Source organism: Scatophagus argus, chromosome 1 (genome assembly GCF_020382885.2).
Source record: "Scatophagus argus isolate fScaArg1 chromosome 1, fScaArg1.pri, whole genome shotgun sequence".
NCBI classification, from domain to species: Eukaryota; Metazoa; Chordata; class Actinopteri; family Scatophagidae; genus Scatophagus; species Scatophagus argus.
Window position 1 is genome coordinate 4,965,738 of NC_058493.1, and position 72,089 is coordinate 5,037,826.

The following is a 72,089-nucleotide window of genomic DNA, read 5'->3' on the forward strand; positions in this document are numbered from 1 at the left end:
TAATTACCATTATTAATACAGCAAGAAACACAGTTAAGACAACTCCAAACCTCTACACTACAACCACAACTGTGCCATGTACATCATCCGGAGCAGTTCAGAACTATTAGTCGCACTCTGCTGTGACTTTTGCTTTGACTGACCAATCAGAGGATGGAAGAATGCTGACTAGCAGCTAACTGGCCCTGGGGAAGCGTCACAGCGAGGATTCTGAAATCTGATTGGTTAAAGAAACAGTCAATGGCTAATATAGTCTAAATTGCGTGGGCCAGCACTACTGATTCTGAAGGTCATCCGCGTACCAGAAGCGGTGCAGCCGACAGACATGCTACGAAATGAAGAGAATAAACTGTTGGGAATAAATTAATACAATTTCATAGAACAAATATTACAATTTAGGTTGTAAATGTAGGTCAGTGCTTCTGATGGCGTTTAGGCCAGCAGAGAAGGCCTTGCTGGCCCTGACGGCCCACCACTGGGTTCAATTTTTGCTAAACGTAACATATCCCCACCATGAATTATATCATGAGGCAATTACATTAGGCTTCAGATTAGGCAACTGTAACAACAAAAAGCTTGCTAATCTTTAGTATTGGCTTGTTACAATGGTTCCCAACAACAGTGTAATAAGAGGACAGAGCTTCAGAAGAAAAAGTGAAACCAATGTGGAAGTACCTAATAACCAGCAGGGGGCGACTGCACAGGTTTTAAAAAGAATCCTGCACCCTTGTATGTAAGCTAATGAAAAAAATACCATATGATTTATTTATTTGTTCAATAAATAGTTCATTTTATAAATTATAGTCCACTTTTTAGTAAAATAGACCATAATGCAGAAGGGTGTGGCTATCTTGTGATTGAAGATGTTATGCAAGGTGAGTCCTTGGGTTCTCAGTTAGAGTCAGAATCAGAATCAGAATCAGAATTGTAAGTGCAGTCTGGGCCCTTCTGTGTGGAGTTTGTATGTTCTCCCTGTGTGCTTGTGTGCGTGGGTTCTCCAGGTACTCCGGTTTCCTCCCACAATACCAAAAACATGCACATTAGGTTAATTGGCTACTCTACATTGCCCCTAGGTGTGACTGTGTGGTTGTCTGTCTTTGTATGTCAGCCCCGCGATTGGGTAGGCTCCACCTCCCCCCAAATGGATGGATGGATGGATGGATGGATGGATGGATGGATGCCATGTAAGTGAAGAGGTTTCACATTACTAGGAATTTGTCTTAGTGATTGGTGCATACATAAAATGTAAGAATGAGTAACTTATAATAATGGAAAAAAAATAAAATAGAATAAAATAAAGTAAAACAAAATAAAACAAGTAAATAAATATGGTTCTGGAGGTAGTACAAGAGTGAGTTAGTACAGAGTGGAAGTAGTGCAAGTAAGTGAGGTAAACAGTGCAAATGGTCACCAGGAGGATCGTGACATGAGCAGGGGACAGTGACTGTACTGAAGTAACTAAAGTGCAGAGCAGCATGTTAGTCAGTTGGTGTTCAACAGTCCAACAGCAGAGGGGAAGAAGCTGTTCTTGTGGTATGAGGTTTTGGTCCGTATGGACCGTAACCTCCTGCCTGAAGGGAGTTTCTCAAAGCATCCATGTCCAGGGTGAGAAGGGTCAGCTGTGATCCGACCTGCACGCCTCAGAGTCCTGGAGATGTACGGTCCACCTCCCTCCTGTAGGCAGACACATCCCCGTCCGAGATGAGTACGATTACGGCGGTGTCATCTGCAAACTTAATCAGCTTGACAGACTAGTAGCCGGAGGTGCAGGAGTTGGTATGGAGTTAGGATAGAGGATATAGGTGAGTGTGGAGGCCCTGGGCTGGACTGGTTATGCATGTGGTTGTGAGGCTGATTGGATGTGCTACCAATTTCTCTGAACTGACACTGGAGGTGGTTTTTAATAGTGAAATAACCAGTACAAGGACAACAGCTCTCATGGACATTCCTACAGCCAGCATGCCAATTGTGCATTCCCTAAAAACATAGGACATCAGGGGCGTTGCGTTGTATAAAACTAAAAATTTCAGTCCAAGGCCCACCTGGCAATGATCATTCAATGATCGTTCAGTCAGCATCTTTTTATGCCACATCTGACAGGTGGAAGGAGTGCTCACTAACATGATTAAAAAAAGAAAAAGAAAATTTCAAGTGCTTATATTTTTGTTGAGTGTAGTAATTTTATTTACCTTTATTTATATATTTTCAATCATTTGTTTAATGAATCATTTATTATATATCAGGTGACTTTCTAACCTTTTACTCATAACTGAATGATTCACAGCCTCACTGAGACCTTGCAAGATAAATCTAAAAGGGAGTGAAATGATTAACATGATGGGGACTTGAACCCTTGGCTTAACACAAGAAAAGCCTTTGCGTTTACATGTATGTATATAATGACTTTATTATCATTTTAAATAGTAGTTGACTAACTTTAGCCAAAGGCTTAATACAATGGTTCCCAAAACAACTTTGAGAACTTACTTACTTACTTACTTTTTTGAAAAATGAGTAAATAAACAAACTCCAGCACACTCTTTCACACATTTTAATTGAAGTTGTGTTTTCCTCCGGCACCCCTGTCACATATTCAGGACACTTTGCTTTCTCGTTGTGAAATACTTTATAATTATAACTCTTCAGGCTAAAACTATTCAAATAAAACAAGGCAAGTTGTTGTTGGGCTGCTTGCAGCTCGGAAACATATGCAACCTGTGATGAGGGGTTTTGAGGAGACAGTGTTTTTCTTTAAATGGCTTCCTAGGAAGTCGGAAAGTCACTGGATATAAGATGTATCTCATTGTTTAGTGCTACCAAAAGTCTTTATAGGGATGAGGTAAGTTTTTAGATTATCCATATGCATTTATTTTATTTTATTTACCGGGGACAGGATCAGGAAAACCCTACATGAGAACAAGAGAGACTTGTTTTAATATGACATATTTTAATATGATAAAGTAGTTTCTAAATTTCTAATAACCAGGAAAACAGAATATGACATTTCCAGTACTACAAAGATTATTTCAATACATGTTCCGTCTCGTCTCTTTATCTCTCTCCATACCCTGTCTCAAGCTGATACAGGAGCTATATCTAGCCAGAGAGACCCATAACTGAGAGTAAACTATTGATAGTTGACTTTGCTACACAGGTTTAATGTCTCTCACCGGCTGACCTCCTCCACCCTGCAAAGCAATCTCTGTGTTTGTCTGAGGGGAAGGCCATGAATATCTCATACCTGCTTTAAGTAGAAAGCCATCGACACAGGGCTCACTGAGGAGACATCTTCCGCTCCAATGGCCAGTGTGGACAGAATGATGGAAGCCACTAAGAGAAACGATCCTCTTTTCTCCGACCTCACTGTCTGCCTGGCAGTCAGTCAATCGTCTGTGACTTTCTAATGTACAATTGGATTCTCTTTGCCTGCCATAACATCCTTTTGCAGATTAGACTCTGGATGACCCGCAAAGGGGGTAGGTTTGAACATATGACTCCTATACATATGCAACAGCTCCCTCTCAGCGGGGCTTGCGGGAGCAGAGAAAGAGTGCACTCGTGGGGTGCTGCTGCAGGGACCATTGATGGATAAGGACATGCAGCGTGCTCTTCTTTTCAACAGCGCCTCACTTGAGAAAACCTCATCCATTCCCTTCAGAGATAATGCATGCATATTTGTAGATTGCGTCTGTGCTCATTGCCCGGCTGTGACACAAGATGTCCAGCAGTGCAGTGGAGATGGATTTTTACAGTTCTGGGAAAGAGTGCTCTAAATACATGATAGTGAGGGGAGAGATTCATGAAGGCTCAGAGGCTCTGCAGCAACAAGGCCTCCTACTGACTGATGCACTCATCCAGGTTTCATCTGTAAAAATATTCCAGAAACTGATTGGTCTTTTTGCATCTTTTCATTCCTGACAGAGACACATTCCCACTCTGAAAAGAGGTGCTGTGTTTTATTTTTCAGTAGGCCATCACCCTTGAGTAGTCTATCTTCAGTGTAATTGTTGCACAAAGGCACACAATACCTCCGAGTCCTCCTCTATTCAAAAGAGTGATTTTGTTAGGCAGAATTCTATGTTTGTTTTACCGTCTAAATTATAGTCTGGAAGCAGTTGATCTAAAATGTGACCTCGGTAACGAAGGAAGAGCTAATTTTGAAGGCTGGATGTCCCCGCCTCCTTTCTCTGTGTCTCTGACTTATTGTTGGAACTGCTTCCGACTTTGCTTAGCTATTTTTACTCACGCTTTTTAGTCTTTTTTTGTCTCAATTCTTTCATCCAGTTTCCTCTCAGACACAAAAGGTGTCTTTGTAAAAGAACAGGAAGAAGAATGACAAGTCCTGATAGCTTGAAAAATGTGTCAGCTTGTGTCATTTGGAACCATCACCTGACTATTGTCTTTAATAACTGTATTTGATGGGTAACCCATAAATACCACCACATCCTATAGATTTTTTTATTAAATAACATGGTCAGTTAGAGCTTTTTACAAAGCATTTCAGTGGTTCCAACATTTTAAAAATGTATGGTACTGCTAGGTGACACAACACGTTAACTGTATCAGTTCAGCAATTGTGAAAAAGACCGAAATGTTTCAGAGTGAGAGCCAAAAATGCCCATTCAGGGTGACCATCTGAGGCATACACAGGTCTGGTGTCGACACAGAGCCCTTGTGGGACTGACCTCAGTGGAAGATGTGACAGAGTCGGAGCAGAGACAGAATGGCCCAGGTGTGACCTCTGACCTCTGGAGAAGTTATAACTAGAACACTGAGCTCAGTCGTGATACTTTATCTTAATTTAAAGCCAGGTTGTCTCAGCTTCTACGGTCAGGATACAGCCTCTTGTATGAAGGTGGCAAATCTTTTTGCTACTTTACAGAAAGTCCTCAAGGTAACAGTAGAAACAAGGTTATTGGGCTCAGCAGGATTTCAAAGAAAAAGCTGAGCTAAACTCAGGAAGTAAAATATGCTTTCATGAATGTAAAGCTTGGTATTGATGGACAGTATTAAATATTTACCACAGATACTGTTGTTTTGGGGTCTTGTGACCGCAGTTTTTGCATTAGATTTATTTTCATGCTAAATAAAACTATTACACCATTACATTTTCATTTGAAAATCATCTACAAAGTTATGACCTCTGGAGCCGTATTGTGCCTACCAATACAGGAGCTGGACTACAAAACTGAACACAAAATAAATGTTAAACTTCACAAGAACGCAAAAGCAGTGGAGACATAAAAATATGCTTATGCCTATTTGTCTGTGGGCCTGGTGCATGCTGGGAGGCTTCTCAACAACCCTTCAACAGAATGCTAAAAAAGAAACATGCAAACTATTAATTTTAGGTTGATCCTTTTAATATATTAATAATATATCTTAAATGCAAATGCAATTTAATTTGAATAGGAAATAACTCTTGAGTCAAATCTAAAATTAAAAATCCTAGACTAAATGAACAAAGGAATAATTTAGCAATAAAGACTGTTGCAGTTATAAATTCTACACTGAATGAACAACAGCACTGTACAATTTTCTGACCTACGCACAGATATTTTAGATGCCAGCCTCTGCTTGTCAAAGCACCTGGCATGGCAGTTCTGCCTTATACTAATGAATGAGATGCATCATGAAGCTCAGGAAGTGCTACATGAGTGCAATCCACTTACCAGTACAGGTACCATTAACATGCAATACTACATATATACATACATATCTTAAGCAGTTCAGTGTAACAGTACTGGCTTTACATTAAAAAGGTGGAATTAAATGCGTTTCTGTATGGAGCTGCTCTGTGGAAGAGATATTCATCCTCTGCTGCTTTTCTCTTCCTGATGTGTCTTTTTGTGTCCTTCCTGCAGGGACTTGTTTTGCTTGGCTTTTCTTTTCTTTTCTTTTCTTTTTTTTTTTAATTATTCTTGTCACAGAATGGGAAATTGTTAACAATAACTGTAAATGTAATAAACTCTTAATACTTTTATGACAATAGCATGCAGCTATTTAGTGCTTTGATTTAACGAAAGCAGTGAATTAATTTCTCCCTCTGTGATCCTTTCACAGTATCAGAGGATTTCTCTGGTGTTTGTCATCAGACAAATGCTTAAGCTATATCCTTGGAGAAATAACTTCATTCAATTCAATTTCCTTTAATTAGTCACAAACATAATTTTGCTATTTCATAACAATTTGGACGACAGGGGGGGAAAAAAATAATCCTTTCATGTTTGCAAAGGATAGGAACTGCCAGAGATTAAGTGAAAATTCTTTGCAGTTTCAGATGCAAACTCACCAGAGTAAAGGACTCATATTTTATATTCATGTTTGGTTGTTTTCATTCTATATCACAGCTGATGCATGCAAATTATCAAGAGATTTATGCGCATGCAAGATACAAGTTGATGACATATTAATCAGTTGATGCTTCCAGGTATAGCCTACATTTGATCAGAATAAATATGCGATAACCGGCTTGCACAACAAGGAACAGAACATTTAACACTGTTGTTCCCTGCCAACACTCAAACAGAGGAAAATCCCAGGCTGATTAAAATCAGATGAAAACACGGCAGAAATTGCCCAAAGCTTACTCTATGTTAAATCACAACATTTTTCCCTGTAGTTGATTCATGGTGAAAAAAGTTAAACTGTGGCTCATCACACATGCAGATGAGATGCACGCAATTAAAGCCTTGCAGTGAGTTGGTGATGTTTTGTTGTTGCTGTCACTGTGTTTTCTCAGTGTTTCCTTATAGTCAATTTCTTAGACTATACTCTTCTGCCTCACAAAACAATGTACTGTTATTATCACTATCTTGAACAGTATTTTTTTTAATATTTTGTAGACATTATTAATACTCAAGGTATTGAGTATGGCAAAAATAAAAGGAGTCACTCAGTTTTACCCATTTGCCCTCTCAGAAATTAAACATGAACTTTGCTGACGGTGTCTCCGCCTGGGAGTGAGCGTGTGTTGCAGCGTGTCAAAATCAAGTCATTTCTGTCATTTTATCTCGACGATTGCTATAAAGATTATTTTGCATTTTATTACATTTTTTTAGTTATTTGCTTTTTTAGTCACTGGCTTTCTTGGCAAGAATCAAAATGAGAACACACAGTAATGTCAATCTTCTAATGCAACTCTCAGCAGCAAAGCAAAAAGGGATATTTTTTAAAATGTTGAAACATTCTAGCGACTGTCTTTACAAATTTTTATTTTTTTTTTCACAGTTAAGATTAAATTAACTATATTGTGCTATTTAAGTCTGGCAGTTTCATCCATGTGGTGCACTGTGTGCCTCTGACAGCGACAAACAACAAAACAAAAAAAAAACACGATACACCTCTGATGCTGCACTTAAAATGAAATACACTCCTGTTGTTCATGGGTGCATAAAATTTTATTGGCCAACTGATCTTCAAGACACAGTGGGAGCTCTGCTTGACTTGCTGCATCTTGTCCGGACCAGTGGGTAATGACTGATATCCGCCCACCCCCTCTTGCCCACTTGGCCACAGCCAAGCCCCTCGCACTGCAAACAGCCGACTGTCAGCACAGGCCGAATGGGTCTAATTCTAGGTGACACATTTAGCGCATGATTTACCTCGCAGACCTACAGCTGTGTCCCAGACACTCAAGACAAGACCGTCGGGGCGTCTCATAAGCATAATTAACCCTTTCATTATGGAAATAAGCAAAAAAAAAAAAAAGATGAATAATTGTGGAGTGCTGGAATGGTGGGCTGGATTAAAGCAGATGTGTCGGTGTGCTTGGCTGACTTTGAGCTGTCAATTTCACCAGAGCCAGAGATGACATCATTCAGTGGTCAGGGACCTTGAAACGAGAAGCAAAAATGAAATGTAATGGTTCAAGGGGAAGGAAACAGATTCATACACTCTGGAAATGGTTCCCACCAAGGTCCTCTTCTTTGGCTTGTCTCATCACTTCCTTTTCATCATATATATTTGAAAAATAAAATGATACCTTCTGCCCAGAGTACGGTTATTCTTCTCTTCAAGAGAACAGGAAAAAAACATATTTAATGTACAAGGAAGAGTAGGTGAAGTCTGTGTTATGATGCTATGTATATACCATATAGTATAAATGACATTAACTTGGACAGGTGCCAGTCACAAGTGTATCAAAGTGTAATGCTCATAGGCACATGTATAGATGTTTGATTTTGGATGTCAGGTTCAGTCTCAGGTCATCAGACTGGCTCTGTCACTCAGTTGTAAAGTGCCTGGAACACAGATTATGAATCTTTCTTAATGAATGAGCAAAATGCTTTTCAGGTACTGATAAAGTGGAGTCATTATCGAAGTGCTTTTTACATACCACCCACCAAGAGTCAGCAGGGTTGCAAGTGGTTGAACTGGTGAATGTCATCAGGATTAAATCGGCGGACTAATGTAAAGCATCACTCTGTTTTTTTACATGATGCTTAAAGGAATAATCTGACATTTTAGGAACTTAGCTAATTTACTTTCTTTCTGCCAACAAAGCCAAAGCCAAGCCAAGACTCCTGAGTCACTGCGCCTGACCAAAAAAATTTACAACAATATTTATTTTGAAGACCACATCCGTTGTGCATTATGAAGGTACTGATGATCTATTATAATGTATTCACACTGCTTTATGACTACTCTCAAACACACATAATATCAGTAGTGTCTTAAGCTATCAGTATATGCATTGAGTAAAATGAAGCACAAATTAGTGCATCTAGCACGTGCTTCATTATAATGTTTCCTTGTTTTTCGGTATTGGAGTAATGCATTTTTACACATGTCCAATGAAGAATATTTTGTTCATATCTGACTGTCTGAGGATATTGTGTCAAAGTGCTATTTTACCTGCCATCTCTGTCTTCTTCTTTGCTCTGACAAAATCAAGTCACGTTTGTTAGCCTCTGATCCTGAATGATGATTATTTATTATGCAAATGACGGACAAATTTGAGATTTATCATACTGAGCACAGTGTCGATGACATTTATGAATGGGAACACACAGCTGGGAAGTAGCCCTTCAACATATGTGTGTGTTGGCGTACGTGCATGTGTATGTGTGTGTTGGGGCTGTTGGAATTCAATAAGGCAGATGGGCCTTTTTAGGGTATCATCTTTATTGCCAAAGAAAGGACCAATATGTTCCTCTGTTTTGCTAACACTATACATCAATGTGTGCAGCGCATATCCATTTTGCTTACATTTTTTTCATTCACTTGTTCTTATTTATTCTTTTTTTTCCCATTAGTTACAGCCCTTGATGAAAACAGATTGCACCTGAGCCCCTCTTACAGCCACAAAATGAACCTGAGAAACACAACAGGGGTGTATTGTGGGTTTCAAGAGAAAGGCGAAAGAGTGAACTTTCAGAGCAAGACTTTTACTGCAGGGATTACTCTGCCCGGCTTGACAGCAGAGGCGAGTCATGGAGCAGACAGCCGGGGCCTCGGTGGAGAAAGGAGAGTACAGAGATGATCCACCTGTACCGTGGCTCTCTGAGGGCTGGCTAAGTCAGAGCTGTGTAGTGTCTAAATGACACGAGCACCTCAGCTTTAAATACCACAAAGCATATTCCTCCTGTTCGACCTGGCAGAGAGATTCACACCTGCAAAGCTGAGAGCATAAAATATAACAATGAGAGCAGGGATGACATTTAAGGGGAATTTCTACTCCATTGATAGGGATAATGCTGAGCTGAAGTCAAGTTTTAGTACCATATGTAGCTGTCATGTGATAAAGGCTCCTGCAGCATCAACAGATGGATGCTATTTTGAGAGAAATAAGTAAATAAAAATAAACCAGAAAGTGAATGGAAGAGGAAAATGTGCCTTTAAAAGAACATTTGCTGACATTTAGACTTCCACAATATTTGTCCTGGTGCACTTCAATCCAGAAAGCCCAAAATGGGAGGGTAGATGGATGACTAAAGAAAAACTTTGTTCTAAATCCCTCCACGCATTTTCTATAGCTGTTTATCTTATGCAGCCTCAGAGGGACATAAAATCAACAGTAAATATCATATTTGTTTGTCGGTCCTTCACAATTAAAGGTTAAGGTTTTTTTATTCTTTCACCATTGTGGACTGATTCACTGTAGACATGCAGCAGACAGACTGGATTATTGGATAATTTAGCCTTGTTCCAGGCTTCTGAATCGCTGAGCACATCTGTGATTTCAGAACAGTTTTGTTTTTTTGGGGGTTTTTTTTGTGGTTTGTTTGGGTTTTTTTCTTAATGAAATTAGGTTTGTTATAAACATGGGAAATTAAATATAATACTGGTTACCGGTACTTGTCGAAATTAAATCCAGCAGATCTAATCAGTTCTACATCAAAACATTAACCTTCTGAGGAGTCATGACTTCCACTGGGACATGCAAGGTTTGATCTATGAACACGAAGAAAGAAACATCAAGAAATGTTTATTATTATTTGAAATTCAGCTTTTATGAGTTTCTCCAAAAAAGTAAAATTCTGTATCTATTACATTGTTAAGAAGCTGCCAATTTATGTGTTACTGCAGTAGTCATCTGCACACTTTAAGACACATATGTTAACTCCACTTCTGAAGGCCGAGCAGTCACCATTACATGAACAATGTTACGAATACTGTGAGTTAAATTAAGTAATTAATTAGAGCACTACAATTTGTGACAAAGATCCTTAACATAACCATGTGAGAAGATTTGATTAATGTTCCTTTAAACAGAGGTCATCCTGCAATTCAAACTGGAACAGAGAACACAAGACATTACCCTGTCATTTGCTGACACCTGCGGTTGCGCTAGAAAAGCCCGTGTTGCTGAAAACGGCTGTTGACGTGTGTGTGTCAAATGTATTAGCATGCGTGTACCTGGGCACATGTGCATTTGCACATGTTTGTAAATAAAAACATGTATGTGTATGTGTATTTGCAAGTGTGGGTATGCACTAACATGTGTGTGTGTGTGTGTTACACAGCTGAAATGTTCCCAGGCAGAAAATGAGGGAGTTATGAATATGTATTAACACATTTTACTGCATATCATCATCATCAGGACTCGGTGCCAGTGATTCCAGCCAAATAAAACCTGTGACCAACCCTGGAATAAGCTGGAGATAAGGTCAAGTCAAATCACATTTATTTTTAGAGTGCTATGTTCGTTTCAGAGCTGTCTGCAGAACAACAAAGTAACAGCAAATACAACTGCAAGACAAATTTGTGAGTCTGCTCTGGTTTTGGGAACAAAGTAGGTTAGAGTTTTGTTGGCAGGTTTAAATAATACACTCTCTATAATTCACTATGCTTACATTCTTATTTTAAGTAAGATACTCATTTCCCAAACAGCTGTCATTACGAAGGATGCAAATCCTCTGATTTTATCCAGTCTTTTATACATCCAATGTCAATATCCTGCCTGGAATTTTATACAAAAAAATCTTTTCCAGTTTGTTCACTTGTTTAAATTCCCAAAAATATCACGTAATACCATACTTCTGAGCTCACTTTGCCACTCTAATCTTTCAGCCTCTGTTCAACATTTAGTTTAAACCAGTTGAGGTTGATACACTTTTTGACCAAAGGTATTAAGTACCTGCTTACCCTGCAAGACTCACAAAGATGCATATATTCTCATATTATACAAACTAAGCACATGGTTGATCATTGTTCAGCTGAGGTTATTCAACACATTCATTCATTATTCAACCTGGTTTTCTTTACCTTCAAGCAGTCTCCTTTGGTCACCAGTAATTCTCTTTATCTGCTACACACAGTGGCTTTCTTCCCACCTCACCACAGACCATATTACTGAAATATTTGGGGTGTTGTTTCCGTTAAATTTATTTCTATATAACGTGACTGAGGCAACTAACTTGTCAAAAGATCTAGTGTAATATCTACAGTTAAAACACATTTTCTATATATTATATACATCATTTATGTGCACAAAGTAAGTAACTTTTAGTCTATAATTTTGAACAACCACCATATCTGACAAAGTATCAGATAACTGCCTGCCCAAAGAAAGTGGATTTTCACATTTTATGGAAGAAACAAGTTGATATCTGTAAAATGATTTATCTCAGGCTTCAATCAGAGGAAAAAAAAAATTGCTATGGCTTGTTGAATTCTGTGGCCGTGAAATGAAGTTTAAATCTTCTGTAGTAGTCATGCATTTAGGATAGAGGAGCAAGAAAAAAATGGTAAATCTTGACAATGCCTCACAGTTACTTAGTGCTGGATATTTAGTTCATGTAGCTATAAAATGTCAATTATGTTAGTGGATAATAATGGATGATGAAAAAATAGTATTTATGCAGCAGAAGACATGACTAACCAAGCAATAAAACTATGTTTATTAAATTAATACTTAAGTATTTGTCTTGTGTTTTATGCTTCCAAGACTTCAGGGGATTACAATGATCAGAATACAAATCCCCAAAATGGAGAACACAAAAACAATAAATATTACATAAGGAACCATTCAACTATCGAAAAAAAGGGAAATAAGGAGAAATGAATTAATTACTGTGTAGCACTTTATTATAATGGCCTGATTTAGCAATTATAACCACTCTATAATTTCTTAATTAACACTATGATTTGAAGAGCTCCCCATCCATGTAGGCTTAAAACGTAGACATTTAAAGTTGATTTTTCAACTCAGCATTTGAAAAATCACAAGGTCCATGTTTTAGAAATAACAGAAAAGTCACAAAATGTTTTTTTTAAATAATATACAGTGCTTATAAAGGAGAAAGAAAAACTGAATGCTACTACTGATGGTGCAATGAACCAAACAAAAAACCCATGAATAAGTGAGCATCAAACTGATAATAACATAATAACTCTGATTAAATTATTGTTTCTTTCATTTTTCTTTTCTTGTTTTTTTTCTTTTTTTTTTTTTTGAGCACACCAACTGCAATCTTTACATCTGCACCCAAGCAAATTCCTTTGTCTCCCAGCAAGTCTGTGGAGAAATCAACTTAAGCTAAATAAGAAGACAAGTAAACAAAAGAGAGAAGTGCAGCTTTTACTTGTACGCTGTTGACAGCAGGGATGGGGTCTTTAAATACAGAGGGCACCGCTACCTGCTACTTCCTCTAATAAATACCATTGTTTGTCTCCCTTTTACGCAATTAACAGATGTTTTGATCTCAGTGTTTTTACTTTCATCTGCCATCAGTAATGAGACGCGAACCCCTGATACACTCTCCATCGCTGAACTCCAGAGACCACTTCTGACAGAGAAAAAGAGAAACATCACACCAACCACGCACAGGAAGAGAGAGAACAAGAGTAGGAAAGTGACAGAGAGAGAAAGATAAAATAAATAGATAACATCGAGATGATAGGGCACCTCAACAGGGGGTAAAACCGTGGTTCTATATAAAACAAGACAGCCCTGTCATCTCTCCTCTGTAGTTCGCTGCTGTACATGGTGTTATTTTTAATGTACAAAAACATGGCACCACACTGGTGTCAACGCTGTAATGCAATTTAATATGTACCAGAGTGCATCATGTGAACAAAAAGGATTGTAATGTTGTGGTTAGTTTTACTGATAGTTGGAGGGCTACTGTAATATATGAAAAACCTTTGTTTAATTTGTCACTTGTATCAAACGTGATTTTCACATACGACTACGACGACTTCAGAGGAATGTCTGTTCTTCTGCAGATACATGATAATTTCACAGTCTGATGTACATTAATTGTTGTATTAGACATTACAATTACTATTACATCTATTATTCGCATATTCACATGCACTCTTGTATATTTGACATTTGTTGATTATGTGAGGTAAGTCTTAAAATCACATGTGAACTGTAAGACATCAGAAGTGAATTTGCCAGTTTCATTTCCAGGCATATGTGGTTACATATGATCAATTTACATTATTATACATACATATGTTGAAATATAATCATATGGACATATTTTTTGAACAGTGGATTATATCATATTAAACAATATATGAGCTATTTGAAATATCTGAAAATCATGGGTAATGAAACATGTATTATCACAAGCGAAACACATCTCTCATGTGGTTAATCCACATGGTATTAGAAACATAGCAAAAGAACCTGCATCTTAAAACAAACATCTAATACTGTTGGTGATAAAGAATTTCACATGAAACTAATATACATAAATGCACATTTGGTGTTTGGCTACTTCATGAAACATGAATGATACAGGCAGATCTGATTTTTAGATATTTCAAAGGAGAGCTAGTGAGTAATAACAGCAATGTTCTATAATTTATGTTTATTATTTTTTATTGTAATTTGTCATTTGGTTCCAATGCACTCGAGTGAGACATGAATACTGAATCACATGAATTACAGGTACATTTGTCTGTTTGGATAACCACCATTGTAAGGCTTTGAAACAGCGGCATGCATCAAGGTAAGACCCTAAGATAGGGAAACAAAACACAAAATTTACAACCAAATTACAGCAGTAAACATAAGTCATTTGAGCAAATAAAAAATCCCAATGTCAACACCATCAACAAAAACAATTTTTGAATAACCTTCTTCTCGTGGAAATCACAGCCATTAGTGAAATAATTTACCTAATACATGAGCAAATGTAAAACGCATTTGCCTTGTCTGGAATATTTTTCCCACTGTTGATGCCAACAGGGAAAGCAAGCGGTTTAAAACGTATTGACTCATTAAATGTCATTATTAGATGTTTCCCTTTAAAATATCATGTTTACACAAATGTAAAAGCTCCATCCATCAAACACTAACTAGCAGAAAATAACACAAAGGAGAGAATGATAAATCAGCACTGAGTTAATATGCGTGGTGCTTATTCATCAGTGGGAGAACCCCAATTATCCAAAGCTAGCATGAAGCAGTCAGAGCATGGCAATGTTGGCATGAATGTTTTTAACATGATCTATGTTTAATATTTGGTTCTTTAAAAAAAATACATTAATAAATGTGTGTGTGTGTGTGTGTGTGTGGTCAAGAAGGTATTTGAATGTCATTGTAGTTATAAACTTCACGTTACAGATGATTTGCAGATTAAAGACTAGAGACACATAATCTCCAGTCATCCAGACGTAGAGGGGATCCTTTGGTGTCTGTACCAAGCTTTAAACTAACATCAGCTTTTAACTAACTCCAATGTAAACCCATCAGCATCAATATGAGACAATCAGCAACTGCTCAACTTCACATAGTATACAGACCAAGAAAGTGCCAAAAAGGGGTGCAAGTAAGGGTTGAGTGAAAAGTCGCATACACAACATCTACCAACGAGACCGAGGTTCACATCCAGCATGAAACCAAATGTCAGTGTAGTGTGTGCCTTAAGTTAAACAAAGTGCTATTTCATGCTGATCATGTATCAGAAAGGCTTTGTGGAAGGATGGTTTTGCATGTTGCCTACAAATGCTAAAGGTTACCCTGGGCGTCTCTTTGAGGCCTGGGGGGCAAAGTGGCATTGGTATTTAACATTGTGGGACGAGATCTTGTTGAATCATCACATCCATGGAGCATCTTGATAGTTAAATGTTTACAGCACATCTTTCATCTTGATCTGGGTCCTTCTGTGCAGAGTTTGTGTGTGGGTTTTCTCTGGGTACTCCGGCTTCCTCCCACAGTCCCAAAAACATGTACATTAGGTTAATTGGCTACTCTACATTGCCTCTAGGTGTGAATGTGTGTGTGTGTGTGTGTGTGATTGTCTGTCTTTGTATGTCAGCCCTGCGATTGACTGGCGACCAGTCTAGCATGAGCCCTGTCTCTCACCCGTAGTCAGCTGGGACAGACTCCAACCCCTCTACAAACCTGATAGATATGTGGTATACAAAATGGATGGATGGACGACTACACACTGAGCTCCAATGATTTTTCTTCTTCAACTCTTTGACCACAATTGGTCTTTCTTCAGGCAAGGTCAAGGCATATGTCTGGTACAGCCTTATATATTCAAGATCTCAAATCATCTCTTATTATACTGGACCTACTGGTGGAGAACTGACACCACATTGTTTGAATATTGAAGAAAAAGAAATCTGTGCTGATACCCTGAAACAGTTTCATCCCTGGCCACATCAGCATTATGGTTGCCCACAAAGGACCAGCTGTAAAGGTAATCTGCTTGGGATCATATTACATAATTGCCTACACATTACGCATGTGTATGTTACCTTTAGCATACACAGAATTAAAATGCACCTTCTGGAAAACACTTTTGTGATCAATTGTCTTCTTGATTAGCCACAAGAAAGCTGGTTTTCACTGCTGTTTCATTTTTTGCTGTAACCTTTGCAAACATATTCTATTGAGAATGCAGGCTGCCTTTTAATCCTTCAACTTTTTGCTTCTTTTCTTGGTGGCTAAGATTAGCATACTTTTCTCTCTTTCTGATGTCAAAGTGTGACCATAAATTGTATATTTTTAGTACTGCCATTGCCTGGTTATAAAGAAAACATAAGAACAAACATGTTTTCACTTTCCATCTCTCATTAAATTGCCTCCCCTCTACCTCAGCTGTTCTTTTCTTTCTTTTCTTTTCTCTTTTCTCTTTTCTGGGCTACAACAATAAATGTCTTGAACTTCAATTTGGGTGAGTGCTACTGTTGAAAACGGCCCTAAAATACTGAGATGTTATCTAGACTACAGTCACAGAGGCTAGATGCCTTCGGTGCGTGGATTTTTGGCATACATTTTATGGAAACTGTACTTCTGTAATGCATCAAAGAATTGGATGTGCATATTTATTTTGTCTGTAAGCTCTCAAAAGGCACATAAACTGAGGTGGCGACACAGATTTGGAGTTGAGTTTGACACGTGTTCTGTCTTAAATACGTTTTGTCATATTTTTACATGAAATTATTACAGAAAACTGTAATAATACGATATTCCTTTAGACTGATTCTTACAGTTTATCAGAGCACTCACTATATCAGAACTATCTGAAATGCTTCAATAGGCCTACTTATCAGTTTTCAAAAATTGTATATATAGTCTTACAGTCTTGTCATTTTTCCCTATTGTTGGAATGACCTTTTAATGTTGTACAATTTTTATAATGGGTAAATGAATACAGGCATATATATGCTTTACTTTTAGATTGCCTTCTTTAAGCTGTAAGAAATCTGAATATTTCTGGGACATACTCTGAAGAAGCATGGCTGAAACAATGTAGTGTGTGTGTGTGTGTGTGTGTGTCAAAATTACACTCAAATGCAGACAAAGCAGGCAGACAGGATGATTTGTTGGCAGTGAAAGGCTCATGGACGGGTACCGGTAGGCAGGTTGTAGTCAACATTAAGATTTAGGTTCAGTTGGCAGAAGCTTCAAAGCAAAAATAGCAATGTAGCAACCAACAAAGTCCAACAACTTCAGAGCAGGTGAGGGAAGTTGTGAACCTGGGTGGGACAGTCAAGTGATATGGAAAGGAAGCAAAGTCTTAAAACACATGGATGGAAAAAAGTAGCAATGAAATGACATGGGGGGGGATGCTGCAGTCATCTTCTTTTTTCATCTAAATCATCCCTGTAAACATTTTAGACAATAACAATGAGTTCTGATATTTTGACAGCACAAAGCTGTTAAAACAACAGTTAAGATTAGTTATCCTCTGCAATTGACAAAGATGTTCGGATCTTTGGATGAAATAAAATTGAATAACCTACTTGGGCATATAGTTTGAATATTGTAAATTAAAAATAAATAAATAAATCCCTCTATTGCAGGTATTATTTTTAACATATCCTGGTTTATTTGTCCTGTATTGCTCTACATCAGGAAGGAATTAGATACATTTATTTTGCAAATGTAACTTTTTAAAATAAAGTGGCAGTTATAATGAACACAAAGTGATCTGATACATGCAAGCAGCAGAAGAACATTCAGGTAGTATTTATAATACATTCCCCTGATGTACTAAACTTTATGTTGTTTACTGATACTGCTCTTCCCACATAAGGAAATCCAAGAATAATGGATGATCGATCCACTGTATTCAAAGGAGAGGAAGAAAACCATTGAGAGACTGATGAGTTCACACATTTTCAATGGAGATCTTAACATCTAGAATTTCAGAGCCAGATTTGCCAGCAAACTAGATCCAGTATCACTGTACTCTATTTGGAACCCAGTTAAAAGCTGTTTGAGATCTCTTTGTAAAAAGATCCAATTGATTGAAATGAGATGACACTTGGATGTTGGATGCAAATCTGTCTTCACACAAGGTTAAAGTCTCTGCTGCTGCAGACAAAGCAAGATGGTGTGCTCCTCTGAAAGCAAACTATGGAACCATATGATCACGAGTGCTTTCTGTGTGAATCTTTTATTATCTCATACACCAAAGTCAAAACTGTTTAAAATGCTAAAGGTATGATGTTTTTTTCCCTGGGCTTTAGCTAGTATGGCACCATGATTGATGATGCGTCATGCTCTGACATCCCTCATAGAAACAGCTAATAAATCTGCCTAAACCCTTTTGCAGCATGTTTGCTGTGCATTTGAATTGGCAGCAACTGTATGCCTTCCTAACAACATGTCTTACTTACACCGCTTTTCAACCTCTTTTACTGAGTAAATAATATGAGACTGTGCACAGATTTATTCAGAGTAACTTTCATGTATTATTTCAGTGACAGTTTCAATCACAAGTGCATGTTCAGCTACTGCTTTTTTACAATGATATGTAGAAAGGCGCCAAGAGCGGTAGCTGCCGCATAGCAGCAGCTGCCCAGTATGTTAACGGATGAAGCAAAATGAAGGTGACTGGTAATGGTTATTGTTTTGTCCCTCTCTGCCATTTAATCTCCTCTCAGAGAGCTTCATTAGGCACTGGAACAGCAAACGGCTTGTAGATAAAACTTGATCTGTAAGCCAGGGACACTCAGGACAAGCCAATCTTCATTCACCTGCTGGTCCAAATGACATGAGCACTAGTCCAATTTTCTTTCATGTATGTCCTCTGTCACACATCAGAGGGTTTTTATCCTATTTCATTTAGAGATATGTTTTTTTTTCCCCAAACATTTGGTTGCAACATCATAAGTATATAACAATCGATAGAGAATGCGACGTTAAAAATACTTTATCAAAACACAATGGAGAAAATAAGACTGAAGATCTACAGGCACACTACTGGCTCTGGGAGCTTGTACTTATATATGGGAATACTTGAGCTTAATGCTAACATCAGTGTGCTCAATAACAATATTAAAATTATGGTGTTTAGCAGTTATTGTATCTCATAATTTTTTGTTAGTATCTTGAAACAAACACTAATTTAGTGTTAGTTTCAAGATACTAACATGCTCAAAAATTATAAGTTATCATAACTTTATTTAGTTATAACCATAAAGTATTGAAAATTATTTCTTAATTCTTAATTATTAAGAAATGATGGCTCTGCAAAAGAAGTCAGAGGATCACCAATGTCATTAGATTTTATTCCTAGGCACCATGAATATTTCACAGCAATATACCTTAAAGTTGTCAAAATATTTTACTCTGAATCACAAATCTATGGTTTATCCTTTGGTGACAATGAAGTGATTGTTGGGATATTTCACATCCTGGTGTTGCTACAAAAGAAGTGCAAAACGCTCCAAGATCATTGGAGTTCACTTTCTGTGGACAATGAATGTCTGCAAAACAATAGATTAATTGACAGACAGGATTAAAAACAAGCTAAAAGCTAGTATGGTATGGCACTACCAACCAGACACAAATCCTAGACCGAATGAGAAGCCAAGTTGGCCACTTCCAATCCAATCTCTGCTTGTATCAAAGCCTGGAATGGCACTCGGAATGTAAATGAAACTTATCAATCTCCTCATCCCTATTTTAAATCTACCATCCACAGTGATAGAAGGAAGCTAGAAAGTACTTTGTGATTTGTTTCATGTGAGGCACCAGGCAAGTGTGGAAATGTTCAGTTGTTATTAGGAAGGACATGGAGGAGGAAGATGAGGAAGAGGAGGTGGAGATGGCTGCAGCTCTGGCTACGGGAATGGCGTGAGCATATCAGGCCGAGCAGATTGTGTGGTCTGAGTGGCTATTAAAAGTGACAGGATGGAGGCCTTGGAGTTGGTGAGCCGCCTGATTACACCTCTCCTCCCCAGTCCCCCTATTGACTGTGGTTAGGATGTAGCTTTCCATTTCCTGCCGAAATAAATTAAAAGTCAGAAGTAATTTGCCTGATGGGGGCGGATGCAGGTGTTTTCTCTATCCTTTTTTTTTTTTTTGTGTGTGTGTGTGTGTGTGTGTGTGTGTGTGTGTATGTGTGTGTGCTTCAAAGTTTCTGAATAAAAATTCTCCTAGCCTGGAAATCAATTGAACCCTTGGCTCTTTGATAAGGAAAGGGCTTATTTTCAGCCTGTGACAGTTTTGTGGCAGGGAGGCAAAAAAGGTAGGGATTTGATTAAAGGGGAGATAGTGAGAGATTGAGGTCTTGTTCTTGCCATAGGAAAGATCAAGGCACGTAATCATGTCTGCTACAATGCTGGCTCTACCTCTGTGTTCCTTCTCCCTCATTGTCTCTCCCTCTCCCTCTCTCTATCTCTCTCTCTCTCGCACACACACACACACACACACACTTGATTTCCTTCTCATATATACACACATGCACAACCACGCATACATACTCACATTTCCTCATGTGAGCTTTGTAGTGACATCTGATAAGTATGAAATGAAGGAGAGGAAATGTTTTATTTTCTTGCTCATTGTGTTTCGTCCAAGATCCCAGGTGAACGCACTCAGATCCCTGTTTGCTTCGCTTTCTCTGAGATTCTCTCTACCTGTCAGACAAGTGGAGGACATGAGGCACCTAGACAACCTCTCCAGCAATATCCTGTTGCTGTTCACAAAACTCGCTTTTACAACCCTCTAAAGCATGCAGCTCCGCCTACGCAGTGAGAATTTTGGTAGTTTTGGATACATGCCTTGAGAGCGCCAAAGTAAGGGCAGGGTGTGAAAACTCCCAAAGCTGTTAAACTGGTGAACTGCAAAGCTTTCAGCAGCTAGCTGCATGACAGTGACGGCTGTATGTGGGTAGATTACTGCCATCGGGATAAATATTGCATGATGCTACACTGGGGTAAACAATGACAAACAATATGGTGAGATGAGTGCTGTAAAAATGCATCTAAAGCAAGCTTGTGATGCAGAGCATTTTGACTGAAATTAGTGTAATTTCTTGACAAATGAGACAGAGGAAAACCTAAAACAGGTAATCCCTTTGAGGGTGTATCCTTGTGCCTCTTTGACCACACACGCCTGTCCAGAGAGGCTGAAAAGCATTGCTTTCCTGCTTCTTGCTTGCGCTCATGTTGTTATCGAGAGCAAGGTGAACCCCTTGAACATCAAACATCTCTTTCATGTTTCTTTTATTTTAAATGGCAGTGTTTGTACAACACCAGGAATCTGAAGCTTTCCCCTGCTCACGGCTCAGAGGGAGCTTCCATATAACCCAACCTCCGCCGCCTCCCACCCCACACTGCTCCGGGACACCAAAACCCCCAACCTGAGAGCCCAGGAGAGGATGCACGGAGGCGTCTGGTGTGGGCGAAGGGAAGAGAGGGAGTGATGCAGAGAGACACAGAGGGTCGAGGCATGCAGGTTCCCTCTTGCTCTTTGAGTGGCACAAATGAAATTCACATCAGGTGCAGTGTGATCAAAAAGCAGATGACTCAGTGTCGGGCCGTGTTTAGACGCTTCGCTTTACAACTTCAAATGGCACACAGCCGCAGATCACACCAACCTGCAGTGCACCCCCACATCACCCGTTCAGAAAGACATATACACACTCACAGAGATAAAGACAAACACACACACAGCCCTCTCTCGTGAGCCCATCTGGGAGTGAAAAGAGGCCTCGCTTGAAGTGCTTCCCAGTTGAGGTGACTACATAAATAGATGGAGGAGCCAGTCGAGGGGGATCTTCAGAAGATGGAGGTGAGTACGTGTTTGGGCACTTTCACCTTCGTTAATTTTAGATGTTGTTTATTCACCTCCTTTAAGCTTTCCCAGAAGAGAGTTTATTGCCTCAGTTCATGTTTCCATTTTTCACTAGTGGCTGAGCTGCTGCAGGATAATTCCACCTGACTGTGATCTTCTGGATCCGATGAGTTTGTCAGAGCTTGTTCAGCTGGAAAACAGCAAAGAAGCTCTGTGTTTAGACACTTGCGTGAAAACATTCCCAGATACTTTTTTGATACGATGAAAAAAAAGGATGACCATGCTATAATACCTGGAGAAATAGGCACAAACTTGCATGTATGTAGAATAGACACAAGTTACCATAATTATTTGGATTATGTGACATAATGTTCTTGAATGTTTTGGGCTGAGAAAATAATTATAATAATAATAATAAAAAATGTTTTTGTAAAGTAGTCATCATACTGTTCATACACACACTGTAGCTTTTTTTTTTGACTCAACAAACAATAAAAGTACACTATTTACTGCTGTTTGAGTACTGTGGGCTAAAAAGTGGGACTGAGTGCTGCAATCAGACGGTACTGAGAGCATTGCTAGTTTTGATTTTTTTTCGTCGTATTTCCTGACAGTAATAAAAATATAGCTTATCAAAATTTTTGAAGCTAGTTGTATGCGATTATTTATCCAAATTGTGGATTTAAACACAGAAAGCCAGGCTTTTTAATCTTCAAGTTCTTTTTTTGGTGAAATGAGAAAAAACACTCTGAAAAGACAGACTTTCTTCATAGAAGAAAATTAGTTAGTCATGGTCTTAAAAACTAAACTTAAGGCTGATGGAGTTGAAGGAAATGATTGTTCTGGTTTTGTTCCACTGGCCTCATATTGTCCAGATGGGTGAAGCTGATTCTCTGGCTTTTTTTGCGCAGGGACTGCACATTTGCATTTTAAAATCTTCATTGTTATTTCACCAGATTTCACAACACCAGAGTGAGACAGATGACGAAGAAAGACAGAGGAGAGGACGTAAAAGGAAGGGAGACAGGAAGGTGAGAGAGAAAGGGGGAGAAAGAGGGAGAGAGGGTGCAGTGTGCCAGAGGGAGTCTCCCTCGCCTCTTCAACAGGAGCTGTCAGCCGGTGCCGTCAGAGTGGCTATAAACAAAAAGTGTTTTCTCCCTTAACAAGCTCAACAGGACCTTCAGTGGGGAGACGACACAGAAATGCTTACTCTCCAGGGGTGACAGCCACTGTCTGCCATCAATCAGTCAGACTCACTGTGCTACCCGCAGACAATGCCTCAACAAGGGCACAGCTCAGATTCATCACAAAGGGAAAAAAAAACCCCAAACAACAGGCATGATGAAATATACACATCAGCACTGAAAGTCATTCAATTTTAACGTGTGACATGATAGGGTGGATTATGCAGAAAAAACTGCAATGACAACATCTAAAAATAAGTGTCGTGCATAGTAAAGACTATTTTTCTCTGGCATAGCATTAGAATTACAAATGTCGATGTAAGCAATCCTCTGTCAGCGAGCGTGCACACACTGGATGCATGCACCTACACACAGATTCACTTAGACATAATATCCTTTGAAGCAGTGTCAGTGTTTTGAAACTATGCTCTCTGTCACAGAAATCATTTGAAACACTTCTTTCAGAATGTCACAGCCCTGCTTTGATCAAAGCCAACGATGTCAATTTTGGGAGGAACTGCTGTGTAGTAATGCATGATGAAACTGTCAGAAAGTTGTTTCAGCTCGCTCCCCTGTGCATCTTAAAATAATCATTTGGTTGCTGCCTCCACATATGTCACCAATTTTTATTTTGCAAGACTTTCCTTGATGGTTTACATGCATTAGGTGACAGGAAACAAAATGGATTACATTTGTATGATAAAATATCCTATACTACTGCAGGTAATTTACACATGTAACTGATGTTTGCTTCCTCTAACAAATGCTTGATCTGATGATTGTCGAGGTGTCTTCCACTGACGACGGTAAAACTCAAGTAAACGTGCTGGTGACAAGTCAGATTGGGACTGTGTGCTGTATGGTAAATTTTACCAACAATGAATAAATTGCTACAAACTTATATGAGCACAAAAAGTTATTTTAAATTATTAAATTCACTTGTGTGGTTATGTGTAATAATACTATAAAACAGGCAGAGAATAGATTTGTTGTGATACATTTATCTCTATTATTTTTTTATTATAAGTAAGCAATGATGATACTCGTGCTTTAGCAAAATATTGAACAAACTTTTAACTATTAAGTAAACCTTTTTTGCCATCCTTCTTCAATAAAACCACGCAGTCCTGCTGCTGGTATCCCACGCCAATTCAAAAATATAGAATTCATCAAAAATCATCAGATACTTTGGTGCTATAAAAAATGTTCACACGAATAAAGCCCCCATGACGTGGGGCAGTTTTTCAGGGACTCGACCCCTGACTTCCAGTGAAGGGAAATCTTAATGCTTCAGCATACCAAGACATTTTGGACAATGCTATGCTTCCAACCCCATGGCAACAGCCTGGTGAAGGCCCCTCTCCACCCTAGCATGACTGTGCCGCAACGCACAAATCAAGATCCACAATGACACGATGCAGAACACTCTGACCTCAACCCCATCGAATACCCCTGGGAAGAACTGAAACGGGGGTTGCAAGCCATGACTTTTGGTCCAATACCAGTTCCCCACCCCACAAATGCTCCACTGCATGAATGGACCAAAATTCCCACAGAAACACTCCAAAATCCAGCAGAAAGCCTTCCCAGAAGAGCTGCCACAGCTGCAAAGGGACGGGACAAAGTCCACAACAACGTCCATTCGCTCAGAGTGCAATGTCACCAAAGTCCCTTGATCTGTTTGCTTCATAAATTGCAACTTTATTGTATTGTGAAGATTTTTTATATGGTCTTATCTTGGTTATCTTGATGCACCACTTTGGTGTTTTCTGTTTTGTTTTGTTTTTTTTCCCCGTGTTATTATTTAAGATAAAACTATGGGCTAAAAGTCTATGTGAGGACACACTAAGGCAATGGGGTGCTTTGAGCTATAATATTGAGCACTAACATTAGTTTGGAAACACGCTTGCAATGACATGCTAACATTGAATTTAAGAGGTAGAATTGTGCTGTGTTCACCATGTTCACCACTAAACAAAAAACTGCTGGTTACAAACCAAATCATTGCACAAGCTGACAATTTCAAAATAGCTGGTGGCACTGCATGTAAAGTCAGAGGATTACAAAAGTTATTACAAATCATCCTAAGCATCCATGAATATCTGGAGGCATAATGGATCACAAAATTCATTAGTACACATAATGGGGCAGCCATGTGTGTCCGTGTGCCAATTCATTCATTAGCTGTTGACATAGTGTGAAAGTGGTTGGATCAACTGACCCACCGACCAGCCATCCAAAGAGCTACAGTGCTGTTGCAGCTAAAAGTAATTCCTTCACTTGTATTTGAAAATGTCCGACAGCTGGATGTTAATAATATTATTTGAGCTGAATCACATTATTAGTCTTGAATAATTAGCCAGTGTTCAAAGAACAGGGCCTGAAGTGAAAAACCAAGGCGAAAGCAATATGCACATATAGTTAAAGGATATGGCATAATGTTCTTTTTCTTCTTTCACCTTTGTAACCTGCAGTATCGCCTGCGTTGTTGGATCACCAGTCATTTCAAATCTAGACAACAAGTTCAGCTCTCAGATTGCTTTTGTCACCTCTGTGTCCTGCTATGTGAAGGCAATGCTGTGCCATTAGAGACAAAGAGGAAGAAATGCTAAAGGAGTCCTTCATAATGAAAAAGAAGAGAGAAAGAGACATGTGAGGATAAACTGAAATCATGCTGTGAATCCACTGACCATTCATTCATTCATTCATCTATGAATGGCTTTGGTGTTAAATAAATCGGAATCAGAATCAGAAATACTTTATTGATCCCTGGGGGAAAATGAGTGGAAAATAAATCAATGTTTTGACATCATACCAATCAAACCTATCACAATTAAAACATCTCTGAGTTCAGGAAAACACGCACCTGCACACCTCACTGCTGAAGAAAGCAGGGATGACTGGAAATAAACGCAGTTTCTAATTTGCATTGGCAAGCTAATAGTTTGTACTTAATGTCTGGCCAAGGGAGCAAGCAGTTAAGGCAGCAGAGCAGTTTTTAACTTTGCTGATCACAACAAGGCGACCCAAAAGCCCATTCACACACTTAATCTAGTTTGTTCTGTCTACTTTTAAACAGCAGCAACCTCTCGTGGATATCTTGTTGCAACTAAGTCTACTCAAGTGAACTGAGTTCTACTTGTACTGTGTATGCTGTCAGTATCTCTTTGGTGTTGTCAAGACTTGAGGTTTACAACAGAGCATTTGGATGACAGCAAGTCTGGCTGCAGTGCATCTCGACTGCTGCGAGAAAACCTCCAGAAGGGTTGGTCAGAAATCATTTTCACTGTCCTGCAGCAGCTTGACTTTGTGGCTGAAGTGGGGTTGTATAACTTTTAAGAGAAGAAATAACACACTGTTGCTCTTACATATGAAATGTTATTGACAGACAATGAAATGAATCATTACTATTTGTTATTCATTACATTTCACTGTGACAGTCTTAATTGGTCTGGTATGACCAATTTGTTGACATCATGACTCTCCTCCACATGTGATACTATTACAAAAGCATTTAAATGAAATGCTAAGCATTATTTGTCATTTTTAGCTATAGTGAATTATTCAAGTTACATAGAGTCACTTTTCAAGTTTAGTTTTCAAACTGTTGTTTTGATGCTTCCTTTTACTAATGCTGTTCTATCTTTTATTTCTTCCATAGAAATTCAAAAGGAGAGACTTGGAGGAATGATGTGTCTGCATCATTATCTAGCAATAATTCCCCTCACATCTTGCTTGGCAGAGGATTGCCCATCTGAGTCTATAAGATCTGATTGCTGAATGTGCCCAGCATTAGACTATGAGCTTCTGTACATGGAAAATAATCCTTAGAGCAGCTGACGAGGCAGTATATCTAAACACAGGACAGCACCACGAGCCAACGTAATTTAACAACACATTAATCTCTTCACTAATGCAGTCAATAGCATATTAAGCGAGCTACAAAAGCAAAATTAATGAGAAGTAATGCGACTCCAGTCTGCAAAGCGCTCCAGTGAAATCCTGAGCAGTCAGCAGGACTGTTTGTGCCAACTCATTTCTCAGCTGTGTCTCTTGCTCTCATACAGGGATATGCCCTTGGGTGAAGAGGTGCTCAGATTCCACAGATGCCATCCACAAATGCCATATTTCAAAAGTCCAGGGAAGTGATCTTCAGCCTCACTTAAAATACAATTCCCAATGTGATACTAACTCGGCAGTGCAGTGAGAAGACAAGCCTGAACCCAAAGTCTCTAAAGAAGGACTAGTGATATGATAGTGTACATTACAGCTCCATGAGATTCTCTGCAGAATTATGAAAAAAAAAAAGCTGACATAATAATCAGAGCTGTAATAATGAAGGCAAATTGTGGTATCTATGATAGATAGATAGATAGATAGATAGATACTTTGATTGTAATTATTGTTGTTTATTTGGTGTGTGGGGTAATAATAATCTCAAAGGCTAATCAACGATTAATGTTCAATTGTGCATTGTTTCATGTGTTAGATTTGAAATGTCTGGCAAGGCAACTTATAGAAATTAAATAAGTTTAGTGTGATGAGGAAACAGAATAATTAATTCAAAATGCATTATAATATTTGAACAATAAACACATAAGGTTTATGTATAAGTTTGCATTGATTTAATGTAGTCAGACTTATAAATGTATGCATGGTGAACTTGATATGATAATTAAAATACTTACATACTTACATACTCTATATTTTAGGCATATTTAGTGTTTTCAGACATCTTGACTACAATTTGACTTGTCCAAAGGCAGTTGTTAATCAGTAATATCAATAATATTAATGATTAGTCCATTCTGTTCAGTAAATTGACAGAAAATTCATACTTCATTTATTTTATTATTTATTTATTTTATTTAAACTCTCCTTTTGGTCTCCACCAGCTGTGAAACATGTGGCTCTTTAGCACCTAAATGGTCTACTATTACCAGCTAGTTATTGGGTAACTTTGTTGTTATACCATTTTGTGCTGTGAGTTTATAAGGGCTTTAAGACTGCCTGATGTTGCCAAAAACTATGCTGGCATCAAAGGAAACCAAACCAGTGGAGCGGTGCGCTCTGAAACCAAGCCAATGAGGTAAAAAATGGTAAAATACTCCACAGAGCAGAGGGAAGCTATGGAGTTGATAATTCTCTGTTGATTTGTCACAATGAGCAACCCCTTTCAGATTACATATAATCATGTGATGCACTGTTAAAAATATCTACTAGACCACTTTAATTTTTAATGAATAATGTTGATACAAAAAAATTTGTGACTTTGTCTCCACTACAGGTATATTATGTGAAATCATGAAGTATATAGGTATGAACGGGTGTGTGTGGCTTGGGAGGAGGGGGTTCTCTTCTCTCTTTTTCCTCATCAGAGGGAATCTGTGCCCTACAGCAAACACACTTTGGAACAAGTCTGCAGTGCAAACATTGTGTTTACATTGAGGATAGAATAAGCCACTGGAATAATGCACGCTAACTGTGATATATACCCCAATTAAGCATTCTAGAAATTTACATAACAGAAAAAAAAAAACAACCTCAATTAGCACATGAGCAATGACTGCTGGCATTTGATTGCAGGAGGGAAATACACGGGACAATAAACATAATTTACAAGATGTTTAATTTCGTGTTTGGAAAATTGAATCCACGGGCAGTGAAAAATATGCTGCATGTTTGTGGGATGAAGCGGTGGTTGTGATTGATTGGAGGAAACTAATCTATGTTTGTACCCAACCTTTAACTCTTGGATGGCAAAAACAACCTGAGCAAAGTGCACGGCTGTAGTAGGAAGAGGCACGTAGAAGGTGTTTGTGTGTTTAATTTTGTTGCCGTTCAACCTAATCAAGCCTACCTCTGTCTATGTAGATCCCCATGGAAATAAGAGATTCATCATCTTTTTTACTCCACGGTTCACTGTCTCTGAGTACGAGGAAATAATTTCAATTTCTCCTCTTGATGAGCTTCTACTCATGGGCAATTATCCCACCACAATAGATGGTACCTTGGTGAACAATTCAGCTGCTGCTATCCACAATATGAGAGAGGCAGAGAGAGGGAGAAAAAAAGCAAGAAAGCAAGACGACCCATGAACCTCCCACTGCCATCAGAGACACAGAATCAAGTGAGGGAGCTTCAGCACTAGCTGATTTGTGCTTTCTAATGCATGATAGTAGGTGAATGACAATATATGAACTTATATTGATTAGGTTAAGTCAGTTTTGATGACCAAACAGGAATAATAATGATAAATAAGTAACAGAAAACCTAGAACTTGTGTCAGCCAAAACAACGCTGCGCTTACGTTTGACTTATGATTAAAATATAATCCAGGAGTTAAACATATGTTGAAAAAAAAAGCATTGCATTTCATATAAATTGAAAGAAAACCTATGAAAATGGTAGAAATAGTTAAAATCTCAATTGCAGGATTTGCCTTCAACTGAGGTCTACATTTAAACATATTAAGGCTTTGTGCTCACCGAGGACACTTCAATACTCAATATCCATCCAGAAACCTTTATCCATGTGACTGAACATTTAAGATTCCCTAAGGTTTGGAAAATCCATATTAGTGACATATGCTTATGTGAGAGTCATTAGAGTCTTGGGACAGTCTTAGATGTGAATTGGTGTCACACTACAGGCTTAAAGATGTTCTGACAACATTGTGGGTAGTGGACAATTGATGCCTCTTATAAGTGCATCTTAGGGGTGGAAAAGGGATTTAAACCACAATGTAATTGCTATATCTCTTGTTTTGAGTCTGGCATGGTTCCTTCATTCTTTATCCTCATCCTTCTACTAACTACTGAATCTCAAATCATTTATTTTATCAGTCCTTTATTTTTCCTACTGTGACATCTCAAAACATCTTAGTAGTAGTACTAGTAGTAATCAGAATCAGAATCAGAATCAGAATTCCTTTATTTATCCCTGGAGGGAAATTCTTGTTTTTACAGACATTGCACATGCAGTATTCCCAACCAAGAAAGGAGAAAAGTGCGGAGTATAAATACTAGCAGTAGTATCACCTTAAGTTGCTGGTGAATGTGTAAGCAAACAGTCGTCTACACATTTAGCATACATGGAGCAACGTCAGCATTCATTCAAGGTAAATAAGGTAAATGTAGGCAGCTTACCTGAAAAAGCTGAGGTGTGGAGTTGAGGGAAATTGTATAGATGGGTGATAGTTCACAGTAAGTGACAACCTTCACAGTTAGTTGATCCAGCGAAACTATTAAAAATATTATTAGCGGAGGTTGAACACACGTCTTTAAATTTTACATGTAAACTACAGAATCATGCTGTATATTGTCCACTGAATGTTGTACAAGTGTAGATTGTTGGCATATCTACTTTGACTCTTTTCAGATATCCAGCCCCACAGCCCCTGTGTATTCCCAACCTGCCCAAATTTTCTGACTTTGCAGCATTGTGATGAATGTTATTCCATCTCATATCCTCCAAGTATTGCTCAGACCTCGTTGATTTGATGAAAATCCAGTGAAGGAATAGCCACAAGATTGGCTTCTGTTCAGGGTGGTACATTCTGTGTCCACTTGTACTACTTACCCCTTTAGCTTGTGTTCCTTCTTGTAGCACAAATGAAACTTTTGCGAAGCACCATCTTCAACAATGCAACCTCCCTACAACTGTTAAAAAACATCCCCTCTGCACATGCTCTCTCTGTGCCTTTCATACAAAAAGATAAATTACAACACATATAGATCAGTTTGTAAAATAAAACAAGCAATAATCTCTGCGAAACCTCTACAGAATTGACATCTCACTGCTATACATACTGTAAATTGAGATTTTCAAGTCATTGTCAAACTGTCATTTGACAGTGACATGCTCTATATTCCCATTTAAAACCACCCCCTGTGAAATGTTGAGATTCACAGGTTGAACCAACTCCCCAGGGGTAGTGTCAAAAAAGACTCAGCAGACTGCACATCACTGGATCTAATCTACTGTAACAACGTAAGATATACGAGCAGAAAGCAACACAGGGACTGATTGATTTTTACCGGTTACATTTCCCACCAAAACAGAGAGAAAGATGCTCTAACCACCTAGGAAGTTAATAGTGACTTTTAAGTAGACATCATGGACTACATACATCTTGTCAAGTGTGTAAAATTCATAAAATTTGCATGCTAGCATGATTAGATATGGAGTAAAGGCATTTGAGCTGAATGCAATTGTGCATTGGGCAGAAATAAAGCATAAATTCTTGCACAGTCTGAGACAGGGCTGTAAATTCCCAGTGGTGGGTAGATCTTCCACAGCACAGGTCAGACAGAAGTGATGGGAATTTTCAAAGGATGAAATCCTCAGCAACTGGCCAAAGAACATTTGAGTCCTTTGGTAATAATCATGATCCCTGCAAACCCCCACCGATATATTATGGTAATTTCATGCTGTGGGGCATTGAAAATCTTACCAATTATGTCTTGAATATGTGTAGTGCATAGTAATTAAAGGATATATAGCAGCTGTGTAACATTTCACATTATTAAGTGTATTTTTGAGTTTCCCCCTCTGCTGCACTTCAGTTGTCACAGCTATCAAGCACCATAGCAGAAGCATCAGCGCCCCAGAGTGAAATCATTATTTTACACCTGATTTTCAGGACTTCCTAACTGTCCTGCATGTCCGGAGTGTGATTCAGTACAAGTAGCATTTTTTGATTTACAGGGCCATTACCGACCGACTGGAGACAATGGTTTGGTGTCAAAAGAGCATATCATTATTCTGTTGTATGACAAAGCAGTTTGCCAAAGGGGACTGTAATTACATCGTTGTCTTCTTTTTAGTTGACTCCTGGCAAGGGAATTATTGGTAATCATCCATGTAATGCAGTGCCACTCAGTTTTTGACAGCTGAGTGAAACCACAGCACTGTGGTTTTGTCCTTTAGATGTAAAATCAGAGTTAAAAACCCCATCTGTTCCCCAGGCTCAGCGTGCTGTTTCTTATGTTTTTTCACTGAAGTCTATAGTGCCCGGCTTCAGTTTATACATTCAAAATATTTACCACATTAGTTAAGAGATGTTGGCTAAAATACAAAAAAACAAAAAAAAAAAAAAAAAAAAAAGATGCAGAATATTTCTTTGGAAGTATGTCATTGTGCCTGATCAAACACACATACTGTAACACACTGCACAATCACCTCCATCTCCAAAAGGACGTCATTATTATTTAAAGCATCCATCTCTGCTCTTACACCCCTTCACCTTCCTCATGCTGGAGATACCCTGTCCGCATGAGTGGCCTGCTGTCTTTGTGCTGCCATTTAATAAGCATTCTTTAACCTCAAGGGACAAGGCCCTCTACTGACTCTTGCAAAGCCAGACAGGAACGCTGTGACACCAAAAAACCTCTTATCTGTCGCCTTCTCTGCTTGCAATTGTCAGCATAAAAAAGAGATAGAAAAACAAACTGCACTGAAGCTTCCATCTCCAAACCGGTGGCACTGTCAGCTCCTATTTGGAATCTGTGTTTATTCCACACTTGGGCTTTTTATTTATTTAACAGAAAAATATGCATTGGGTTGTTGACTCTCAGGAAGACATGTCAAGACACACAGTGAAACCAGCAGTGTCAGGGCAGTTAACAGTTCAGCAGACAGCGCTGTTGGAAAGAGTGCTCACACAGTAATTGTGTTGTGTGTCAGTGTCAACAGCAAATGCCTCTACAATGCTGTGCTTTCTTTTTTTTTCTTTTTTAATTTTTTTTTCAGGCTGTCAAGTCAAGTCCATACCTTGCATGTTCTTGAAATCTGCATTGATAGAAGCAGCTGTGTTGTGCCATTAAAGAGGTGCCATCAGTTAGTTTCATGGTGCAACCAAGGTCAACTATAACATGAACAGCTCCAATAATTCGTCAGTTTATTTCTCAGTACTAGAGTCTTTCAGACAGCTGATAAGCAAAAAAGAACATTTTGGCAGAGTATTGTTTGATTTTCAGTGGATCAAGCTTCCAGCCGAGGAGAGAGGGAGTCAGATTAATAAATAAGAATGCATAAAGGCTGAGCAGTGCTAGAGGGTCTCCCTTGGATATTGCTGAGAAGTCTGCACACCTGCCCAGACTGTCAAGCACCAGTAGGCTTTAGTGATTTGGTTTAAGGTAAATTTAGCACAGGCCACTGGAGATTTTACATCCAATTCTCTTCTTCATAATACAATAGATGTTGGAGTAGACGGGAAAGTCAAATAAGTAATCTACAGGTTGGCGGTTGGGTTCTCAGTCAGTGACTTTGTCAAATTAAATAGTTAAAATTCTAAAGTTGCCCACCTGTACAAGGCATAACTAAAATAAGACACTTGGATGCATTACAGAAGACATCTGTGAAGTGAGACAAGTTAACAATTCCAATAATATGGATTGATCAAGTTACAGGTGTATGGGAGACCATTATATCAGATGTGGCAACCATGCAGTTCTGGAAAATGGAATAGGCTTCATCAGAGTCGCAAGGGTACTGGAGCCTATCCCAGCTGACAACGAGCAAGAGATGGGGTAAACTCTGAATTGCAGGGCTGACACACAAAGACAGACAATCAGTGTCAGAGTAGGCAGAGGGGCCAGTAAACCTAATGTGCATGTACCCAGGAGTAACTGGAGAAAGACCACACAGGCACAGAAAGAACATGTAAACTCTGCACAGAAGGGCCTCTCTTGGTGTAAAGCGACAGCACTCACCGCTGCAACTCTCAGAAATATAGAAATTATGGTTATGGCAGTTATAAAGTCATACCTTCACTGCAGTTTTTTGAGACAATACGAATTCCTGCATGAATGTCAAACATGTTGCATGCCAATTCACCATCCTGAGCGCCACTCCCTTACTTTCCACCTTGTCACATAAAGGGCATGCTACATCCTGCATTGGCATTATGTTTTAATTTCCTTAGATAATGAGCTTAAAAACAATTATGTTTTTTAATCATTCATTTGCTTTCCAGTTATTAATTATTGTGCCATTACATTACAATGTAGTGACAGAAACTGAGAAACATGTCACACCATTGCCTCATTGCCATTTGGTGTTTGTTGCTGAGGCAAGGACTTTGAGGTTTGTACAAGGACACAGGTTTGTTCGTGACTCGCTCATCCAGCATTGATGTGAACATTCAAAGTTTGCTGGACGGGTCTCCAAACTCATCCATTTAGGCAGCTGCCAGTGAGGAGAAGATTTAATATCCCAGACACAGAGACTCAATTCACACTGCAGGCCTTGGCTCGCTGCTTATATCTGATACTTTTGAGTGACTCCTCATATTGCATTATAGACTGTGGTGACTGTGGGTTTTGACTGACTTGAGACATTTATGAAAGGCGACTGTAAACCTGGCTATCTCTCCTTTCTTTGTTGTGTTTAACGTCCATGAATATTTGTTCATGGATGTTAATATTTCATGTTATAGGGAAATGCTCAATATTTGAATAAATATTGAGCATTTTCCTATAACATGAAACATTTATGATGGAATAAACAGCATTCAAAGTTAATGTTCAGAAAAACACATCAAGTTCCCCATTTAATATTCTAATCTACCTCTTATGGTGAGATTTGATCAGATTTGAAAGAAGACAAAAAGTCAAAAGTCAAATCAAAATACAGAAATGTTTCATGTACCCTTAAAACTGTTCTAATGTTGACAGAAAATCATGTGGTTTTCTAGAACCCCACAGTAAGACAAAAAAGAAAGCACAATAAGAAAAAAAATCAGTTTCCAGGACCTTTAATTATCACACTACAAAATTATGATAATCATTGTCAACCTGTCAACACATTGTATATCATAATTACACAATAATATTGCCTCAAACTAATCTAAACTAGTCTTTTGTCTGAATTGTCCAACGTAGGACAATAAATATGTGACCCTTAAACAACCAAAGCATGTCCTCTTAATAATGTCCTACACAAGTAAGAAAAATTAAGGTCCATGGTAGAGGAACTGTATGGAAATACATGGAGCTTCCAGATCGAAAAACAAATGAAATTATAATCTAGGTTTTCACTTCTGAATAATTCCATGAAATTGGCACTTGAACTGCCTGGAAAACTGCTTCTTCCTGAAGAACAGTTCATCCTGACCTTTTTTTTTTCTTTTTTTACATAACTGGTGCAGTGGTTTACACTTCATTGATTGATCGCAAACCAATGCACTAAAAATAAGTAGGTCATGAATAATATCATGTGGTCATGAAATCTGCTTCTTACCTACACAGATAAAAATTGCTCTAAAACTGCGACCTGTCTCAATGTTAACACTCATATCCACATACAACAGTGGCACATCTATGTTGTGCAAACTTTTTTTTTATCTTAAGTGATTAACAGAAAGTTTACTCCCTGCACATATCAGTCTGTCTATCAGCAATTCATTTGACCAATGGTGAGACTGTGTGTTAGAGAGAGAGAGAGCGACAGAGACAGGGAGAGAGAGTGGGAGGTGCCGGCAGTGGGCAGCTGGAGGCACGTAAACTCGTTAGCCCCGCTCGCTCTCCCTTTCAAATGGGGCCTTAATGATTTATAGATGTTTGCTTTAAAAAGTCATTGGCATTAATCCCATGGCTCATTAACCATTTAATTAAAATTAAATTCTGTGTTAGGACTAAAGCAGATTGAGAGTATTTCCTCCTGGTGGGAGGCTGTTGAATCACCTCATTTTCGGAAACGCTTCATGAGAGGGGGATGTGTACCAACACACAGCTGACATGTACGCAGGAACAGCCGTTTGCAAAGTCAAAAGCAGGACTGATGGCAGAAATTGATCTCGGATTTAGATCACCACAAAAAATATATTCTGAACCTTCAAAGCTTTCCGCAATCTCTCTGACTTGATTTCATATGCCTGCTGACCTGGAAAAAGCACAACTAAAAAGTTGTTTCAATAAATAATAATAAGAATAAAAAAGCTTCAATAAATGTTGTATGTTTATCCTCATTAGCCACATTGTAAATGCAGATACACTTAAATGGACAGCAGGTGAGTCAAGAGCTGGTTATAGACTAGTGCCTTTTTCACTTGCTGGTAATTAGCTGTGACACCACACATGACCATACAGGCTCATATTCATTTTCATCCAGCTGACTGCCTCAGTTTCTGATTCCAACAAAATGTTCCAGTGCAGCTTTCCAGTAGTTTGTCATGGCAACTGCATAGCAGCACTGTTATATAACAACACACCTATCTGCTATCAGTCTGAATCACAGATAGGGTTGTGGGGTTGCATTCTTGGTTGCACTGATAGATGTGACCAAAATAATTTCTGCTGACAGTGTAGTCACAGGTGGAAATGTTCTCAACACACATAAAGCGACAAATTTAACAGGCAAAAACTACACTGACCTAAAGCATATCTCTGTTTATTTCTGCTAAGAAGACAAGGCCAGTGGAATGTTTCTGCTTCCAACACATCAACTTCAAAGGCAAAACTTGCTGCTGAATATCCCACCGCCTGCCAGGTGCCATTGTAACGAGATAATCAATGTTATTCACTTTACCTGTCAGTGCTGATAAGCTTTACTTCATTAGCGAACTTTAGAGATACTGGTAGGTGGATTTTGCTGTATTTCCCTGTTTCCAGTCTTTATGCTAAGCTAAGCTAACATATATAGCATATGGACATGATAGTGGCATCAATTTTCTATCAGCCTCATCTAACTCGTCAAGACAGCAAATAGGTGTATTCCTTTCAAATATTAACAAGTAATAGTAAGTAAGTAGTTAAAATATCGCCTCTAAGAGCAAAAGAACAATGCCCTTGGTTCTGTCATTATTTCTAAGTCTTCTCTTTTGGCTTCATCTGCTACCAATAGTAAGACAGCAACAGGTGAGATCAGAGAGCTTTACTGCAATGGTGATACAGTATAATTAAGAGGCAACACTCCATCACTGGCCCTGGGATTTGTGTTGTACCTTAAATTGCTCTCTAAATGGGTCTATGTTACTCAATATGTGGTTTTCTCTGCGTGTTTCAACAAAGTGAAATGAACTTGGGAGGATGGAAATAAAAAAGCAAAGATTGATTGGTGTGCTCATTGGAGTAATTCAACCCCAGTCATTTTCCTCTGCAGGTTTTTATAGCATTTAAAATAGCAACTGATAATGGCCCCCACACACACGCAGATGCATGCACGGAGAAGTACACATACGCAAGCACTTTGCAGGACAAGATGCGGTCTAAAAGTGCTGGGAAATGAAAGAGGGTCGAAGGGATTAATTCATGTCTCCAGAAATACTCCTTTGAAAGTGTATTTGCTTGCCACCTATGTAAGCTGAGATACAATGGTCCATTTTGGTTATCTGATCATCTCCTTCACATATCTACTCATTTAGAAGTCAGACATTATCCAGGCATTTTCAAAGGAGTTGTGTACTGTATGTTCCATGTACAGTATAGACTGACCTTCTTACAGCCTGAGCTGTTAAGCCTATAACTCTTATCACTGGTAACCATTTGCGATATTGTCCAGAGCACAAGCTGATTTACAGACTTACTCTTTCAAACTATAAAGTAAGTCAAGCATGGTGTAGCATGCAGTAGCCAGCGGATTGCTTAGAGTATCAGCTGACTTTGTTCTCTTTCTCATTTTAGTCAAATGTTTCAAATGTATTGTGTGAAATGTGCTCTGTCAAGGTCAAGGCTGTTATTAAAAGTATTAAGCACTGACATGTAAAATCAACTGCATAGAAACAATAGCACTAGCAGTAAGGAGGTACTACAGTTCCAAACCATGAACTCCATGCTTTAAAGCCAAACTTGTGTTTTTGCACCACCATTTTTGTAAATTTTTGATGCACAATTTATGGGGCCACTTTACAAGAAACAGGTCTACTGATGCTGGCACCAACTTGCAACACAGTACATGTCCTACAGACTTCATACAACAGCTTGTTTTAGTAGCCAATGTCTAACTAAGAAACGTGTGTAGTAAATTCTTAGGGCATCTGGACTTGTTAGGGTTCTTGAAGACATTTCACTTCTAATCCAAGAAGCTTCTTCAGTTCTAAGTTTTGGTGGGGAGTGCAGAGTATTTAACCTCTGTAGGTACTGAATGCCTAAGCAAAAGGGGCTGTAAGCCCATAATCTCATCCCTGAAATGGGTCATTACATCCACCTGGGAGACCATGACCTGAGTGACTGAGAACCTTCACCGATATCTAACTAAGAAACATGAACACATGTTGGTTTGCACTGTATTCTAAAGTGCATTGCTATTGTCAGTTGGCAAGCTGGTTAGCCATTTAGCTAGTCAACACATTAAACAGTCTTAACACAGCCAGCATGGATCATTTGGTCAGTTTAGAGGCATGTGTGATCTTTACTTTGTTAGCACAACAGCTCACAAAAGGCTGTCCTCTGCCCCGGCTCAGCCTGTCAATGTTTTTACTTTTCTAAATATTCACGAGATCATCCTCAAAGTCAAACAACTGCAATTAAGTACAAACAATTTGGATGAACCAATATGCCATCTAATTCCTCCACAATGACTGTGGATTGGCAGACTGTGATAGACAGTCTTAACTGACTTAACCAACCCAAAGGGTGGTCCAAAAATGTGTGATTATTTTCTTTCTTTCTTTTTTTTTAAATTACATGTTTCTGTCATCTGCTGAAAATAGCAAAAATAATAACTGATATAAGGTGTCTAAAAATAACAGTAATACAGTAATAATTAATAATTGCAGGAACTGCCTAAATATTATAGTATTTTTAAAAAAGATAAAAAGTGGAATGGCAAAACCACACCTTTGCATAACCTAACTGAATTGGATGTATTTACCCACTTGTTCTATTTTATTTATGCCTTAAACTCTTCCTCTCCACACCAAAATGCCGACAGAAAGTTGAAAGTATAAATTAAAAAAAACTTCAGAAAATTGTCATTGAAAAACAAAAACAAGATTTAAAAAAAAATACAAAATAAAAATGAAATAAAATTATTTTTCATTTGTCCCAAATATTTCTTCCAGTGCTAGTACAGCTTTTTCAAATACGAATGTTTGCCAGTGTTTAGTTTTTCAGTTTAGATTTTTGCATTTTTTAAATATTTGCCTTTGTTTGACATGAAGGTAAAGCTTCTGCATAATGTAAATGAGAGACACATTAGCATGAGGAAATGACTAATGTGGCTGCAGGTTACTACTGTTTTTGCAGGTGTGTATGTGATGTAACACATTGCCTTGATGAATGCTGATCTATGCACACACAGCTCATAGTGTAAACCTTTGAAAATGGCTGCCTCACCTCATTGTTTGGGCAGATAATAACAGAGCTGCCTGTGGGTTATGACTTTTCCCGCTAATGTCTTTGCTAAAGTCTGGCTAGCAGCCAACGGGAAGAGGAAAACCAGCAGACGGCATCACATCAATATCCCAACTAGCCACGAGAGCCCAACTCAAACGATTGGGGACTTTAAAGGTAGCAGCTGGTGAGTTGATATGGGGCTTCCTGAGTTCTGCCGAGGGCTTTAGATTCATTTAAATGATAGAGATTACTTTTAAGCGCCACACACATTAATTGTTGTTGAGAGCTGGGAGATATGGAAGCCAGAGGATATGGGCTACCAGACATGAACATGAATGGATTTATCTGGTCTCTTTGTTTTCAGTGACTAAACAGACACATGTTCACACATACAAAGAAACATCTCAAGGACGTTTTGTTCAACCTATCTGTCAAAAGCAAGAATAAGTGTAGAGGGTCTGGTGTTCAGTAGTAGTTGTAGTAGTTTTTGTCCTTTCAAAGAGAGGATATTATTTTCTTAAAGTTTAATCTCTGGTCTGTCTGAAGGTCCTTTTTGGACATCGTGTGCTAGTGATAAAAGTATCAACACTGTGCGTGACCCTCACCCAGCACCACTGTCCTGTTTGTATTGTGCATTTGGTAAAATTCCCTTTATCCTCTACCTCTCTGCTTCCACTGTCTGTTTCTCACAGTCCTCATTGTAATTCTTCTGCTGCTTGGGTTCCATCTTCCCTCAAGAGGTCCAAGGGGTGCTGCTAGTTCCCTGAGGAGCCTGCTGGCTCATGGTCAGAGGCCCTTTGAGCTGCCAAGTCAACTGAGGCCGTCGGTCCCCTTACTGTGAGTTCCTGCATGGACGCTGCTGGGTTGCTGGCGCAGACCCATTGATTTACTGCCTTTGGCTAGGACGATCTCCAAGGAGCTCCCATTCTGGCTGGGATATCATTTATTTGGGACACATTTGGCAATGCTGGCATCTTGGCCCTCTTTGAAATGCATCGTCCAGAGACAAAATAAATGAACGGTATCAAAGACGTGTCAACCATGATGCTTTTTTCATGAAGGATGGGAGAAAGGGACAGCACACTAAAGCAATTGTGTCTCCACACAACACAGCAACCTTGTTCAGAACAGACAAAGCACCAAAGGCACAAGGATGCTTGACATGAATAAGATTGTTTCAGCCATGAATGCATATGTCAAAGTCATCATAGAGTTAGATCTGGCATTTCATAATTCTCAAATACCACTATATAAACAAATGTTTTCATTTTGTTTCTGATAAAAAGCATCACATTCTGTCTGTCAAAAGTAAGTGGAACGTGACTGTGTGACAGCGCAATGTTTGTTACTTCACACTTTGTCTAGTGGGCACTGAACGACAGCCCAGGTGTTGTGAGGTGTCTTTCTGTTCCAGTGTTTTCTAGGTGAAATTTCTGTGTTGATACTTATAGACAGGGGAAAAGTGAAAGCTGTAGTTGAGTGGCAGCATTTTGTTTTGCATTTGTCTCCAAATAGATGCATAGCTGTCATTCAAGGTCCCATTGAAGATTGCTATCAAATGTAATCGCTTCAAAGCTTATTCCCATGGATGCCCGCTTACAGATACAGCTCTTTCAGGTGTCTGTCAAAAGGATGTTGCAGAGGGGCATGCAGCAAAAGCTTCAAATATGTGAATTTAAATATAGAAGGGGCACAGACATTATGATTCACATCAGGCACTCCTAAAGCAACACAATACATTTGATTTCATTCTCTATTCAGCTGTATTGCTCCATCATTAAAGACTAATAATTTTCTCTGGAAAAGACAGAACAGAATTTACACATTCTTTACTAAACTAGATTTCAGTTTGTGAAATGTTTACAAGTTGCAAATCGTGTAAATTATAAGCTTTTCTTTCCACAATACATTAAATAATCTATTCAAACATGATCTGCAGCAAATCAGAGTTGAATATAGGCAATTGATCATGTAGTTGTTCTCTATTTTTCCATCTCTCATCAGAACTGCTTGGCAGGGTGGTTTAAAAATTTCTTCAGCAAATTGTTTCTGAAAAATCAATTAAATCTGACCCCTGTGTTCACCATCGTAATATTTGAAATCAATCAGCTCATGGCTCAGTATGGATTTGCAATAGTACACCCTTCAGTCCACTTAAGAGCAATCATGGCCTTTCATTTACACTCTGTAGTCACCTCAGGCTACAAACATGTCTGCTGCGAGATGCTGCCATTTAAAAACCATCACGTTATTCTTTCAAGTGTTGCAGGAAAAGAAAATTGTTGTAAGAGCAAGGACCGCATATAAACACACTGTTGACACAAGTGTGAGATTGGAAATATCTGATAACTGTGGAAAACTACATAGCTAATTTTCTTCATAGCATGGCAGAAATGAAATAAGTACAGAGCACTTGCTGAAAGTGGACACAATCACCTTGCTGCTCTTCAAATTAATTTCCTCATCTGATATCTTCATGACTGATATTGTTTTTCCCAACGACACAGCCAGGTTAGACATGCTCAAGACAAGACCTGAAACTGTCTGTTATTGTCTGCAAATGCCTAAGTGACACAGGTAAACAGGTAAATATGCAGTAAATAACCAAATAAAATGACTATTGACTGAGCATGGTACAATAAGTTCAATACATATTATACACAGTCTTTAACTAAGAAAGCATTTACGTCAGGTAAATGTGATATTGGCAGAATTAGTATCAGTCCCCTGTCTTAGAAATAGCTATCTATATTTCCTGCTGGGAACACAGCAACACATGAAGTTAAGTACCCTTAATGTAAGTCTTAAGGTGACTGCATGACACACCACATGTCAGCACAACAAATTATTCACAATGACAATGCTAACATACTATTACATTTAGCATCACTTAAAATAAGGACTTTTTGAGAATTAAAAGAAAATCTAAAGAGGAACTTTTCAGAAGACATTAGGATCATGACTATGCCTGAGGGTCCAAGAAAAATAACATTAAAGACAATCAGAAAATTTGTGTTAGGACAAAGACATCTTAGTTTTCAAGAGAGACCTTCTTTTAGGTTAGGTAGGCTTGATTTGGGGGTTGCGCAAATGTCAGCTTATAACAGCCTGTCTCCTCAAAAGGAATGTCTGATGACACTGGGGATATCCATATGTATGTAAGGAGATCGGGTAAATCCTAGGGGTTGACTATAGTAAACAAGTCATTGCCAGCTTACGGCAATGACTTGTTTGTGCTTCTCTTCCAAAGGACACATGCAGCTGTGGCTACAAACTGAGGTGCCCCTGCCAAGATGTGTAATGCTCTAGTCAAAGATGACATGTCGATGCTTCACACCACATATCATTGTCACATAAAGTGTCCCTGCTGGTGACAGGCTGATGACCACAGTTAGTCTGCAACTGTTGAGTTTGCTCAGCCGAAGTGACTTAACCATTCCAGAGGCCAGTGTGAAGATAACACTGGACAGTGAGGTGGAGTGGAGTCTCAGCTACCCTCTTCTGACTTCTGCTCTTGTTTATTTAATGTGAAAACATGTTTATTTAATGTGAGAACTTGAAAAATGAGCTCAGTTCCACAATGGATATAACTGAATGAGAATGTTAACAGATGAAAAAAAAAATGTTTTTTGTGGTTACAGCTTTAAGAATGTTGCATCACACTTTTGTGCACATAAATATATTTAAAGTAATGGATGTCATGTCTGCACAGTAAAAATGAACAGGCTGGAAACAATGCAACTCTGTGTCAAAGGTATCAAAGAGGAAAATTTATTTAATAAAGTTGGGAAAATTGAGGCAGCATGGTGGTGCAGTGGTTAATATTGCCACCTCACGGCAAGAGGGTTTGAATCCCGGTCTGTTCTGTCTGGGTTTTCTCCGGGTACTCTGGCTTCCTCCCACAGTCCCAAAACCGTGCTCATTAGGTTAACTGGCTACTCTACATTGCCCCTAGGTGTGAGAGTGTGTGGTTGTCTGTCTTTGTGTGTCGGCCCTGCGATTGACTGCCAACCAGTCCAGGGTGAACCCCGCCTCTCACCCGTAGTCAGCTGGGATAGCCTCCTACCTGCCCTACGACCCTGACAGAAAAGTGGTATAGAAGATGGATGGATGGAAAAATTGGTAGAAAACCAAAAGTATATCTTAATATAACATAGGAAACTATAAAATAAGCTACAAAGAGCCAGAGCTCCAAAGTCAAGAGCTCATTTAAGCAATAAGGAAACAAAATTTGTAACCTTATCTAACACACCATAAAAAAAGACTTAACCTTAATGGCACACAAGAATGTTATATAGTCAAGTGGACTAGCCCTAGAACAAAAGGGGAAACTTTGGTTTTTGCACAGATTAAACCAGTAAGTTATACTGTGTTAGTGGGCTAGTGAGCTGGTAGGTAGCTTTTACTGCCTTTAGACAGAACCAGAGTGACATTATCTGTTTCCCCCTACTTGCAGTCTTTGTGCTTAGCTATGTTTACTAGCTGTCGGGTGTAGTTCACTTTACAGGCATGAAAAGAGGCATTGATCTTCTCATCTAACTCTCATAAGACACTGAGTAAATATATTTCTTAAAATGATAAGCTAGTCATTTAAAAATAAATAAATAAATCTATTCACCATGCTAGTATAGCATAGTGTTGTCCATGTTGTCAGTACATCAAAAACTATAAAACAGAACATCAATGCAGAAACAGATGATGCACCAAAGGGGGTTCCGACATTAATTAGATTATGAGACATATTAAAGTCATTCAAATAAACAAAAAGCAATCTTAGAAGGAAAATCTCTCTCTGCGCACAGAAGTTTGTCAAGTTCCTGGCAACTTGAGCTCTGAATGTCAGCTCGATCCCAGGTGTTCAGTGCTGAATGGATTATTGCCTGGTTTGAGGTCAGATATGATGCCTTATTAGCTCATGAAAGAGCAGGACAGAGTGCCAGACCATTGTTCTCCATACTGAGATGAAAGGCTAGCTGGCTAATGAACATCTGCCAGCCAGCATAAGGACCCCAGCAGACACACAAAACCTTGAATTGACCATTGCTGAGAGCAGCTGCTCTGATCAGAAAGATTTTGATGTAAATTTAGACTGAGGGTACATCATAGAGCCGCTGTAATAGCCAAGGACCAATATTAGGGGAAGAAACTGCTCCTCTTATGTGTGTCTGAAATGCCAAAGTTCATTTACTAAAACTGTCGGGCTGCAGAGCAGAGTTTACTTGTCTGCCAACATTGGGATAATAAGACAAGAATGACGTAGGTTTCAAAGATGTTCATTTACGGTCATATTTTCAGGATGTGGGAAATCTGGCTTTTCCTGTGACACCTTTGAATTTGTACACAATGGAACATTGTTTTGGTCTTGGAGACATATTCCATTTTTCACACAAAGGGAAGAGAGTCACATGTCTGACACATTTCTGAAGAATATCACATTCTATATGGCTGTCAGAAAAAAATAAATTGTCCAGGCTAAGGAAAAACTTTATTCCAAAAAAGTAAGACTAAAGGGTTCACTAACTCATCTCACATGATTATTGGTTATTCTTTTGTGGCTCCCTTCTGGTCATTTTTTTTTTCCATGAGAACAGCAAATACATTGATTCTCTGTAGATGAATATTCAATATTTAAAAATGCCAAAGTGTGGTTAAAGAAAGAATCAAACTCAGCTAATCTGCTTGATCAAATCTCTGTAGCTGTGGTTTGATCAGATTTTAATTGACAGTGACTAACGAATCCGCCAACTGCCATCAGATTTTGATTCAAATATTGATAAATCCTGATTGGTGCAGGGTTGTGTGGGACATCAGTCTACCCCAGCTGAGCTCCATCCACTTCAAACCAATAAGAGGAGCACAGACAAAAAGAAAGAAATATGTCTAGGGAAAAAATAAAAAAAGTCATCCAACTTGGCAGAAGATTGTGTTCATGTAGTACACCTTCAATCAGAACAATAAGCTGATTGAGAAAACAGACTTTCAGATTCTTTTAACATGTTTCCTTCTTCCGGTTATGACCAAGTATTGTTTAACAACAAAACCTGAAAAACTCTTTCTGTCATGTTAAGTACAACTGGTTAGGGACATCATTAAGTTATCCTCCACATGACTCTGAAGTCATTTACATAATGCAATAAGTATAAACCCTAAAGTGCAATTACATTGCTCATACCACCATGCATTAGGAAATGATTCCCCTAACTACAGTGTCAGAACGCATCACGGAACATATCAGAGCAGGATCTGAATGCGGCAAAGGCTACAGTGCCGTGTTAATTAGGTTACTGATACTTTCCACTGCACAATTACTCTGTCAGAGTGGCTCATCTTTCATTTTTTCTGGTCACCTCCTTCCATCTTTGAGGCTTATTTCTGGAAAATTTCTTCTGCTCTCCGCACACCTCTGATGACAATAAAATAACAAGGAGGGTAAAGGCTTACAACACCTATGACCTAATCTTGTTGGTAAAATAGTAATGTGTTTAACCAGTCATTCGGACAAAAAATGAGATACCTGAGCAGTTTGCAGTGGTAGGGGAAAAGGCAGACCGAGGCTTCAGGGCCAACTCCTAGAAGCTGGTGTAAACAGTGTTGGAGTCAGCGTCAGAGCTCTTGCTTCCTGGACATATGTAAATAGAGGCTTACCCCGGGAGATAGACGGTTTTGAGGTAATTGTGTAGAGATCCTCTGCTCACCATTGAAGGGGGTTGATGCATTTTGGGAGAAACCTAAGGGATTAAAGAAACCCTAGGCAGAATAGCTGGGTCACACACCCTGAACCATTCAGGCCTGAAGCAAAAACAGCCAAATCAAGGCAGTGCAGTAGTTGAGTGCTTGTGCAAGTGTGTGCGTACATGTAAGCCCATCCCTGTGAGGGAGCGCATGAGGCAGGGGGTAATTGGTATTAGTGGCGAGGAAGCTTGCCTCAGACAGTGAGGTTATCACCTGCACTCAGAGCTTATCTGCCTGTGTTTCAGGAGGAGCTCTCTCCAGCCTTGCCAAAGCACAACTGACCAAAATCGGCTACTGTCCATATAACTAAGGCCAGCGCTGATTCCAAACTGGAACTTGCCTGTGAGAGAGTTCATATCATGTATATCAGTGCTATTGCATATTCCATAAATGTAGCTGTGTGCTATAGGTTTTACTGGTGAGTTCGCAGCTTGTTATTGCCATTCCCTTTATCGTATGGTACATCTTTAGTCAAGGCTGTGCCAACTGCAGATGTAAATCAGTGGGTCACGATATATAGTTTGGTCAGTAACTTCCTCAAACGCACAGTATGTAATTTCTGTTGCCAAGGGTCTCTAAGTCAAAGCAATGACAACAATTGACATAGTTTGACAATGTAGCAAAGTAGCATGGGATCATGGACGTTGTAGAGTAGTAGTGTAGTGCTAACCACCATTGCAGATGAAATTCCCTCTGATGTGAACCAGGTGGAAATATTCACAGACAAGGTTCACATTTTGTTGTTGTCATTGTTCAAGTTTTATTCACATTATGTTTAGTCATGTCTTCCTTCCTCACACTCTGACTTTCTCCTGGAAGTTATAGAGGTGACCAAATTAAATGTACAGTTACCTTGAATAAAATCTGATTTTTGTTTGAACATTGCCAGAAACATTTGGAACAATATAAGTACACAACTCAGTTAAAATATATAACAAATGTCTAGTCATTTTTAAACATTTCAACCCAGAATTGTTATGTGTTAAATCTTTAAGTAGCAGGGCACAGCAGTTTTTAGCTACCATTTTTAGATTGGAGTAAATAGTGTTATTTGCTGGGGACTGTTTTCAGCTGTGGTTTAATGCACATTTGGTCTTCTAGTGAGTGATGACATTAGCAGGACGGTATATGTGGGGCTGACTCACAATAAACTACACTGTGTGTGTGTGTGTGTGTGTGTTCATGGTGATGAAGGAACGTGTCACCCAGTACAACAGTGTAGTACTGACAATACAACAATAGAGTTTATGGAACAAAAGAGCAATGAGCTATATCAGGTTTTTTCTACACATACTTGTTCGTTGGATCAGTTCAATGTTGGTTTTGGTCTTTTGTTTTCATGGGATTTGTTGACAGTAACAATGGAAAATACTGCAATATCCTTTAATGTTCTCTAAGCTAACTGCACATGACAAACAGTTTCACATCTGAGACACTGGCAGTTCCTCCGCTAGTGGCATGCTAGAGGTAATCTTACAAAAACAGACAATTTCTGAATTGTCAGTGTTGTTTTATTTAGGTTAAGCTGTTTACATGACTCCTTGATTCCTGTGATTAATACTCCCTGCTGACATGACTAAACCAGCTGACAAAATATTCTTATCCACAGATAGAACCATTCGCCTGTGAGTATGAAATGTTACTCCCACTAGCCTCCCACACTCTCTGAGTGAGCAAGAGAAGGTTATATCTAATACATAGAAAAGAAATGATGATCCCTATAGTAATGTGCTTTTTTTCTCAGCATCTAAATGCACCCAAGACACGATATAAGTCTGATTTTCTTCAGACAGTGAAAGTCAGGAGTCAAAGCTGTATGATGTTACCATGGCAAAGTAGCCAGGAAGTAAGTCATAATAAAACAACTGTAGCAATGCAATACAATAGTAAAAGCTGATATAATGCATGTCTGCTGCCATTGACACTTTGGGTGCCCTTTGGGTCAGTCCTCAAATCAGAAAGAATGACACAATGGGTACATGGTCTTCAAGATAAAACCTCTAATAACTTCAGATTGAAAAATATTGATCTGTAACATCAATTGTCTTTTAAACACAAATACAAACACTGGAGACGTCCTCAAAAGCAAGGTTATTTCAAATGTTTATTGTTTATGTTTATAATAACCATGCTGGTATTTCAATGTGCGTGACATGTTTTTCTATTTGTGTTTTGAAGGTGTGTGGAGGTGGGAGGGCATGCATGTGTGCCTGCATGTACACATGCCATAAGTAATAAAGGGATGGGTGCATTCATGTACGCACACTATACAGTATGTAATAAAGGCAACATGGCTATGTTGCAGGAGGCCTGAATGTATGACAGTCGCTCTCAGACCACAGGGGAGAAAAGAAAGGTTGCTCAGAGCTTGAAATATTGGGCTTTAGTACCGGCATGTAAGCAGCTCCCATAGTCACGACTGCTCCCTCAGCCCAAGGCAATTACAACGGATGAAAATCAGGAGCTCAGGAGTACAAAAAGCCACCTGCAGAAACAACACAATAAAGAGTAATTTCCAATTCCACCTCTACCAACATGTATTGAAAACATATCAATGTATTCTCTTTGCACTATCTACTTATTAAACACAACAGTGGAGAGGAAGCAACGGCAGTAATAAGAATGTGCTGGGTTTTTTGCCATGCTTGAGTGAGCAACAGTAGTGTGCCGCGGATAAATAACAGAGAAGAGGAAGATGACACGGCTCTGCTGTACCTGGAGCAGCCGAGCTGGAGCCAGAGGGCGACAGGAGCAGCATTGTATTGCGGTGTAACAGTAGAAGGAACCACCTCTCTGCTACCCCACTCCACTCACCTGCTTTGATCACCAACTGGAGTGTCATTCATCACCTACAGCACTGCTGAAGGCTGCTGATGGTGTGTATATATGTACCATGTGCACAGAGAGAGAGAGAGAGGTGTGCCATTTCTCAATACCAGCATTGTCTCTCTATTTCAACTTTATTTTTCTGAGGTCCACACAGAATGTGAGATGAGAAACAAAGCCCAGAGAAAGAGTGAGACAGACACACAGACAGAGGGAGATTTAATTTGAAGCATGTTTTCATTTGGGAAGATTGAAAATCTAATTTTGCCACCAAATCAATATTCTGATCCCTTGACCAATTATCATATGACATTGACAAACATGAGTCCCTTCCATTTTATTTGATTTCTGAGAAAATATTAGCATAGAAAATACATTCAGGAATTATGAATTCCTTTTTAGTTCACTTGCTGTGAATCACACAATGGAAGATGTGAGCCGTGCAGTCGGGGATGTTTACGCCTGTCCATTTACATTTTACTGTAGCGAAGAACATACCACTAAAGTCTGTATAAACATTGCCAGTGACCTGCTAATAATGGTGCTTTGAGCTTTGGTTCTAACTTCTCTGGGATTCTCGTTGCTTTCGTTTAGGCCTTTGATATCAGAACTGGAACAAACCCAAGCCACTGTTGTTAACTTTATGAATTGCTGGTTGAAGTTCAAATGTCCTCAGGAAACCTCAAGACAACAATGCAAGTTTATTTGCTCTGGAACATGAAAGGTTACTTGACAGGACATTAGAAGCTCATTAGCATGGCTGCATGTTCGATACAGCCTAATCACCAACTCCCCTCCCTCCCCCCAAAAAAACAAACAAACAAACAAACAAAAACACAAATATAAGACGTGCCAAAATATGGCAAATCTATTACAGCTAAATATATTTATGATAAACACTGTAAAAGTATGTTTGGTATGATCCAAGACTCACTCTGTGGCAATGAGTGTGGAAGCTGCAGTACAGTTCAGCAGTGAGATCACACAGCCCACCCTCATCTAAGCAGCCACAGGGGAGCTCCAGAGGCAGGGGAAAGCAAAATCTCAGAGGCAGGGTGGGAGTCTCCACCTCAGCAAGAAAGTCCTGGTGGGGAGCAGGCAGGATCCTCCACATCCGAGTCTCTGTAATTTTAGATTCTTCTTTGCCAGGCATCCCCCCAGTGATGTTGCATATTTCCCCCTGTGATAAGGGTTTTACTTTGAATCTGGGTGAGAAAGACACAGTTACTCTCTTCAGGCTGGTTGGTACTGTAAGCTTGAGTGTTCAAATTTCATAAAATGCTCTAAGGAAGCTTGGTGCTATCCATACAAGTCTTTGCTCAAACCAAATGTATTTGTGGCTGACCATCATCTTCCAGCATAGAAATGAAGTGAGGGCTGACAATAATGGAATGTAGTTTACCAAGCAGTTAAGTCCTAGGAGGGGTGGAGGATGATGTTGATTGGTGACTCACATGCATGAAATTCACCTAGTAGACGTGTTACAGATTTTTGTCCTAAATCTAATCACGTAGTTTTTGGGCCTTAACTACAGTGGTGTTTTAATGTTCACGGTGTGCCAAAGGCTTTGTGGCAGGATGGCTTTGCAACAGATGCTGAAGAGTCCTACAGTGTGACAATGTCACCCTCATATAAGAGTGATACTTTTACTTTACTTGAGTAAAATCAATATTATGCTAATTTCTGCTCTACATACACTACATTTTAGACAGAAATATGAAAGGTAAATTGATTTCCATAAAAAAGTTTGTATTTTCTTCCTTGCTCCTATCAGTCATCTCACAGCCTGTTAGATTTATCTTAGTGACAGGAACGGCTAGTGACTACTGTTGATTTCCACAGGATGAAAATGTGTCACATTCCAGCTTCGTCCAATCATGTCGTGTGATGTCCACTGTGCGTAAGATGTGCAGTATGTGCAGTACTGCCACACAACATCTGTTAGCACAACTAAATGAACTGCAAATATATGTTTAACTAAGTCACTGACTCCATAGCTTTCTGTCCACATCACATAGACCATAACTTGTAATGTCCAAAACACTTACATTATTATTATATATTATTATTACAAAACATTATTGACACATTGTTGTGATAGAGAATCATATTGGTTGAATTTAAAAACTTTGAATATACAGGAAAAAACTGTAACAGATTAAAATTCAGCATTTTGTGCTACAAAACATACCCCTAATAGGAAATTATATTTTACTGCGGTGGCATATTCTGAGATCAATTCCTGACTACTATACTAGTAGAACCTGCAAAAAAAAAAGGCAGAGAAAAAAACTGCCTATGGTTTAAAATAATACACTGTATTTAGCACAACGGCCATTATTATTATTATTATTATTATACAGTTATACTTTTCTACGTAATTATAATTTAATCAATATTTCAATTCATATTTGTTGTAAATCCATTATGCATTAATTTGGCACTTCCTCTGTGACAGTAGCAGTTAAACAAAAATTATCCCTGGTAATTACGCTAACAAGGGAGCTTTTTGTTTTATATTTGTCCCATACCCTAACTCTGTAAAGTGCCTTTGAAATCAAGGCAGGCACCATGCCAGTAGATTCTGAAGTAATCACTCTGACAAAATATGCAAAGACATCCAATGTGACATTACAGCAGTGAGAGGAGAGCATGAGCAACTCTCAGACAACAGTATTAGAGCGCCAGTTGAGACAAAGGGAATGGAGAAAAATGCTATACCCTTAGGTACATTGTTGCTTTGTTGCTTATTAAACTTGCATAGTTTGAAGTGTTTAGCTGCTGAGCTTGTTGACACAGAGGTGCAGCGTGATGCATATGAGGCAAACAAGTTCTACTGCCAGCCAGGAGCTGAGAGCCTATACGAGCACAGTAATGAGCCTGGAGAAAATGTAAAGCAGGGGAAGATGAAACAGACTCTGTGATCCATCAGCTGTTCAACCTCGTGGATTTCTAACGGCTCTTCTGAGCTGCAATGAAAAAGCTGACTGACAAGTGGAGGACGGGGGCAGAACTGTGGCTGAGAGAAGAGGTGGGGTATCAGGTGGGGGATTTTCACAAAAGCTCACGTCTGAAATATTGAAGCACTGATCAACAGTTGCTTTTTAGAGCTCAGATTGAATTATCCTATATGGCAACGCCATTATGTTGGGGATTATTACATGCTCTCTAGGAGATTTGGTTTATTCATCTTGCCTATTGTTGAGGATGACTTGAGCACTCCCATGAGAGCAGCCCAGAGAATTGATTTCTGACAATCCATGATTCACCTCCTCGAGTCCCCCACTCTTCTGCGACACTCTTGCAAATCAACTTAAAGACAGAGCCTGACAACTCCTCACATCGCACTCCATATAAACAGCCATTATTTCCTTCATAAAGCTCTTTTTGTCTTGTATGAGGGCTTCAAAGCCAGCACATCGTTAAGACGAGCCATGATTTGGAAGGCACACAGTAGGGACTCTGAAGACTGGGAGACGTGCACGATGTGGAAGAAGGGATGAGGCGAGAAAGGCAGGTAACTTTCTCTAAAGCCAGATTAGTAAGAGCTTTCACTGTTCACTATCCCCAGTGATGGTGTGATGTGTTAAAGTGGCCTCTAACACGGAGCTGTCAAGATCATACAGCCTGTTTGGGTATGAAGGCAACACAAACATAATTAGCAGAGAATCAGAATATTTCTAAAGTTCAATGACAAGGGTATACATATATGAAGATCCAACATAAATGAAGAAGAATCCATGACGGGTCCTGATCCAGATCCAACATGTGAGGCAACAACAGCCAGGAGACAGTTCTACAGCGACCAGTGGTCCAGCACAGAGGAGCCTCAATGAACAGAGAGAAGGAGGAAAAGAAGTGGGAGAAGCAGAGAAAGAGAGAAGATGAGAGAGAGAGACAGAAACTGAAACAAAAAACAAAAGAAGTTAAAGAAATGCAGTGTTTATCTGAAGTTTAGTTTGCCCTGTTTTCAGTAGACATGAGCGAGAAGCACTATTGTTAGGAAAGTCACTGAGAGCAGAAACAAGAAAACAGTGTGAGTGAGATATCAGTGTTAATTAGTGAACTTTAGAGATGCTGGTAGGCCAGAGTCAGGTTAGATGGGCCCTGAGGCCTTGGGCTAGCAGTTGGTGAACAGTGAAACAATGCACAATGAGGCAATAAAATTAAGAATGACAAACACAACAGTGCACACTGGGTGTGGATAAATGCTAAAATGCTTCTAAGTTGGTCATCAGCAGTGTTTTCTGCATTCGTTTAGAAACCTTTACCTTCTGTGAAGACGCTTGTTTTGTTGAGGCTTCAGAGTCTCATTCAGTTCAGTTGGACAGAGAGGCTGTGTTAACTGCTTATAATGGAACAGAGCTGCTGGGTGGACCAGTTATGTGATGTATTGAGAATGAACGAAGTGGACCCAAAGTTGCAGTGTTCTTTTAGTGTGTCTATATTTTATACGAAATGTCATACTTTTTGATTTATGTGACTTAATAATAGATGTTGTATCAATTGTATTTACTGTTGATTAATGTTGTTTAATTATCTGAGTTTTGTCTCATTTCTAGTTAATTCTAGTGAGGCTACGCTAAAGAAGACAATCTCAGACCCCATCGGCTAATCTGACAATGATTTAGACCCTGGTGGCAATTGCAAATGTTGCAGGACTTCAAGTGCAGCCAGCAGATATCCAGATAAAGCATAATGGATATGTGGGCCAAGACTTCCTCTTCCATGCACTGGTCATTGTTTACAGTCTGATTAGCAACGTGATATGTGAGAATGGAGTTGGAGTTGGTCGTCAGATAACAGCTGATAGGTTCCAAAACTACATTTTGGCCAATACATTTTGCTCTCCACATGGACTGTTTACCTGCATGCAACCAAAACCTGCTCAAAGGTGATTAATCACTACCACTTGGACTTAAAACTGAGACCCGAATACTTTTGATACCAAAATCTTGCCAAAGACCCAGCATTCCTATGCAGATATATGATTGTAGAAATTATGAAGAACATGTATGATGATAAAGTTCCACACACCGGCTACAAAATACTTTCTATAAAAACAAATAAATGTATTTTCATGTAATTATATGTAGTCATTAAATGCAGTTGCCGAAAACTGCCCCTCTTCTCATCCCCCTCCATTTTTTTTTTTTTTTTTTTTTTTTTTTTTTACAGCAACACTTTAATGTACTCTTTGCTTTTCCACAAGTACTTTCACTTGAGTATACAAAATATTCTGGTACTCTTTGCATCCCTGCATAGTGAGAGTTATCAACATCTCAGTGCATAAGAACAAATCCAAGATTGTAATCTAGGTTGTGTTTTTCTCAGTGAAAATAAGTGTGATGAACAGGCTTTGGCTCCAAGCAGATGCACTTAATCAATCACAAATTGAATTTGCGATGGTACTGATTCTTATTTAACGGTGTGGGGGCGATTCAACTGTGTCACAAGACATTCTGATGGATAAATGGCATAAGAATGGGCCCCCCTCCAGTCAACGCCTCTATGTTTCTGACATGGCCATTCCACATCACACTGCTTGAAAAATGAGCTCCGTAGAGGCATGCAGTCCTGCTATGAGATTGCACTTCATAAAGGGGAACAGCTCACAGGGGTGAAATTCCACTGTAGGGTTATGGATTTTCCAGTACATCACTGATAGATTGCACTAATATAACCTCAATAAAGAGTTTGAGAACAACTTTATGGATGTTTTCCCTCTTTTGTCATCTCATTTTTCTCTCGTTTGATGTGTGCTGCACTTGATTTGTCTGTTTTTTTTTTTTCCTCTTACTTTGTCTGGCTGTCACTCACGGGGTGCAGAGTAGCACACTCTCAACACATTAGTCATGGGATGTGAACCACGGAGCGTTTCATCCAGAGTTTCACAACTTGAACCTCAAGCAGCTCATTTTGTTTGCTTTTGCTTCAAGCAGCAGCAGCGAGATGTTTTGGAGACTGTGATGTGTACATTGCACACAAATTCCTAAACAGCACTACTTGGCACAATAGAGAAGACGGGCTCTGTAAAGCTCTCTCATTGAATCATCACTTCAAGCCATGTTTACAACTCAAGATCAGCTACAGTTCACTGTAATTATGGCACAAAAACAGTAAGCACAACATGACTTTTTCAAAATAAGATCAAACTGATCTACAGACAAACAATCTCTGCTAGTGTATGACCTTAAGTGTCAATGTTTTCATTTTACAAAAATAGTCCCAACTGTTTGACACACATACAAGGAAAAGATGAAACAGTTTACATTATTTGGCCTTCGTGCTTTATTTTACAGAGGCAGGAAAGACTAAGAATAGCAAGAATAGTCATGATTATGTAAATTTTGCATGAACCACCATGAAACCCTAGGTTTTAGGTGTTGACTATATCAATTTTAGGTTACTTTACACCTCTGCCTCACTACATTCAAGTGAAAAAATAATGCTCAGCCCAATCTCAAACTGCAGCATGAAATAGAGGATATTGTACATGTGTGTCTGAAGGTGTAGTACCAGGAGGGGCCAGAAATGATGAGAAGAAAGGATGTATATACAAGTACATCTCAAAAAATTAGAATAATATGAAAAAGTTCAAGATTTTTTGTCACTCATTTCAGAAAGTGAAACCCATATATTATATAGATTCATTACACATAAAGTGAAATATTTCAAGCCTTTATTTTTTGAAATGTTGATGATTATGGCTAATGAAAACCCAAAATTCAGTCTCAGAAAATTTGAATATTAAATAAAATAAAAAAAGGATATTTTTAAACAGAAATGTCAGGCTTCTGAAAAGTATGTTCATTTCTATGGACTCAATACTTGGTTGGACCTCCTTTTACATGAATTACTGGATTAATGCGACATGGCATGGAGGCAATCTGTGGCACTGCTCAGGTGTAATGGAAGCCCAGGTTGCTTTGATAGCGATCTTCAGGTCATCTGCATTGTTGGGTCTGGTGTCTATTATATTGACAGTACCCCATAGATTCTCTATGGGGTTCAGGTCAGGAGAGTTTGCTGGCCAATCAAGCATAGTAACACCATGGTCATTGAACCAGCTGTTGGTACCTTTGGCAATGTGGGCAGGTGCCATGTCCTACAAGAAAATGAAATCAGCATCTCCATAAAGCTTGTCAGCAGAAGGAAGCATGAAGTGCTCTAAAATTTCCTGGTAGGTGGCTAGGACGCACACCAGCAGATGACATGGTATTCCAAATCATCACTGACTATGGACTTTGGACCACTGAGCAACAATCCAGTTCTTTTTCTCTACAACCCAGGTAAGACACCTCTGACGTCTCTGGTTCAGGAGTGGCTTGACACGAGGCCTCAGTCCACTCTTTGTGAAGCTCCCTCAAATTCTTGAATGGATTTTGCCTGACAATCCTCTCAAGGTTGCGGTTATCCCTTTTGCTGGCACACCTTTTCCTTCCACTCAACTTTCTATGAAAATGCTTGGATACAGCACTCTGTGAACAACCAGCTTCTTTAGCAATGACCTTTTGTGGCTTATCCTCCTTGTGGGTGTGAATGACTGTCTTCTGGAGATCTGTCAGGTCCATATCCCCATGATATGGACCTGACATGATTGTGTGACATGATTGTGTAGCATACTGACCCAGACTGAGAGGTCATTTAAGACTCAGGAAACCTTTGCAGGTGTTTTGAAGTAATTAGCTGATTAGGGTGTAACGCCATGACTTTCCAATATTGAACTTTTTCACAATATTCAAATTTTCTGAGACACTGAATTTTGGATTTTCATTATCTGTAAGCCATAATCATCAAAATTTCATGAAATAAAGGCTTGAAATATTTCAGTCTATGTGTAATGTGTAACTTTTTCATGATATTCTAATTTTTTGAGATGTACTTGTACTGAAAAGGGCGGCAGAGTTTGCCTAGGGAGGAAGCTGGGGTGGATAGATTGCTCAAAAAGAAGGGGAAAGAAAAGGAAAACTGTTACATAACTAACAGACTTGTTTTAAAAAAAACCATGCATAAAACCTAACCAAACTGTATCTAAGATGTTTTACAGCTAGCTTTATTTTTGAAAGCCTAATTGGACTTTGCATATATTTGTTTTTACTAACTTGATCACAGAATGAAAATAATGAAAATAAGTGCTTCATTGCAACGCAAAACTTGACATTGACACATTGGGCTGCGGTGAACCTGCAGTTATTGCACATTTTGGCTTGATACCAGAGTTGTTCTACAACACCAGAATTTAGGTTATTGTTATTTTGTGGTTTAAAAATTTTATAAACATATGACCTTATCAAGTAAAAGAAATAAAATGCATTGAGATACAGTAAATGAAACTTCCCAACAATCTTCAAGATGTTTAAAATCAGCTGTGCCTGATTTTAAATGTCCAGTTAAAACCATGTATCTCCAAATTTGGTGCTTTTACATTTTTTTTGGACGAACTGAAGCTTCAAGTGTTTTGTCTATTTGTCTGTTTTTTAGGACTTTTAGCAACTGTTTGCACAACTTGTTAGATGTTAAACTGCTAATGTAATCAAATCTCAATGTAAAGGGAAATTTGAAAAGCCACTGACTAATCTTGACTCACAGACCAGCTCCTTAAATTATAATGAAGCAGGACTACTGTCTTGTTTCAAATAGTTTAAGTGTAATCAAAGGGAAATATTAAAAATTGTCTATGATAATAAGTAATTAAAGACCAAGTTTATATGTAATGTTTTGTTTGGTCAGAATGAAAATAGTATTTCTTCTAAAATACCCACTACTGGACATTTCTGTTCAAAAAGTGGAGAAAGCTGAATCTGGTTTCAAATAAGCCAACATCTGTAGTCTGCACGTCTGAGGTCGTGCTTGCTCAGTCACCATGTGTTACCTGCTGAGCCCATCTCCAAGTTTCCTGACTGCACGCTCCTACCACTCACTTCCAGTGCGATGCTCCGCTGTGCCCTTTCTCAACCCGGTCAGCAGGACCTTGCCCCCCACAGCAGCCTGTTACTGCACCACACAACCCTTCATCAGTCTCCCTGCTTTCTCTCTATCACTGTCCCTCCTGCCACCTGAGGGAACGATTCAATCACCTATGACCCAATCCATCTTTTAATGATGTTCGGACAGTCCAAGGCCCACCTGCGCCCTATAAAAGGCTCTTCTCACAGTTTGTATTCTTTACTTGGTGCCTCCACGCTAAAACTGATCCTGCAGGGTATGTGTGTGTGTGGTGGACCAGATGCATATGTGTGTGATCATCCCCTGCAGCTTTTCCCCATATTCCTTCTCTTCTGAGACCTTGACCACTTTTTGGTTTGTTTATGAGTGCATGTTGGGAGAGTCCGGAGGAAGCAAGCCATGTGCCAGGAAAAACATATGGCACTGCTGGGATACAGACACCTGCCGTTGGACCGGTGAGAGTGCTTTCAGAATCATTAGGAATTAAAGGAATGTAATGACTTCAAAACAATGCATATTCATTTCCTAGGTGGTTCCTTTTACCCCCACATGAGTAACTTATCCCTTTTGCAATCCAGCCTGCAGTGTCTTTGCTGTGTGTGTGTGTGTGCTGGGGAGATTAGAGCAAGAAACCAAAGGAGTCATGTGAGCTGCAATTATTAGCAGCTAACTAGCTTACTACTAAAGGTAACAAGTAACCAAAACTTATATATGCGGGTTAGACAAGAATGATGACAATTTTCCCGAACTGTGTGCGGTATTATTGATTGACTGTATTTCTTTTAAGTATTGGATTAACTTAACTAGTTGTTACCAGACCAGTCAGAAAGACAGGAAAAGACTGGACACGTTTGCTTTAACTGCTCGCCATCCATCTTCAGGTCCAAATATCAACTGGTCTTTTAATATATGGACAAACAGCTTGCTATGGCCTGTCAAAAAATACTGCTAAAAAGCAGAACCTAGAGGAAAGGAAAGAGCAACAACTATCATCTAATCAAACAGAAAAGACAGGTTAGGTCCATAGATTTGCAGCTGGAGGCATATTCGCAGGTCAAAGGCAGTTTGTGATAAGATATATTGTAATCATACCACCTGGATGTTACTTTTGACATGGGCGCTGCTGTCTTTTGTGTCTACATGAAATTGGTTTGCATGAGGACATACACATACATACACTTATATGTGTTGCAGGATGACTTAGAATGCCAAGACTTCCTGTTTACAAAGAAGGAAGGTGGAGGAATCATGAATCAAAACAATGAATAATTTAAAGCAAACGCCAAATCCAATTTGCAATTGTCCAGGTTGTATTTATGCATGTAGCTTTGTCAACGACCTCGAAAAATGTCATGATGCATGGAAAAATTCTTGTCCACTACTGTAGAAAAAGCATATACTGCTCCAGCTTTCATTAAACACAATTGTCAAGGTTTGTATGGGAAGTATGTCAGCGAAGGATTAATCTATGTTCCTGTGCTAGTGACTAGTTTGTTTTTGGCATGTGGTCTACACGTGAAGGTTGTTATATCAGAAGAAACTCACTGTTTCCAGGCAAAAAAATCCAGTTCAATTTTGCTGCATTACAAAAAGGAATTGTTTTTTTTGTTTTGTTTTTTTTTTTTTTTTTTGGTATTGGTATCTTTGGGATTGCTTTAACTGCGTAATTAAGTTTGTAATAACCTATTAGGACAAGCTGGTGAGCTAGTGGGAGAATGTGGACCTGCAAACAGAGCTGTAGTGTTGAGCAACGCAATACAAGAAATATTTAAATGTTAGACAAACTGTATGTATGCGTGTGTCTAATTAGCAAGTTCACTTAACACATTTTATGCATGTACTAAAACATAAAAAATGTTACATACAATTTGCATCCAGTTGCCTTCATCGGATACCTTCATATGTTTATTTTGTCCGGTTTTTCTTCAACTGCATTTTGTGTTTTCCAAATGTTAGCTTGTTAACATGCTAAAATTAGATGATGAATAGCTGAGGACTATGACACTGATGTCAAGGCAAAATTAGAAATTGTGCAAGAAAACCAATGTTTCCCCTGCTGGATGTTGTTTTTCTCCTATATGAGCATCATGTTTATGCATGTCTCACATATGCGTGCAGCAGCCAGATGTGCCATCCCCATTGCAAAATGAGCTAAATGCTCCCCCTTAACCCACCATGGTTCACAATACCCACAAAGTCACTAATAACCAGACTGCAGTCCAGACCAAATGCAGTCCTAAGCAGACCAGGTTTTACAGCACCAATGAAACAGACAGGTAACTCACAGATCAGTTGCATGCATGTAACCCTACTCAGCCAATCAAATCTGTGCATTCTGATAAGCACTGCAAGTTCGTGAGTGAGACAGATACACACACACACACAGGAGAGCGACAAGATGAGAGGTAAGTCAGAGAAATAAGTAAGTGAGAGAAAAGTAATTTAGTGTGGCATACTCTATAATGTGAAAAGTAGGCGGTTAAAATAAAGCTTTTTATAGACAGGTATAGACATAGACATATAGACCTATATGTTCATCACCAGTTTGTCTCACATCTAAGACTGTGGCGATAATTAGGAGTAGCAAATGTGAAGTGTAACTGGCAAAGCACAGATTATTGTTTGAACTAAGACATTATGATGTTCTAGACCTTTACTGCTGAGCTTTTTGAATTTTAATTTATTCTTTTTTTTTGTTTTGTTTTTTTTTTCTGAATTGCACCCTTCTTTCAGTTTTGTCTTGGATGTTTAATATTCTCTAGCTGGGAACAGTCCATGCCCTACTGTTGCATTAACAAATTGCCAACTGCTTAGTGTACCTGTCTTAGGAGATGTGTTGCAGAGATTTACAAATAGTATACACTATAAGTGTTTGCAAAGTCAGAAACAGAGGGAGGGTGAGTTGTTGTGAAACAGAAGGGGAATCAGTATTTTGATTAAACATTCATGAAGGCTCAGGAGGAGCCATTTACTGTCAGGTGCTAATTAAATAAAGGTCAGCCACTCAAGTTTTGTTTATTGAAACAAGTTGTTTCCTAAACCACTGTGCAGTTTAGTTTGGCCTTGTGTTATGCTGACTAACAGCCAACAAATTTATACTAAAAATGAGGAAATTGCTTCTGGTGATACATTAACTCATGTTTCAACAAATTATTCAGAATTTTAAGATATATGCTTATTGCTCATAGAGTTGGTTCAGAACTCTATTATCTGTAAATTAAATACAATTAGCAATTAGCTTAGCTTAACATAAAGTTGGAGTGGCTATATTCAAAGGTAACAAAAGTGGCCTACCAGCACATCTGAAGCTCACTAATTTATGCTGGCTGTACCTTCATATGAATCCTACAGACCTGACAGCAGCATAAATCTAGTCATCTAGCTCTTAAGAAGGAACAAAACTAGTGTATTTCACAAAATAATGAACTTGAGATATGCAGTCAGTTCCCCTGCCTGCTATGCTACTCCTTTATCAGTATTAAATCTAAAGAGTTAAGGAACAACAGTAATTACACATAAAACAGTTTCTGTACTTGCCTCCCACTCGCAAAAGAGCAGTGCTAGTACACATAGCAATTATGCGTTATGGAATGAGTTTCTGTGGCTGAAGTAGGTCATTAAAATAAACTAACAAAACTCTAAATAACAGTGAGTAAATAATAGTAAATGAACAATACTGAAACACAGAGCCAATTGATTCATTTACTACAGTTCTTGATATACAGTCATGGAAAAAATTATTAGACCACCCTTGTTTTCTTCAATTTTTTGTTCATTTTAATACCTGGTACAACTAAAGGTACATTTGTTTGGACAAATATAATGATAACAACAAAAGTAGCTCATAAGAGTTTAATTTAAGAGCTGTTATCTAGCTATTTTCCATGGTTTTCTTGATAATAGCCAAAATCACAAGTTCTTACATCAATAGCTATGGCACTGTACTGCCAAAAACAGTGCTTTTAGACATTTCTTCTTGTTTTCTTTTCTGTCTGTTAGTCACATGATACACACAGGAGTTAGTACTTGATTGCATAACCATTGTTTTTGATGAGCCATGCGTGTTGACATGCTCTCCAGCAGCTTCTGACATTGTTCTGCTGTCACAGCAGCCCATTCCTGTTGCAAAAATTCAAACAAATTTTCTTTGTTTTTGGGCTAGTGGTTCTCCATTTTGAGTTTGATGATGTTTCACAGGTTTTCAATTGGATTTAGATCTGGTGATTGAGCAGGCCAAGACTCCATCCATCCATCTCCATCCAAGTTTTAACTGACATTGCCATGTGGCAAGGGGCATTGTCTTGTTGGAAAATCCAGTCATTTGAGGCAGGAAAGAGTTTATCAGCTAATGGATGAAGACTGTTTTCAAGAGTAGCCCTGTACGTGACCTGGTTCATTCACCCTTCACAAAATTGCATCTGCCCTGTTCCACCCATACTGAAACAACCCCAGATCATCATCAATCCACCTCCATGTTTTACTGTAAGGGCAAGACAGTCTGGTTTGTAGGCTTCTCTAGGGTTCCTCCTAACCAGTAAATTGGCTGGAGTGGGCATCAACTCAAAATTGGATTCATCACTGAAGAGAACCCAACAGTCCAATCCTTGTGACCCTAGCAAAGAGTAACCAGGCCTGTTTCTGCCTTTCGTTGATGAAGGGCTTCTTCCATACCCTGTGTGACTCAGACCAGCTTCAAGAAGTCGACTTCGAACTGTCCTTGCTGAACCAGTCACATTTCTTTTGGTAATACCATATTTAGCTTGATTTTTCTTGGTGTAATGAACGCTTGTATTGGAGATCTTCAGTTTTTTGGCTACCTGTCTCTCACTCATGCCAATTTCCGGCAGTGCCAAGATGGCTGCTTTTGTGGCTTCACATAATTCTTTTGTTTTAGACATTATGTGAGAGCTGACAACTTCTGAGTTGTGCTACGACTTGAATGTAAGCAGGAAACCACTCTAGGCCTTTTCATGTGCAGTGCTGCTTATGACCTGAAATGACCTCGTATATACCCTGGGAATACAATTAAGCTTAAAATAAAGTATTATGGAATCAGCTGCATTTTTTGTCATGTTCATTGTATTCTTCAGGTAATATACCTTTAGTGGTACCAGGCATTAAAATGAACAAGAAATTGAAGAAAGCAAGGGTAGTCTAATAACTTTTTCCATGACTGTATTTCACCACCCATTATTCCATTGTATCTCATTGATTAAATGTGGTAAATATCTTACTGGTTGTCATAACTGAAACTATAGATAGGTTAACAGAAACTTACTTACAGTGCCCAGTTCTGTGTTGAAGATGAAGTCCAGGAACTGATGAAGCATCAGCTCTGATTAAGTACTCTTTTTTGAGTGTATTGAACTGATGCTTGATTAACAATTGTAATCAATCCGGGGCCTTTACCCCCTCAAGACCACTCACAGTAGGAGCCAATCTAGAAGGCTGTGAATACTTTTTCTGAGCACATTCATCTCACACTGCCCGCTATCACGAACCAAAGACACTTAGCATCAATCACATGAAGGGTCATGAATGGCGCATAGTGACAATCAGCAAACTGACCCAGAACGAGCCGAGTGAAAAAGTGGGATGAACTCTCTCTGAATCTTTCCCCTCTCATGCTCTTGATTTTCTTCTCAAACTTCCCCTTAAGTTTCTTGAACTTTCAGAAAATATATCCTATGTAACAGTATCATAACCTGTATGTTGTTCCTGTGCTTGACTGGAGCAAACTGGTGTTTACACCCAGTGCAAAATCCAAGCCCAAGATGCAATGTTTTGACTTGATGCACATTTCTCCTTAAAACATCTACCTACCTTTTGAAACATTGAGACCTTTGGTAGGGTTTGTATGTCTGAAAAATGTTCATTCACACAACATGACTTTGTGAAAATAGACCTGTCAGCAGACCCAACGGAATTTAATGAAATATAATATGATACAATGCTGACCTGATACCTTTTATTTAATACAAAGGCCAACTTTTTTCATCAAACCAAACTGACAGGTGGTACTTTTGGGCTCGTTGTAAATCAAAAGGAAAACAGCACAGAAAGCTAATTATTCATGGGTTTTAGGGATTGTATGCCCAGAGCCGCAGACCTGCGTACAGTCTTTGTGCATACTCAAATATTTACCCAGTGATCATGTTTGTTGGATGTGTGGCCATTGATTTGCTGTGCAAACAAATTCCATGAGCAAGACCAAAATAGCATGTTCCACTTCACTAGCTGATTCACATTAAAGTAGGGTCTGAGATAGAAGTAGTGTTGACAGAAAATAACACCATATCTCTAAAGCCCAACAATGGTTATGAGGCTGATGTTAAGCGCTATGGGTCTCCTTGGTCAGGCAGCTTCTACGTTTAATGGCAATACTGATTAATATGGTAATGTGCCGAGTTCAATGGCAAAGAAGTAACTGTATCCATGGCCTTATTAACCCTTCAGGGGAGTTTAGGGCAGAAATGTACTGTGGGTTTCTAACTGACCCCACATTCTGGACATATTGAAATACAAATGTGTTAACATCTATTAATTTAATTAAACCCTTATTTATTTAGGAATATGCACCATGCAAAAACTTAAATTGTTTGAAATTTTTTGCACAATAGCAAAAGAGACAGGCCTCAAGGTGACATAAAATGTGGGACCTGTCTTTAGGTCCTAAGCACTTAATTTGATATTGTGCTGTCTTGTTGCATAATCCCAACCAAAGTATTGCATTTAATTAAATAAAGAACCAGCTGACCCACAGAGAATGATCTGGGGTCAGTTATATGCTTTGACTGGTAAGTCAGATCTATTGTTACCTGAATTCTAATATACTCAGGAATTGTCATATAAAATATTTTGTCTCTCTTAGTCTTACTAAGCCCCCTTATAATATGTGACCGATATTTGTGCAGAGAGCACTCAGCTCCACACATTTGTCCCCCCACCATCTCCATTATTTAATCTGGATGCAAATGCAGCCTATTTGGCCATAAATGTGGACAAATGTGGGAAAATTTGTTGCTGAGGCCTGCTGACTGCCGCATCATCCGCTATGCATACAAATTATGTTCTGGAAGAAGTCTCTGTCCCACAATACCCTCTCTCCTTCTCTCTCTCTCTTTCTGTGTCTCTGTCTCTCACTTCACCCTTCTTGTCTTTGCTATCGTAGTAGCTGTCGCATCGCTCTTAACATTGCACTCACATTTTTCCAAGGCATCACCAAGAGGGAAAGGTTGAAAATCACGTTAATAGTAGCTGCATGGCAGGGACAAAAGGCAAGGGGGGTATATTTATTCATTTATTTTATAGCTTATTAAGAATGGGTCTCAAGGACTTGCCAACATTGTCTTCACAGGCATGCTCATACATGCAATGTATGCCCTTGGCTGTAACCAGGGTTGTGTACTGTGTGAAAAAGAACATTATATACCAAGAATGTAATACAATCCATTTTGACCTATGAAAAAAAAAAATGTAGACTGTGCTTTGCAGCATGTGGTACATTAATTTTTAATACTACTAACATGCACAAGTTATTATATACCTCATTATGCTCTCATAAACAGTGCTAACATCTAACATAGCTAATAAAATAAGACATTTTAAAAGACGACATGTTAGAAGTTGTTCCTTTGTTTAGTAATATACCTGCCTGGATTTTTACAAATGTTGAAACTGCACAAGACTATAGTGGCAGTTTTTTTTTAACACAAAAACAAGAGCAAAAGTGCCAGGAATTGATAGTTTCTTCATCTGCTCAAACATGAACTGCAATCATTAGCATGCCCAGTTAATTAGCTTATTAGCTGCAGTTGTAACCTAACTCGGCATTACTTATTTCATGAGGTTGACATTTTTTGGAGTAACCTTCTATGTGCTGTGTTGTATTTCCTCACTGTGGCTAGATGCTTCTGCTGTATATCATGGGGTAGGGTACCAGAAAGTAGGGGTAAGTAGGGGCAAAGGTCAGAGATTTTCTATGATGTGAACACACTTAAATGTTTTATGCAGTGTCACTGTGTGTAATTTTTTAGTATTCCACCAGGTAACTTCAAACATGAGGGCATTGATCACCTTGGAAAATCAACCCATTTTAATCCCACGTCATCAGATACCGTTACTTGGCCATGCATCCCCTTGCATCTCATCCAAAAGCAGAATATATCCTTTAACAACTGAGTGTGCAAACCCTTCCTGCCTCAAAGCATTCCTAAAAACATTTCTAAGTTTAGGACATGAGTGGTGACGTTTGGTGTCACACCGGTGGCAAACTTTGGGCTCTAGATTGAAGCCAGACCTCTACCAATCTTGGGACTGTCTCCCTTTGATAATTAAGTTGCTTTGTGCCTTTGTTCTGACGTAGATGTGTTTTCATTGGAAGATTGTTTAAGGCCCAATGCAGCTCATCCAGATGCTAAACGGTAGCAAAGCAGTAGTATTTGACTCTCTTGGAATGTGACTTAGCACGTCAGACAGAACCAGAGAGATCAATTCAGCCAGCTATTGATTGAGTACATAAAGTAGTAACTGTAATTACTGTCACTGTACAGCATTTATAGGGCATTTTGGCAATATGTGCAATTTGGTTATAGCTCTTGATTCTAAATTATGTCTGGTAATTAGAGGTTGCTGTAAAAATTTAAGGTTTGGCAGAGTATTCATTTAATAAATTTTAAATGCACTGTACTGGGGGGGTTGAGATAGCTGTACCCTCACATTATTAATATAAACTATGATAACCTCGTTATGAGTCACATTTTTCAACCACATACATACACTGCCTCACGTCCTCTCCTTCCAATTCTCATGGATTTCTTCCATGTTGTTGGCTGAAGTTGCCGTGGCTGCTCCAACATTCAGTGAGTTGATGTTAAAGTTTGTTGTCTGTTGAGTGAGTGGAGTGTAAAACATTTTAAAATTATGTCGTAAATAGCCATTACATGTAAATCATCCTGGTCGTTCAAATTAAAGCTAAAACCATGAATTTCTCACAGCATTTAGTCTTGTTACGTAGACTGACTTTCTCTCAGCATCCCCAATTCTGACTGACTTCCAGCATCCCTGGCGGCAACCACAGCTGAGGTTACTTGAGCTAGTTATTAACTAATTATGGAAGAAAATGTTAATGAGTATGTTTCACTTCATACTGAGAAACAAGCTGTTTCAGTATACAAACAATAAATCATTTCAGCTCTGTCATGCTTAATGTAAGCTGTTAAATTAACATCTTAAAATTAAAATAAAAATATGTCTGAGCTTACATTTTTATTTATCATAGAATAATACTATGATTAACTCACTCTACACCATAATACAAGAACTTGCTATTTCTTTACTGGTTTGTCTTATACATGGATAACTAAGTGGTGAGGATGACCTTTTGCCTGGTATTTATTTGCTGCTTTGTTAGCCTCAGTTTTTTAACATGATACTATCAAGTGCATAAAACGAATTAACTGGAAATGTTGAAAGTCTGTCAAGCGAAGACAGTTTTCTCCCAACTCATAGAGCTAATGTGTTAGCCTAATTAGATAAACTACAAACAGCCATTCAAATCGATGATCGATGGCTATGAAGCAATGAGCTCTCTTTCTTCTACTTCTGAAATCAAATACCTTTGCAACCACTGTAAACTGGATATATACCTACAGTAACTGAGATGGCTTAGGTGAATCATTAGGTTAACTGGTTGTAAACAAGAAAGACTATGTATGAGAGTTCATATAAATCTGTGCATGGGAATCTGTTGAAATCTAAAATATTTGTGACTTAGCATCTAAAAATGACAAAACAACAACAACAATAAAATCAGTCTGTCATATTTGGGACTATTTCATTCATATCATATTATTATAAATGAATTAATCTAAGATGCAGTTGGAACAAATGTTCTGCATTCATTCAATACTACCTTTACAGCTCACCTTTATGTAGTCCTTACAACTAAAAAGATATGAAACTATGTGAACCCCCCGCCCCTCATTGAACAAAAACTTGTTTGATGGGAGGGATCAAGTGTGCCCTTTGGGTAGAGTCTTCTCTTCATCGTCCCTGTGAGAGCTGAATGTTTTTCTTATGGCAGAAGCAATAGGAATGCACAGTTGCACTGTTCAAAAGTGTGCTTGACTTTGACTGTTTAGCCTTTGTACATGTTATGCTTCTTCTTTGCGTGTGTGTCTGGATATATCCCCAGAGTGAATTATCGCACCTCACTTGTCTCAAGATGTGATGTGTGAAAATAAGTCAAGGCCAGCTAATTGATTTAGTTCTTGTCTCTGGGGTTTCTTTTAATCCAATTATTAGAGTGCACTTAATGATTTTAATTTAGTTTCTGAGATGGAAAGTAAATAACTTGCCTGTCCTTTATTTTGCAGTTAGAGAGCAAGAGATGATGAAAAAACACACATGGCAGTGACACTGTGTTCTGTCCCCACAGTCTCATCAGACAGATAGGTGACTGTACCATTACAGGTGTCTCATAAAATCATCGCTGTGGCAAGGAAACTGAGCAGATCCTTGCCACATATGTCGAGTAATTTCAAAACTTTTTTTTTTTTTTTCTAAGCAGCGCAGAGTCAGGGCTCAGGTGGTACGGAGAGGTGCAATTCAACAAGACAATTACTGCAAAAACCTGACCTGTGCTCTGTGGGCCTGTGAATGAATTTCTGCTATTATTTCACCCCTGGCAAGAATTTTTAATAACTGCAACCCTGGCTTTTTTTTTTTTCTCAAGGAATAGATTAGTTAAATGTCATGCAAAATGTAAATTAATTAATAAGCAGAAGCTCTGAATATTATGGGTTTGTATTATTAAGCCTTCCTGTGTTTAATGTGGTATCCCATACGAATACCGGGCTCTCATTTTTTGTTTGGCACTTTAAGCAGGGAGGCATGTGATTGGCACAGTTTAATTTTTACTGAGAAACCAGATTATCAAAGAGCGAGTGACGGAATTATAAAGGCATGACATCCACAAATATTAAAAGTCTGGGGAAAATATCTGACAATCACATACTGTTTACACTGGACTTTGATAATTTTGTAATATTAATGATATCCATAATTAAATATGCCAAATGGACTTCACTGTATATCTTCATTGCTCCATAACTGCTGCATACCTGTGCATAGCATACCTGTTCTGGCTGGTAGAAGATGAGGAAGAGGAAGCAGGGTCAGATTAACTTGCCAGTCGAGCTCATGGCTAAAACACATTTCTTTTAAACTGTATTGTGTACAGTTTTTTTCCATGTTGGAAACCCATGTGAATCACAGACAATGTGAGCTGTGAAACCTATTTGATAGTCAGGCCAAAGTAAGATAGACCCCACAGTCACCAGGAAGACTTCAGTCTAAACTGAACTACTATGCACAAAATCTGTTCTTTTTTATTTATTTTGTCTTTTCTGTGGGTGGCACGGTGGGGCAGTGGTTAGCACTGTCGCCTCATACCAAGAGGGTTCCAGATTCAAATCCTGGTCTGGGCCCTTCTATGTGGAGTTTGCATGTTCTCCCTGTGCCTGTGTGGGTTTTCTCTGGGTAGTTCAGCTTCCTCCCACGATCCCAAAAACATGCACATTAGGTTAATTGGCTACTCTAAATTGCCCCTAGGTGTGAGTGTGAGAGTGTGTGGTTGTTTGTCTTTGTGTGTTGGCCCTGCAATTGACTGGCGACCAGTCCAGGGTGAACCCTGCCTCTCGCCCGTAGTCAAGCTCCCCTGCAACCCTGACGGATAAGTGGTATAGAAAATGGATGGATGGATTTATGTCTTATCGGTACATAAAAGAGTGTATGAGCATGCCTACTTACTTCAAACCAATTACAATGAAATGTTTTACCACAAGTTGCAGCCTGGTCTTATTCATAGGGTTTTAAACTAATGATCAGAGCAACAGCACAATACAACAAACTATACACACAACCTTTACCCAGGAGACAGGGGTTTGCACAACCAAACATCACCAGTCTTTTCCTAAACCTTACCACATAGTTATTGCACCTAAATTTAACACAAGTGACATTTCATGTCAACCATGCGTTAGGCTTTGTGGCAAGAAGGCTCACACAGACATTAAAGGGGTCCTTAGGCAACTGGATTAAACAAAGTGGTATCCATATCTGGGACCTGGAATTAGAACATGTTGTGAGCTGATATGTTTTCTATTTAAACATCCAACATATATGGAACAACATCAGCATTCATTTGGAGTCATGTTTCTGACCACCTGTCGCATGTAAGGCCAATATTCATCACAATATAAACCCTAGACACTGCTAATATTATCTAGTTTCAGGTATTTAGATTGATATAGGTAACAGGCCTAAATTTAGAATGGAATTTTTCCCTTTGCTGGCACTTTAACTTTGAGTTGTAAATAACTTGAGTTCTAAACCTAATAGCCCCATCATTCTTCACTTTGACAAAAACGTAGTGTGCTATGAAGCTACACATTTTAACTGTATCTGTAACAACAAAGCTCATGCTGTGAGAACATGAGTATGTACTTCTGTAGTTTGTTTGAAATACAGTTTTGCATTCAGAAAGCCTCACAGTTTCTGCAGCCTTCAAAGTCGGTAACTGTGTGGGCACAGTGAAGTTTAATATTGCACTTTCCGCACAATCAATAGACCCAAAAGTTCAGTGTGCAAAACAACAAAAGAAAACAAAACCAAGAGGTTTACTTAAATCTATACAACAAATACTCTCACAAGGGGGACACAGAAAAACACTGTCAGACAAATCTGTCCTAGTGCACTACACTGAGAAACACAGAAATGCAAAATGCCACACAGTAGGCTGTTCTTTTACCTGACATACACATAATATGAAACTATGGAATTCCTATGTAGTTATTGTAGTTGTTGACGTCATTCAAATACATCACCCACTGTGCTATAATTAGACCAGAAAGCTTGTAGGTCTGAACGATGTGAGTGATGTTTTCATAGGTTCTTTTGCTGCTCTTCATCTCCCTTAACTTTACACCATCTTTCACAGCTTAAGAATTAATCAATGTATTTATAATGGCCTTCGAGCCCTGTGGCATCTCTCACGGCAATGCAACCAAATAGGATGCAAAGCTGTGATCCTCAAAGAATTTCCATCACTGGAATAATGCCGTCCCAGGGCACTGCTGCAAACGCTTGCCCTGAGCATTAGGCACAGATAATTTAAACACATAAGCAGGTTCTTAGCGCACCTTAATCAATGCCAACGGTGTCTTCTAGTTGGGAGGGAGGGGAAGGCAATAAAGAGATAACACTGGTATAACCTGGGGACTTGCTGCAGAAGAAATATGGAGCGCTGAAGCCCTCTGGGTAATGAGAAACAAAACTCCTGACAAAGACTTCTCCTCCTGGAGTTTCTACACCGCAGCAAAGTCACATAATGAGCAAGATCACACCACATACATTCAAAGAATTCTTATGAATACAGGAGAAGCTTACGGGAGTGCCATTTGACTCGAAAACAAACAGTGCAATAAAGTTAACATGAGCATTCACCCAAATCTATGGCACATGATGTTCGAAAATAGGTATTTTAGAGCAGACATGTCAGCTCAAATATTGGCAATCCTCTTAAAATCCCATCACACTGAAATGTTTTATGATAGTGTCACAAATAAAAGACATAAAAAAGAAAGCAAAGGAGAAAAGTGAAATTTCATATTGCTGTGTGTAATAAAATAGGCCAACAAGCATAATTCAAAAACCCAGTTGAAAAAGTGAAATTCTTCAATGTAGTCCTTCCAGCTGTAACCAGCGATCCACATCAACAGCCCCTTCCCCTGTCTCCCATGAAACTGATATATGAAACCATTTCCCCAAAACCAAACATGCCCGAAAACATTATTAGTGCCATTTCCTCTTCCGTATTAAGGTGAGAAGTGCTGAAGGCAGATCTGAGAGAGCCTTTCCCGGTGATGAAGTGCCCTCCTCCTTAGGTCTCTCTCACATCACAGAGGAAATGTGTGAGATTTATCAGTGTTGGCCCTCTCAGGAGCTTTCTCTGTGGTGGAGCAGCTCTCTGAGGATGCTGTTGTACTGCTCTTTCTCAGGGAGCAGGTGTACTTTTGCCACATAGGGGCTCTGAATTATATATTTGATAGCATTGTCAAAAACACAAAATGAGAGATAGATAACCAGAAAACAGCAGACTTATGAGTCTATAAACAG